Source organism: Nothobranchius furzeri, chromosome 9, assembly GCF_043380555.1.
Source record: "Nothobranchius furzeri strain GRZ-AD chromosome 9, NfurGRZ-RIMD1, whole genome shotgun sequence".
In the NCBI taxonomy this organism is placed as follows: Eukaryota; Metazoa; Chordata; class Actinopteri; order Cyprinodontiformes; family Nothobranchiidae; genus Nothobranchius; species Nothobranchius furzeri.
Window position 1 is genome coordinate 22251273 of NC_091749.1, and position 72089 is coordinate 22323361.

Consider the following 72089-nt stretch of genomic DNA (forward strand, 5'->3'; position numbering starts at 1 on the left):
AGACTGCCCACCAAACATGTGGCCGGTAAGATGGGTTCTGGGGCTTCAGAGGGATCGTCGGGTGAAAACTGGCGTGAAAGAGCGTCTGGCTTGACATTTCGGGTGCCTGGCCTGTAAGTGATAACAAAATTAAAACGGGAGAATAACAGTGACCAACGAAACTGTCGGGGATTTAGACGCTTGGCCGATTGTAGATATGACAAATTTTTGTGGTCAGTCCAAACGATTACTGGTAACTCGGTACCTTCGAGCCAATGCCTCCACTCCTCAAAGGAAAGCTTGATGGCCAGAAGCTCTCGATCCCCTATGCCATACCGGCCTTCAGTGGGGGTGAAACGCTTGGAGTAGAAGGCACAGGGGTGGAGCTTCTGATCAGCAGATGAACGTTGAGACAAGACTGCTCCCACGCCAGTGTTGGAGGCATCCACTTCCAGAATGAACTGGGCCTTGCTGTCAGGTGTAACCAGAATGGGAGCATCAACAAATTTCTGCTTAAGGGACAGAAAAGCCTGGTCTGCGTCTTTGGTCCAACGGAAAATCTGCTTAGTGGAGGTGAGAGCAGTTAATGGGGCTGCCAGAATGCTGAAATTGCGAATGAACCGCCTATAAAAATTAGCAAAACCCAAAAATCGCTGCAGTTGTTTTCTCGACTCTGGAATGGGCCAATCCTTTACTGCCTTGATCTTTTCTGGATCTGTCTTCACCTGCCCACCCCCGAGGACGTAACCAAGGAAAGTGATGGAACGTGTGTGAAACTCACATTTCTCAGCTTTCACAAAGAGGTTGTTTTCCAGGAGGCGTTGTAGGACTCGGCGGACGTGGACCTGGTGGTCTGAGAATGATTTGGAGAAGATTAGAATGTCGTCCAGATAGACAAAAACAAAGACATTCAAAAAATCCCGGAGTACATCATTTATCAGATTTTGGAATATTGCTGGGGCGTTGCAAAGGCAGAAGGGCATGACCAGGTACTCAAAATGTCCAATGTGTGTTTTAAACGCTGTTTTCCACTCATCCCCTTCCTTGATCCGGACCAAATGGTAAGCGTTCCTGAGATCAAGCTTGGTAAAAAATAGAGCTTCCTGGACAGGCTCGAAAGCAGAAGCAATTAAAGGGAGGGAGTACCTGTTCTTTATGGTGATGTTGTTCAGGGCACGATAGTCAATGCAGGGCCTCAGGGTTCCATCTTTTTTCCCCACGAAGAAAAAGCCTGCTCCCATGGGGGAAGTGGAGTGTCGGATGATGCCTGCTTTTAATGAATCGTTAATGTATTCCTCCATAGTCTCACGTTCTTGTTTTGAGAGGCTAAACAGACGACCGGAGGGAAGAGGGGCCCCTGGGAGAAGGTCTATGGAACAGTCATAGGGCCGATGAGGTGGAAGGGAGAGGGCACACTCCTTACTAAAAACCCTGTGAAGATCATGGTATTCTGTGGGGACTTTAGTGAGATCAGTGGGCTCAGAATGTTCTGGGACGGAGGAAACCTGAATGGGAACGGCAGAATGGAGGCATTCGCGAATGCAGGTAGGGCTCCAAGATTCCACACGGGCCTGGGACCAATTGATGGAGGGATTGTGCTGGGACAACCAGGGGTAACCTAAAACTACAGGTGAATCATTGACTGGGAAAACCAAAAATGTAATTTTTTCACAGTGGTTACCAGAAACCACTAGGTTAACCGTTTCAGTCTGATGGGTGATTGTAGTAAGAGAACAACCATCTAATGCAGAAACCTGCACTGGATGATCGAGCTCTAGGATGGGAATGCAATGTTGTTGAACAAAACCAGCACTAATTAAATTCTGCTCTGAACCAGAATCTATGAGGGCACTAGTTTGGACCTGAAGACAATTAATTTGGATGGTGGCGGAAAGCGTGAGGCGAAGATTACTTTTATTTAGGTTGCCCGTCAGTACCCCCACTTTTACTGACGAGCAAACTCTTTTGGGCGGAGCTGGCAGGCTGCAATGAAATGGTCAGGGGAACCGCAGTATAGGCAGCAACGAGCTTCCATACGACGCTGTCTCTCCGCCGGAGAAAGCCGAGCACGGCCGATCTGCATGGGCTCAGAGGGAGGCAAGTTTGGCGGTGCGCTGGACACAAGGGGCGGAGCCGAAACCCCGAGAGGAGACGGCGATGCAGTTAGTTCAGCCCGACGCGGAGCAGGGAATCGGGGACCCGGACCTCTAAGTTTTGCTGGCTCTCTAAGACGGTTGTCGATCCTTATAGCGAGATTGATTAATTCATCCAAGGTGTCGGGCTCGTCTCTGCTGGCCAACTCGTGTTTCAGATTCTCATTAAGCGCATGTTGAAACGCCCCTTTCAGCGCGGGACCGTTCCAACCTGATTCCGCAGCCAAAATGTGGAAATCGACTGTCATCTCAGCTACTGATCTACTACCCTGTCTTAGATTCCATAATCTCTTGGTGGCTTGTTCCTCGCTAATTTTTGGGCAGAAAGTCTGCTTAAATTGTTCGAGAAAATAGTCAAATGAGTGATCTGAAAGACTGTCGGAGCCAAGAGTAGCCTGGGCCCAAAGCAGAGCCTTGTCATTAAGGAGGGAGATGACATGTGAAATTTTACTCTCATCTGTCTGAAAAGAGTGGGGACTGCGGTCAAAAGCTAAGGAACATTGCAATAGAAAGCCCTTTGCCTTACCTAACTCGCCAGAGAACGGATTAGGAGTCGGAGAAACCGCATCACGGAAACCAGACGATGCTGAAGGATCACGGCGGACCGGGACTGGTGCCGACGGTTGTGGATCAGATGAGGGGAGCCTAGAACTCAGATCATGAAAGAGTTTAGTGAGATGATTCATTCCTTGGAGTAACGTATCCTGTTGCTGAGACATGTTCTGGAGAGCCGTTTCGTGTCGGCCCAACAGGATGCCTTGTTCGGACAGAGCAGTGCGCAGGTGTGCCGCAGAGTCTGAATGGCCAGATGATTCTGTCATGATTCTAGGAGACTCTGGAGCGAACACACCCGGACACAGGAGAAAGTTTAACAGTTTTATTGAAAAGTTCAGCGGGTTCTCAAAATGGTGGAGGAACTCTGGACGGGTTTGCAGAGGCGGTTCTGAAGGGGAAACAGAAGGTGAGTCGAGGAGCAAGGAGACTGTTCCGATAAAAGAATTGAAGGGGGTGAGCTTACTGGTCTGCGTGGCGAGGAGTGTTTGGAGAGGAGGTGAGGTCCAGTGTGGGAGTGTGGCAGGCTGAGGTTGAGATTTTGCTGGAGGCTCGAGGGTGGACAGGCAGGTGGAGAAGAGGAGGATCCAACAGGGCGTGGATGAAAAGGCTGAAGCACCGCAGCCAGGAGGAGCACTGGGTGAAGCAGACACCACGGTTCAGGGAAGACGCTGGGAGATCCTGGGAACTCAGAAGGTCGGGTCTACTGCGAGACAAAACATTACTTGTGAGCGAAACACTGGGAAGCGCAAGGAAACACAGAGCTGACCTGATTACCAAGCTGTGTGGCTTAATCATCTGGCATCTGCTTTCCTCCTCCGGCCAGCTTTAAGTGCTCCACCTTGATTGCCTCTGATCAATGGCACCTGGTGCGGCCTGCCTGTCACACCTGAGGAGAAGAGGTGAGGAACCACACACACACACACACACACACACACACACACACACACACACACACACACACACACACACACACACACACACACACACACACACACACACACACACACACACACACACACAGAACCTCACATTACTTTACTTGACTTAACTCCCATGTGCATGATCAGATCTATTTCAAACTTTGTCTGTGTGATCATTGACCATATCTTTAAACAATGACAATGTGGACAGCTGACATCACCTAAGCCCCGCCCCCTGAATACAGGAAGTTATTTTTTTATGCTGAAATGCCCATATTTGTCCCCTCTAATTTAGTCAACATGACACTAAGGTCATGCACTGTCTTCATGATGTTGTAATGACCATTCAGATCTGATAGCTTTCCAGATAGGGAGGGGCTTTAATGCCCTGGCAAATTCTGGCATGACGCCGTGACCTTATGTTTGACCTTAACTTCCACAAACAGTCTCCGATTTAACCGAGACTGAACATGGCAATCAACAATCATGCCCTTTAGCCAATGAGACACAAAGGGTTGGCGAAATTTCTATCATGTCACGACAGCACCCCCTAAACACCAATAAAACTGTAATAACTCCTACAGATGAGGTCGTAACTGCACCAAACTTGGTGGGCTCAGAGGGGATGCTGAGTCAGGGTGAGGTGCGGACGAGGTGATCGTTAGCGGTTTCTGGTGTCGGGGTGGTCAACGTTTCTGTTCCGCGCACATGCCCTGGTGCCCTGGGCTGCCGGCCAGGCCGGAGCGGCGCGGAGCTGCGAGGGCCGAACGACGCTGCTTGCAGCTTTAATTAGGCCCGAGCAGCGAAAGCGCTGCGAAGGCCTCTTGTTTTTGCTCTGTTTATTATTATTATTTATTATTCCGGTGCCCCTTTGAACGGCTTTTTGGGGACCTTAACGTACCCCAAAACTCACAATATTTTGCAAACTTGTCAGGCCTGGTGAAAAATTTGATATTTTAAAGGTCCCAAAAAAATCGTAAAGAAAATGGCTGAACAGCGCCCCCTACAAGGTGAAAAAAACCCTCTCCATAAAGCTTAGTTTATCGTACAGTTATGAAATTTGGTACACTTGTAGAACTCAACAGTCCGCACAGAAAAGTCTCTTGCAAGCATGGTCAATATCAAACAGGAAGTCGGCCATTTTGGGTTGAAATGGCGATTTTTAGCCGTTTTTGCCGTTTTTAGGGTCCGTTTCTGATTGGATTGCTCGATCATTTTTCGCACGATCGTCTCAAAACTTGTGTAAAATTGCTCAGAAGGAATGGGCGAACAAAATGAGACAAGGATTCTGAGTTTTCGTATATGTTGAAGGGGCGGGGCCAGGCCTCGAAGTTTGACTACTCGCCAAAAAATTTTAAATTGCTATAACTTAATAACTGAAAGGAATAGAATTACCAAACTTTCTGTGGTCATTCGTCATCCAGCCACAAAGTAAACTGAATGGTCGGATGATGACATCACACAAGCCCCGCCCCCTCAGGACCAAAAAGGTCAAGTTTTACTGTGAAAGGTCCCAAATTGCCCCATTTCACTTAATCACCACAAACTTGTAGCTGGTAACTCAAGACAAGTGGAGGTTGCTTGGCGTCACTTTATGGGAGTTTTCGGCAGAAGGCGGGGCTGTGGCGGCGCGGCGAAGTCAGGCGTACCGCCATGGCCTTACGTTTGCCTTCCATTTCGTCATTTCTAAAGATATCGTCACGAAACTTGTTGTGAGTGATCCTAGTCCGGCCCCTCAAAAGATCTGATGTGAACATCCCAATCACCAGGAATCTCTGGCAAATATCAGCACACAAGTTGATGTCACTTGGTCTCCAGTACTGGCAGGTTTTGAAAAAAGGTGGGGCTTTGGGAGCATGGCGAAATTCGCCATCACGCCATGGAAATACGTTTGCCTCTCATTTCTTCATTTATCGTGATATCCCCTCGAAATTCGTTGTGAGTGATCCTAGTCTGACCACCGATAGAAATAGATAGCTGACGTTTGTGGGCGTGGCCTACATTCTGAAATAGCGCCCCCTAGGACATTTTAAACTGTCAGCCCCAAGCCATGCTTTGACTGAGGATTACGAAATTTGGTACACTAATGTGGTGTCTCAGGACCTACAAAAAAGTCTCTTGGAGCCAAGTGCAAAGTCGCACAGGAAGTCGGCCATTTTGGTCCAAGTACTCGATTTAGTGGTTTTCGCACACGTTGTTTGGAGAGTGATGCTCCGTCGCCCTTTTCACCAATCACCTTAAAACTTCTGCTATGTACTCTTAAGGCAAAGGGGAAAAAATTCAACCGTCGGATTTTAAATAAGTATAAAGGTGTGGGCGTGGCTAAGCCTCAAACTTTGACCTTTCGCCAATACATTACTTGACTTAATAACTCCCATGTGCATTATCAGATCTACGTCAAACTTTGTCTGTGTGATCACTGACCGCATCTCAACACAATGATAATGTGGACAGCTGACATCACCTAAGCCCCGCCCCCTGACAACAGGAAGTCTATTGTTTTATGGTGAAATGCCCATATTCGTCCCCTCTAATTTAGTGAACATGACACTAAGGTCATACACTGTCTTCATGATGTTGTAATGACCATTCAGATCTGGTAGCTTTCCAGAAAGGGAGGGGCATTGATGTCATGGTGAATGCTGGCGTGACGCCATGACCTTACATTTGACTGTAACTTCCACAAACGGCCTCCGATTTGCCCGAAACTGAACATGGCAATGAACAATCATGCCCTTTAGCCAATGAGGCACAAACGGTTGGTGAATGTTATATAATGTCACCAAAGCCGACCTCAAAGGGACTTTTCTGTAGTTGGTCACAGCGCCCCCTACATAACGTTATCCTTCGATAACTTTAAAAAACATGGTCAGAATAGCATTAAAGTTGGTCACTGTCATCACACCACCAGTGTGGTAAAGATACAGGATTCCCTAGTGGTGAGACATAAAATATAATGGTGGGCTCAAAGGGGATGCTAAATCAGGGTGGGGTGCGGACAAGGTGGCCGTTAGCAGTTTCTGGTGTCGGGGTGGTCGACGTTTCTGTTTCGCAGACGTAGCCTGGTGCCCCGGGCTGCCGGCCAGGCCAGAACGGCGCGGAGCTGCGAGGGCCGAACGACGCTGCTTGCAGCTTTAATTAGGCCCGAGCAGCGAAAGCGCTGCGAAGGCCTCTTGTTTTTGCTCTGTTTATTCTTTCTTTCTTTTTTATTATTCTCGTGCCCCTTTGAACGGCTTTTTGGGGACCTTAACATACCCCAAAACTCACAATATTTTGCAAACTTGTCAAGCCTGGTGAAAAATTTGATATTTTAAAGGTCCCAAAAAAATCGCAAAGAAAATGGCTGAACAGCGCCCCCTACAAGGTGAAAAATACCCCTCTCTATAAAGCTTAGTTTATCGTACAATTATGAAATTTGGTACACTTGTAGTACTCAACAGACCGCACAGAAAAGTCTCTTACAACCATGGTCAATATCAAACAGGAAGTCGGCCATTTTGGGTTGAAATGGCGATTTTTAGCCATTTTTGCCGTTTTTAGGGTCTGTTTCTGATTGGATTGCTCGATCATTTTTCGCACGATCATCTCAAAAATTGTGTAAAATTGCTCAGAAGGGATGGGCGAACAAAATGAGACGAGGATTCTGAGTTTTCGTATATGTTGAAGGGGCGGTGCCAGGCCTCGAAATTTGACTACTCGCCAAAAAAATTTAAATTGCTATAACTTCATAACTGATTGGAATATAGTTACCAAACGTTCTGTGGTCATTCATCATCCACCCACAAAGTACTTTGAATGGTCAGATTGTGACATCACACAAGCCCCGCCCCCTCAGGGCCAAAAAGGTCAAGTTTTACTGTGAAAGGTCCCAAAGTGTCCCATTTAACTTAATCACCACAAAACTGTAGCTGGTAACTCAAGACAAGTGGAGGTTGCTTGGCGTCACTTTATGGGAGTTTTCGGCAGAGGGCGGGGCTGCGGCGGCGCGGCGAAGTCAGGCGTACCGCCGTGGCCTTACGTTTGCTTCTCATTTGGTCAATTCTAAAGATATCACCACGAAACTTCTTGTGAGTGATCCTAGCCCGGCCCCCCAAAAAATCTGATGAGAACATCCGGTGGGCGTGGCCTATTGTCTGAAATAGTGCCCCCTAGGACCATTAAAACTGTCAGCCCCAAGCCATGCTTTGACTGAGGATTACGAAATTTGGTACACTAATGTGGTGTCACAGGACCTACAAAAAAGTCTCTTGGAGCCAAGTGCAAAGTCGCACAGGAAGTCGGCCATTTTGGTCCAAGTGCGCGATTTAGTGGTTTTCACACACGGTGTTTGGAGAGTGATGCTCCATCGCCCTTTTCACCAATCGCCTTCAAACTTCGGCGATATACTCTTACGACATAGAGGAAAAAATTCAACCGTCGGATTTTAAATAAGTGTAAAGGTGTGGGCGTGGCTAAGCCTCAAACTTTGAACTGTCGCCACGCCACTCTTTTTTTCACAGCTCCCTATTGGACTCCTTTTACTCAATCACCAGGAATCTCTGGCAAATAGCAGCAGACTAGTTGAGGTCACTTGGTCTCCAGTACTGGCAGGTTTTGAAAGAATGCGGGGCTTTGGTAGCATGGTGAAATTCGCCATCACGCCATGGAAATACGTTTGCCTCTCATTTCTCCATTTATCGTTATATCACCTCGAAATTTGTTGTGAGTGATCTTAGTCGGACCCCCGATAGAAATAGACAGCTGACTTTTGTGGGCGTGGCCTATTTTTTTAAATAGCGCCCCCTAGGACCACTAAAACTTTCAGCCCCAAGCCATGCTTTGAATGAGGATTACGAAATTTGGTACACTAATGTGGTGTCTCAGGATCTACAAAAAAGTCTCTTGGAGCCAAGTGCAAAGTCGCACAGGAAGTCGGCCATTTTGGTCCGAGTACTCGATTTAGTGGTTTTCGCACACGTTGTTTGGAGAGTGATGCTCCGTCGCCCTTTTCACCAATCGCCTTCAAACTTCTGCTATATACTCTTAAGACATAGAGGAAAAAATTCAACCGTCGGATTTTAAATAAGTACAAAGGTGTGGGCGTGGCTAAGCCTCAAAGTTTGACCTTTCGCCATTACATTACTTGACTTAATAACTCCCATGTGCATGATCAGATCTATATCAAACTTTGTCTGTGTGATCACTGACCACATCTCAAGACAATGACAATGTGGAAAGCTGACATCACCTAAGCCCCGCCCCCTGAATACAGGAAGTCTATTGTTTTATGCTGAATTGCCCATATTTGTCACCTCCAATTTAGTCAACATGACACTAAGGTCATGCACTGTCTTCATGATGCTGTAATGACCATTCAGATCTGATAGCTTTTCAGAAAGGGAGGGGCTTTGATGCCATGGCGAATTCTAGCGTGACGCCGTGACCGTACGTTTGACTGCAACTTCCACAAACAGCCTCCGATCTGTCCGAGACTGAACATGGCAATGAACAATCATGCCCTTTAGCCAACGAAGCAAAAACGGTTGGTGAATGTTGTATGATATCACCACAGCGCCCCCTACATACCTTTAAAACAGTAATAACTCCTACAGACGAGGTCCTAACTGCACCAAACTTCCTATGTGTCATCACACAAAGGCATCCAACACAATCCTGTAGTAATTGGTTCATATCACTTTAGCTCCGCCCCTGACAGATATTAGGCCCTGAATAACACAGGCATGATGCAATTCACATGATGCAATTCACACCAAACTGCACACAAATGACTGTTATCAACCTACAAACTTCTTCATGGAATATTTCCTAAATTTTGGACAGTGCCCCCTAGATTCAAAAAACCTTTGTAACTTCTGCAAAAAAGCTCCAACCTATATCAAACTTGGTGAGAGTCATCACACAACTGCAATAAACACATTGTATGTGCTCACTTGTTCAATTCACTTTAACACCGCCCACTTACAGCTTTTTGTCTCTAGATGACCCATGCAACGTTTGATTGATGCCAAATTAACAGAAAACCATCATTGATGACCAAAGATGACCTCTATGGCATTTAGTTGTAAATGGTCACAGCCTCCCCTAGATGGGTTTAAACTTTATTAACTTCTAAAGACAAAGTCAGAATGGCATTATACTTGGCTTGTGATATCACGTGACTGCACCAAACACATTGATGTGGTTGTTGGTTCAAACCCCTGTAGCTCCGCCCCTTTCAGCTCACTGGCTTTAGATAACACACACAACGTCTGATTTATGGCAAGAAAACAGAAAACCATCTATGTCAACCAAAGCTGACCTCAATGGGACTTTTCTGTAGTTACTCACAGCGCCCCCTAGTGAACTTTAACCTTCGATAACTTTAACAAACGTGGTCAGAATAGCATAAAATTGGGTCACTGTCATCACACCACCAGTGAGGTAAAGATAGATGGTATGCCTTAGTGGTGAGACAATGGTGGGCTCAGAGGGGATGCTGAGTCAGGGTGAGGTGCGGACGTGGTGACCGTTAGCGGTTTCTGGTGTCGGGGTGGTCGACGTTTCTGTTCCACGGACGTGCCCTGGTGTCCCGGGCTGCCGGGCAGGCCGGAGCGGCGCGGAGCTGCGAGGGCCGAACGACGCTGCTTGCAGCTTTAATTAGGCCCGAGCAGCGAAAGCGCTGCGAATGCCTCTTGTTTTTGCTCTGTTTATTCTTTCTTTCTTTTTTATTATTCTCGTGCCCCTTTGAACGGCTTTTTGGGGACCTTAACATACCCCAAAACTCACAATATTTTGCACACTTGTCAGGCCTGGTGAAAAATTTGATATTTTATAGGTCCCAAAAAAATCGCAAAGAAAATGGCTGAACAGCGCCCCTACAAAATGAAAAAAAACCCTCTCCATAAAGCTTAGTTTATCGTACAGTTTTGAAATTTGGTACACTTATAGTACTGAACAGTCCGCACAGAAACGTCTCTTGCAAGCATGGTCAATATCAAACAGGAAGTCGGCCATTTTGGGTTGAAATGGCGATTTTTTGCCGTTTTGGCCGTTTTTAGGGTCCGTTTCTGATTGGATTGCTCGCTCATTTTTTGCACGAGCGTCTCAAAAATTGTGTAAAATTGCTCAGAAGAGATGGGCGAACAAAATGAGACAATAAAATTGACTTTTCGTAAATACTGAAGGGGCGGGGCCAGGCCTCGAAGTTTGACTACTCGCCAAAAAAATTTAAATTACTATAACTTCACAAATGAATGGAATAGAGTTACCAAACGTTCTGTGGTCATTTGTCATCCACCCACAAAGCAAATTGAATGGTCGGATGATGACGGCACACAAGCCCCGCCCCCTCAGGACTAAAAAGGTCAAGTTTTACTGTGAAAGGTCCCAAATTGCCCCATTTCACTTAATCACCACAAACTTGTAGCTGGTAACTCAAGACAAGTGGGGGTTGCTTGGCGTCACTTTATGGGAGTTTTCGGCAGAGGGCGGGGCTGTGGCGGCGCGGCGAAGTCAGGCGTACCGCCGTGGCCTTACGTTTGCCTCCCATTTCGTCATTTCTAAAGATATCGTCACGAAACTACTTGTGAGTGATCCTAGTCCGGCCCATCAAAAGATCTGATGTGAACATCCGGTGGGCGTGGCCTATTTTCTGAAATAGCGCCCCCTAGGACCATTAAAACTGTCAGCCCCAAGCCAAGGTTTGACTGAGGATTACGAAATTTGGTACACTAATGTGGTGTCTCAGGACCTACAAAAAAGTCTCTTGGAGCCAAGTGCAAAGTCGCACAGGAAGTCGGCCATTTTGGTCCAAGTGCGCGATTTAGGGGTTTAACACACGTTGTTTGGAGAGTGATGCTCCGTCGCCCTTTTCACCAATCGCCTTCAAACGTCTGCTATATACTCTTAAGACATAGAGGAAAAAATTCAACCGTCGGATTTTAAATAAGTTTAAAGGTGTGGGCGTGGCTAAGCCTCAAACTTTGACCTTTCGCCACGCCACTCTTTTTTTCACAGCTCCCTATTGGACTCCTTTTACCCAATCACCAGGTATCTCTGGTAAAAGGCAGCAGACAAGTTGAGGTCACTTGGTCTTCAGTACTGGAAGGTTTTGAAAAAAGGCGGGGCTTTGGGAGCATGGCGAAATTCGCCATCACGCCATGGAAATACGTTTGCCTCTCATTTCTTCATTTATCGTGATATCACCTCGAAATTTGTTGTGAGTGATCCTAGTCTGACCCCCAATAGAAATGGTCAGCTTAAGTTTGTGGGCGTGGCCTATTTTCTGAATTAGCGCCCCCTAGGTCCAAAAAAACTGTCAGCCCCAAGCCATGCTTTGACTGAGGATTACGAAATTTGGTACACTAATGTGGTGTCTTAGGTCCTACAAAAAAGTCTCTTGGAGCAAAGTGCAAAGTCGCACAGGAAGTCGGCCATTTTGGTCCAAGTACTCGATTTAGTGGTTTTCGCACACGTTGTTTGGAGAGTGATGCTCCGTTGCCCTTTTCACCAATCGCCTTCAAACTTCTGCAATATGCTCTTAAGACATAGAGGAAAAAATTCAACCGTCGGATTTTAAATAAGTATAAAGGTGTAGGCGTGGCTAAGCCTCAAACTTTGACCTGTCGCCACGCCACTCTTTTTTTCACAGCTCCTTACTGGACACCTTTTACCCAATCACCAGGAATCTCTGGCAAAGATCAGCAGACAAGTTGAGGTCACTTGGTCTCCAGTACTGGCAGGTTATGAAAAAAGGCGGGGCTTTGGGAGCATGGTGAAATTCGCCATCACGCCATGGAAATACGTTTGCCTCTCATTTCTTCATTTATCGTGATATCACCTCGAAATTTGTTGTGAGTGATCCTAGTCTGACCCCCAATAGAAATGGTCAGCTTAAGTTTGTGGGCGTGGCCTATTTTTTGAATTAGCGCCCCCTAGGACCATTAAAACTGTCAGCCCCAAGCCATGCTTTGACTGAGGATTACGAAATTTGGTACACTAATGTGGTGTCTCAGGACCTACAAAAAAGTCTCTTGGAGCCAAGTGCAAAGTCGCACAGGAAGTCGGCCATTTTGGTCCAAGTACTCGATTTAGTGGTTTTCGCACACGTTGTTTGGAGAGTGATGCTCCATCGCCCTTTTCACCAATCACCTTCAAATTTCTGCTATATACTCTTAAGACATAGAGGAAAAAATTCAACCGTCGGATTTTAAATAAGTATAAAGATGTGGGCGTGGCTAAGCCTCAAAGTTTGACCTTTCGCCATTACATTACTTGACTTAATAACTCCCATGTGCACAATCAGATCTATTTCAAACTTTGTCTGTGTGATCACTGACCACATCTCAAGGCAACATTATTGTGGACAGCTGACATAACCTAAGCCCCGCCCCCTGACAACAGGAAGTCTATTGTTTTATGGTGAAATGCCCATATTTGTCACCTGTAACTTAGTGAACATGACACTAATGTCATACACTGTCTTCATAATGTTGTAATTACCATTCAGACTTGAAAGATTTCCAGAAAGGGAGGGGCTTTGATGCAATGGCGAATGCTGCCATGACGCCATGACCTTACGTTTGACTGTAACTTCCACAAACAGCCTCCAATTTGCCCGAGACTGAACATGGCAATGAACAATCATGCCCTTTAGCCAGTGAGGCACAAACGGTTGGTGAATGTTATATAATGTCACCAAAGCTGACCTCAATGGGACTTTTCTGTAGTTGGTCACAGCGCCGCCTAGTTAACTTTAACCTTCGGGAACTTTAAAAAACATGGTCAAAATAGCATTAAAGTTGGCCACTGTCATCACACCACCAGTGTGGCAAAGATGGGGTATGCCCTAGTGGTGAGACGTGTAATATAATGGTGGGCTCAGAGGGGATGCTGAGTCAGGGTGAGGTGCAGACGAGGTGACCGTTAGCGGTTTCATGTGTCGGGGTGGTCGATGTTTCTGTTCCGGGGACGTGCCCTGGTGCCCCTGGCTGCCGGCCAGGCCGGAGCGGCGCGGAGCTGCGAGGGCCGAACGACGCTGCTTGCAGCTTTAATTAGGCCCGAGCAGCGAAAGCGCTGCGAAGGCCTCTTGTTTTTGCTCTGTTTATTATTCTTTCTTTTTTTTTATTATTCTCGTGCCCCTTTGAACGGCTTTTTGGGGACCTTAACATACCCCAAAACTCACAATATTTTGCACACTTGTCAGGCCTGGTGAAAAATTTGATATTTTATAGGTCCCAAAAAAATCGCAAAGAAAATGGCTGAACAGCGCCCCCTACAAAATGAAAAAAAAACCCTCTCCATAAAGCTTAGTTTATCGTACAGTTTTGAAATTTGGTACACTTATAGTACTGAACAGTCCGCACAGAAAAGTCTCTTGCAAGCATGGTCAATATCAAACATGAAGTCGGCCATTTTTTGTTGAAATGGCGATTTTTTGCCGTTTTGGCCGTTTTTAGGGTCCGTTTCTGATTGGATTGCTCGCTCATTTTTTGCACGAGCGTCTCAAAAATTGTGTAAAATTGCTCAGAAGAGATGGGCGAACAAAATGAGACAATAAAATTGACTTTTCGTAAATACTGAAGGGGCGGGGCCAGGCCTCGAAGTTTGACTACTCGCCAAAAAAATTTAAATTACTATAACTTCACAAATGAATGGAATAGAGTTACCAAACGTTCTGTGGTCATTTGTCATCCACCCACAAAGCAAATTGAATGGTCGGATGATGACGTCACACAAGCCCCGCCCCCTCAGGACTAAAAAGGTCAAGTTTTACTGTGAAAGGTCCCAAATTGCCCCATTTCACTTAATCACCACAAACTTGTAGCTGGTAACTCAAGACAAGTGGGGGTTGCTTGGCGTCACTTTATGGGAGTTTTCGGCAGAGGGCGGGGCTGTGGCGGCGCGGCGAAGTCAGGCGTACCGCCGTGGCCTTACGTTTGCCTCCCATTTCGTCATTTCTAAAGATATCGTCACGAAACTACTTGTGAGTGATCCTAGTCCGGCCCATCAAAAGATCTGATGTGAACATCCGGTGGGCGTGGCCTATTTTCTGAAATAGCGCCCCCTAGGACCATTAAAACTGTCAGCCCCAAGCCAAGGTTTGACTGAGGATTACGAAATTTGGTACACTAATGTGGTGTCTCAGGACCTACAAAAAAGTCTCTTGGAGCCAAGTGCAAAGTCGCACAGGAAGTCGGCCATTTTGGTCCAAGTGCGCAATTTAGTGGTTTTCACACACGTTGTTTGGAGAGTGATGCTCCGTCGCCCTTTTCACCAATCGCCTTCAAACTTCTGCTATATACTCTTAAGGCATAGAGGAAAAAATTCAACCGTCGGATTTTAAATAAGTATAAAGGTGTGGGCGTGGCTAAGCCTCAAACTTTGACCTTTCGCCACGCCACTCTTTTTTTCACAGCTCCCTATTGGACTCCTTTTAACCAATTACCAGGAATCTGTGGTAAATAGCAGCAGACAAGTTGAGGTCACTTGGTCTCCAGTACTGGAAGGTTTTGAAAAAAGGCGGGGCTTTGGGAGCATGGCGAAATTCGCCATCACGCCATGGAAATACGTTTGCCTCTCATTTCTTCATTTATCGTGATATCACCTCGAAATTTGTTGTGAGTGATCCTAGTCTGACCCCCAATAGAAATGGTCAGCTTAAGTTTGTGGGCGTGGCCTATTTTCTGAATTAGCGCCCCCTAGGACCAATAAAACTGTCAGCCCCAAGCCATGCTTTGACTGAGGATTACGAAATTTGGTACACTAATGTGGTGTCTTAGGTCCTACAAAAAAGTCTCTTGGAGCAAAGTGCAAAGTCGCACAGGAAGTCGGCCATTTTGGTCCAAGTACTCGATTTAGTGGTTTTCGCACACGTTGTTTGGAGAGTGATGCTCCGTTGCCCTTTTCACCAATCGCCTTCAAACTTCTGCTATATGCTCTTAAGACATAGAGGAAAAAATTCAACCGTCGGATTTTAAATAAGTATAAAGGTGTAGGCGTGGCTAAGCCTCAAACTTTGACCTGTCGCCACGCCACTCTTTTTTTCACAGCTCCTTACTGGACACCTTTTACCCAATCACCAGGAATCTCTGGCAAAGATCAGCAGACAAGTTGAGGTCACTTGGTCTCCAGTACTGGCAGGTTATGAAAAAAGGCGGGGCTTTGGGAGCATGGCGAAATTCGCCATCACGCCATGGAAATACGTTTGTCTCTCATTTCTTCATTTATCGTGATATCCCCTCGAAATTTGTTGTGAGTGATCCTAGTCTGATCCCAAATAGAAATCGACAGCTGAAGTTTGTGGGCGTGGCCTAATTTTTGAAATAGCGCCCCCTAGGACCATTAAAACTGTTAGCCCCAAGCCATGCTTTGATTGAGCATTACGAAATTTGGTAAACTAATGTGGTGTCTCAGGACCTACAAAAAAGTCTCTTGGAGCCAAGTGCAAAGCCGCACAGGAAGTCGGCCATTTTGGTCCAAGTACGCGATTTAGTGGTTTTCGCACACGTTGTTTGGAGAGTGATGCTCCGTCGCTCTTTTCAACAATTGCCTTCAAACTTCTGCTGTGTACTCTTAAGACAAAAGGGAAAAATTTCAACCGTCGGATTTTAAATAAGTATAAAGGTGTGGGCGTGGCTAAGCCTCAAACTTTGACCTGTCGCCACGCCACTCTTTTTTTCACAGCTCCCTATTGGACTCCTTTAACCCAATCTCCAGGAATCTCTGGCAAATAGCAACACACAAAATGAGGTCACTTGGTCTCCAGTACTGGCAGGTTTTGAAAAAAGGCGGGGCTTTTGGAGCATGGCGAATTTTGCCATCACGCCATGGAAATACGTTTGCCTCTCATTTCTTCATTTATCGTGATATCACCTCGACCATTGTTGTGAGTGATCCTAGTCTGACCCCCAATAGAAAAGGTCAGCTTAAGTTTGTGGGCGTGGCCTATTTTCTGTATTAGCGCCCCCTAGGACCATTAAAACTGTCAGCCCCAAGCCATGCTTTGACTGAGGATTACGAAATTTGGTACACTAATGTGGTGTCTCAGGACCTACAAAAAAGTCTCTTGGAGCCAAGTGCAAAGTCGCACAGGAAGTCGGCCATTTTGGTCCAAGTGCGCGATTTAGTGGTTTTCACACACGTTGTTTGGAGAGTGATGCTCCGTCGCCCTTTTCACCAATCGCCTTCGAGCTTCTGCTATATACTCTTAAGACATAGAGGAAAAAATTCAACCGTCGGATTTTAAATAAGTATAAAGGTGTGGGCGTGGCTAAGCCTCAAACTTTGACCTTTCGCCACGCCACTCTTTTTTTCACAGCTCCCTATTGGACTCCTTTTACCCAATCACCTGGAATCTCTGGTAAATAGCAGCTGACAAGTTGAGGTCACTTGGTCTACAGTACTGGCAGGTTTTGAAAAAAGGCGGGGCTTTGGGAGCATGGCGAAATTCGCCATCACGCCATGGCAATACGTTTGCCTCTCATTTCTTCAATTATCGTGACATCGCCACAAAATGTCTGGTGAGTGAACCTAGTCCGACCCCCAATAGAAATGGGCATCTGAGATTTGTGGGCGTGGCCTATATTCTGAAATAGCGCCCCCTAGGACCATTAAAACTGTCAGCCCCAAGACAAGGTTTGACTGAGGATTACGAAAATTGGTACACTCATGTAGGGTCTCTGGCCCTACAAAAAAGTCTCTTGGAGCCAAGCGCAATTTCGCACAGGAGGTCGGCCATTTTGGTCCAAGTACTCGATTTAGTGGTTTTCGCACACGTTGTTTGGACATTGATGGGCTGTTGCCCTTTACACCGATCACCTTCAAACTTATGCTATGTACTTTTAAGTCAAAGGGGAAAAAATTCAACCGTCGGATTTTAAATAAGTATAAAGGTGTGGGCGTGGCTAAGCCTCAAACTTTGACCTTTCGCCATGACATTACTTGACTTAATAACTCCCATGTGCATGATCAGATCTAATTCAAACTTTGTCTGTGTGATCACTGACCACATCTCAAGACAACGACAATGTGGACAGCTGACATCACCTAAGCTCCGCCCCCTGACAACAGGAAGTCTATTGTTTTATGGTGAAATGCCCATATTTGTCCCCTCTAATTTAATGAAAATGACACTCAGGTCATACAGTGTCTTCATGATGTTTTAAAGACCATTCAGATCTGATAGCTTTCCAGAAAGGGAGGGGCTTTGATGCCATGGTGAATGCTGGCGTGACGCCATGACCTTACATTTGACTGTAACTTCCACAAACGGCCTCAGATTTGCCCGAAACTGAATATGGCAATGAACAATCATGCCCTTTAGCCAATGAGGCACAAACGGTTGGTGAATGTTATATAATGTCACCAAAGCTGACCTCAATGGGACTTTTCTGTAGTTGGTCACAGCGCCACCTAGATAACGTTATCCTTCGATAACTTTAAAAAACATGGTCAGAATAGCATTAAAGTTGGTCACTGTCATCACACCACCAGTGTGGTAAAGATAGAGGATTCCCTAGTGGTGAGACATAAAATATAATGGTGGGCTCAAAGGGGATGCTGAGTCAGGGTGAGTTGCGGACAAGGTGGCCGTTAGCAGTTTCTGGTGTTGGGGTGGTCGACGTTTGTGTTCTGCGGACGTGCCCTGGTGCCCCGGGCTGCCGGCCAGGCCGGAGCGGCGCGGAGCTGCGAGGGCCGAACGACGCTGCTTGCAGCTTTAATTATTATTTATTATTCCGGTGCCCCTTTGAACGGCTTTTTGGGGACCTTATCATACCCCAAAACTCACAATATTTTGCATACTTGTCAGGCCTGGTGAAAAATTTCATATTTTAAAGGTCCCAAAAAAATCGCAAAGAAAATGGCTGAACAGCGCCCCCTAGAAAGTGAAAAAAAACCCTCTCCATAAAGCTTAGTTTATCGTACAGTTATGAAATTTGGTACACTTGTAGTACTCAACAGTCCGCACAGAAAAGTCTCTTGCAAGCATGGTCAATATCAAACAGGAAGTCGGCCATTTTGGGTTGAAATGGCGATTTTTAGCCGTTTTTGCCGTTTTTAGGGTCCGTTTCTGAGTGGATTGCTCGATCATTTTTCGCACTATCGTCTCAAAAATTGTGTAAAATTGCTCAGAAGGGATGGACGAAAAAAATGAGACGAGGATTTTGAGTTTTCGTAAATGTTGAAGGGGAGGGGCCAGGCCTCAAAGTTTGACTACTCGCCAAAAATATTTAAATTGCTATAACTTCATAACTGAATGGAATAGAGTTACCAAACTTTCTGTGCTGATTTGACAACCACCCACAAAGTAAAATGAATGGTCGGATGATGACATCACACAAGCCCCGCCCCCTCAGAACCAAAAAGATCAAGTTTTACTGTGAAAGGTCCCAAATTGCCCCATTTCAGTTAATCACCACAAATTTGTAGCTGGTAACTCAAGAAAAGTGGGGGTTGCTTGGCGTCACTTTATGGGAGTTTTCGGCAGAGGGCGGGGCTGTGGCGGCGCGGCGAAGTCAGGCGTACCGCCGTGGCCTTACGTTTGCCTCCCATTTCGTCATTTCTAAATATATCGTCACGAAACTTCTTGTGAGTGATCCTAGTCCGGCCCCCCAAAAGATCTGATGTGAACATGCGGTAGGCGTGGCCTATTTTCTGAAATAGCGCCCCCTAGGACCATTAAAACTGCCAGCCCCAAGCCATGCTTTGACTGAGGATTACGAAATTTGGTACACTAATGTGGTGTCTAAGGACCTACAAAAAAGTCTCTTGGAGCCAAGTTCAAAGTCGCACAGGAAGTCGGCCATTTTGGTCTAAGTACGCTATTTAGTGGTTTTCACACACGTTGTTTGGAGAGTGATGCTCCGTCGCCCTTTTCACCAATCGCCTTCAAACTTCTGCTATATACTCTTAAGACATAGAGGAAAAACTTCAACCGTCGGATTTCAAATAAGTATAAAGGTGTGGGCGTGGCTAAGCCTCAAACTTTAACCTTTCGCCACGCCACTCTTATTTTCACAGCTCCCTAATGGACCTATTTTACCCAATCACCAGGAATCTCTGGTAAATAGCAGCAGACAAGTTGAGGTCACTTGGTGTCCAGTACTGGAAGGTTTTGAGAAAAGGCGGGGCTTTGGGAGCATGGCGAAATTCGCCATCACGTCATGGAAATACGTTTGCCTCTCATTTCTTCATTTATCGTGATATCACCTCGAAATTTGTTGTAAGTGATCCTAGTCTGACCCCCAATAGAAATGGATGGCTGAAGTTTGTGGGCGTGGCCTATTTTCTGAAATAGCGCCCCCTAGGTCCATTAAAACTGTCAGCCCCAAGCCATGCTTTGACTGAGGATTACGAAATTTGGTACACTAATGTGGTGTCTCAGGACCTACAAAAAAGTCTCTTGGAGCCAAGTGCAAAGGTGCACAGGAAGTCGGCCATTTTGGTCCAAGTGCGCGATTTAGTGGTTTTCACACACGTTGTTTGGAGAGTGATGCTCCGTCGCCCTTTTCACCAATCGCCTTCAATCTTCTGCTATATACTCTTAAGACAAAGAGGAAAAGATTCAACCGTCGGATTTTAAATAAGTTTAAAGGTGTGGGCGTGGCTAAGCCTCAAACTTTGACCTTTCGCCACGCCACTCTTTTTTTCACAGCTCCCTATTGGACTCCTTTTACCCAATCACCAGGAATCTCTGGTAAATAGCAGCAGACAAGTTGAGGTCACTTGGTCTCCAGTACTGGAAGGTTTTGAAAAAAGGCGGGGCTTTGGGAGCATGGCGAAATTCGACATCACGCCATGGAAATACGTTTGCCTCTCATTTCTTTATTTATCGTGATATCACCTCAAAATTTGTTGTGAGTGATCCTAGTCTGACCCCCAATAGAAATGGTCAGTTTAAGTTTGTGGGCGTGGCCTATTTTCTGAATTAGCGCCCCCTAGGACCATTAAAACTGTCAGCCCCAAGCCATGCTTTGACTGAGGATTACGAAATTTGGTCCACTAATGTGGTGTCTCAGGACCTACAAAAAAGTCTCACGGAGCCAAGTGCAAAGTCGCACAGGAAGTCGGCCATTTTGGTCCAAGTACTCGATTTAGTGGTTTTCGCACACGTTGTTTGGAGAGTGATGCTCCATCGCCCTTTTCACCAATCACCTTCAAACTTCTGCTATATCCTCTTAAGACATAGAGGAAAAAATTCAACCGTCGGATTTTAAATAAGTGTAAAGGTGTGGGCGTGGCTAAGCCTCAAACTTTGACCTTTCGCCACGCCACTCTTTTTTTCACAGCTCCCTATTGGACTCCTTTTACCCAATCACCTGGAATCTCTGGTAAATATTAGCTGACAAGTTGAGGTCACTTGGTCTACAGTACTGGCAGGTTTTGAAAAAAGGCGGGGCTTTGGGAGCATGGCGAAATTCGCCATCACGCCATGGCAATACGTTTGCCTCTCATTTCTTCAATTATCGTGACATCGCCACAAAATGTCTGGTGAGTGATCCTAGTCTGACCCCCAATAGAAATGGTCAGTTTAAGTTTGTGGGCGTGGCCTATTTTCTGAAATAGCGCCCCCTAGGACCATTAAAACTGTCAGCCCCAAGACAAGGTTTGACTGAGGATTACGAAAATTGGTACACTCATGTAGGGTCTCTGGACCTACTAAAAAGTCTCTTGGAGCCAAGCGCAATTTCGCACAGGAGGTCGGCCATTTTGGTCCAAGTACTCGATTTAGTGGTTTTCGCACACGTTGTTTGGACATTGATGGCCCGTTGCCCTTTACACCGATCACCTTCAAACTTATGCTATGTACTTTTAAGTCAAAGGGGAAAAAATTCAACCGTCGGATTTTAAATAAGTATAAAGGTGTGGGCTTGGCTAAGCCTCAAACTTTGACCTTTCGCCATGACATTACTTGACTTAATAACTCCCATGTGCATGATCAGATCTAATTCAAACTTTGTCTGTGTGATCACTGACCACATCTCAAGACAACGACAATGTGGACAGCTGACATCACCTAAGCCCCGCCCCCTGACAACAGGAAGTCTATTGTTTTATGGTGAAATGCCCATATTTGTCCCCTCTAATTTAGTGAAAATGACACTCAGGTCATACAGTGTCTTCATGATGTTTTAAAGACCATTCAGATCTGATAGCTTTCCAGAAAGGGAGGGGCTTTGATGCCATGGTGAATGCTGGCGTGACGCCATGACCTTACATTTGACTGTAACTTCCACAAACGGCCTCTGATTTGCCCGAAACTGAATATGGCAATGAACAATCATGCCCTTTAGCCAATGAGGCACAAACGGTTGGTGAATGTTATATAATGTCACCAAAGCTGACCTCAATGGGACTTTTCTGTAGTTGGTCACAGCGCCACCTAGATAACGTTATCCTTCGATAACTTTAAAAAACATGGTCAGAATAGCATTAAAGTTGGTCACTGTCATCACACCACCAGTGTGGTAAAGATAGAGGATTCCCTAGTGGTGAGACATAAAATATAATGGTGGGCTCAAAGGGGATGCTGAGTCAGGGTGAGTTGCGGACAAGGTGGCCGTTAGCAGTTTCTGGTGTTGGGGTGGTCGACGTTTGTGTTCTGCGGACGTGCCCTGGTGCCCCGGGCTGCCGGCCAGGCCGGAGCGGCGCGGAGCTGCGAGGGCCAAACGACGCTGCTTGCAGCTTTAATTAGGCCCGAGCAGCGAAGCGCTGCAAAGGCCTATTGTATCTGCTCCGTTTATTTTTCTTTTTTTTTTTTTCTTTTTTTTTCTTCCGCGTCTTTGGGTGGCCTTTAGGGGGTCTTAGCATATCCAAAAAGTCACCAAATTCTGGCCCAATATAGAAAGTGCGTGAAATTTACGTATTTCACTGTCAACATGAAAGTTGGTATAAAAATGTTTAAACAGCGCCCCCTGGAAAATTAAAAATACCCCTCCGCATTGACCTTTTTTCATAGTAGAGTGATGAAATTTGGTACACCTGTAGAACTCAACAATACGCACAGAAAAGCCTCTTGCACCCATGGTCAATATCAAACAGGAAGTCGGCCATTTTGGACTAAAGTGGCCATTTTTACCCCGTTTTGGCCATTTCTAGGCTCTATATTTGGTTGAACAGTTTGGTCATTTTTCGCACGATTGTCTCAAAAATAGTGTGCGATCGAACAGAAGCGATGGACGATTAAAATGAGAAAATAAAACTGACTTTTCGTAAATACTGAAGGGGCGGGACCAGGCCTCAAAGTTCGAGCACTCGCCAAAAAAATTCAAATATCTTTAATTTCATAAATAAAAGAATTACATTTAAAGTAATTTTCTATGGACAATCGTCATCGCCCCCCGAAGACAAATGAATGGTTGATTGATGATGTCACATAAGCCCCGCCCCCTCAGGCCTTAAAAGGTCAAGTTTTACTGGGAAATGGTCCAAAATTCGCCCTTTCAACTAATCACCCCATATTTGTAGCAGGTAACTGTAGACAAGTTGGGATTGCTTGGCGTCACTTTATGGGAGTTTTCTCCAGAAGGCGGGGCTGTGGCGGCGCGGCGAAGTCAGGCGTACCGACGTGGCCTTACGTTTGCCTCCCATTTCGTCATTTCTAAAGATATCGCCACAAAACCTCTTGTGAGTGATCCTAGTCCAGCCCCCCAAAAAATTTGATGTGAACATCCGGTGGGCGTGGCCTATTTTATGAAATAACGCCCCCTAGGACCATTAAAACTGTCAGCCCCAAGCCATGCTTTGACTGAGGATTTCGAAATTTGGTACACTAATGTGGTGTCTCAGGACCTACAAAAAAGTCTCTTGGAGCCAAGTGCAAAGTTGCAGAGGAAGTCAGCCATTTTGGTCCAAGTACGTGATTTACTGGTTTTCGCACACGTTGTTTGGAGAGTGATGCTCCATCGCCCTTTTCACCAATCGCCTTCAAACATCTGCTATATACTCTTAAGACATAAAGTAAAAAATTCAACCGTCGGATTTTAAATAAGTATAAAGGTGTGGGCGTGGCTAAGCCTCAAACTTTGACCTGTCGCCACGCCACTCTTTTTTTCACAGCTCCCTATTGGACTCCTTTTACGCAATCACCAGCAATCTCTGGCAAATAAAAGCTGACAAGTTGAGGTCACTTGGTCTACAGTACTGGCAGGTTTTGAAAAAAGGCGGGGCTTTGGGAGCATGGCGAAATTCGCCATCACGCCATGGCAATACGTTTGCCTCTCATTTCTTCAATTATCGTGACATCGCCACAAAATGTCTGGTGAGTGATCCTAGTCTGACCCCCAATAGAAATGGGCATCTGAGATTTGTGGGCGTGGCCTATATTCTGAAATAGCGCCCCCTAGGACCATTAAAACTGTCAGCCCCAAGACAAGGTTTGACTGAGGATTACGAAAATTGGTACACTCATGTAGGGTCTCTGGCCCTACAAAAAAGTCTCTTGGAGCCAAGCGCAATTTCGCACAGGAGGTCGGCCATTTTGGTCCAAGTACTCGATTTAGTGGTTTTCGCACACGTTGTTTGGACATTGATGGCCCGTTGCCCTTTACACCGATCACCTTCAAACTTATGCTATGTACTTTTAAGTCAAAGGGGAAAAAATTCAACCGTCGGATTTTAAATAAGTATAAAGGTGTGGGCGTGGCTAAGCCTCAAACTTTGACCTTTCGCCATGACATTACTTGACTTAATAACTCCCATGTGCATGATCAGATCTAATTCAAACTTTGTCTGTGTGATCACTGACCACATCTCAAGACAAAGACAATGTGGACAGCTGACATCACCTAAGCCCCGCCCCCTGACAACAGGAAGTCTATTGTTTTATGGTGAAATGCCCATATTTGTCCCCTCTAATTTAATGAAAATGACACTCAGGTCATACAGTGTCTTCATGATGTTTTAAAGACCATTCAGATCTGATAGCTTTCCAGAAAGGGAGGGGCTTTGATGTCATGGTGAATGCTGGCGTGACGCCATGACCTTACATTTGACTGTAACTTCCACAAACGGCCTCCGATTTGCCCGAAACTGAATATGGCAATGAACAATCATGCCCTTTAGCCAATGAGGCACAAACGGTTGGTGAATGTTATATAATGTCACCAAAGCTGACCTCAATGGGACTTTTCTGTAGTTGGTCACAGCGCCACCTAGATAACGTTATCCTTCGATAACTTTAAAAAACATGGTCAGAATAGCATTAAAGTTGGTCACTGTCATCACACCACCAGTGTGGTAAAGATAGAGGATTCCCTAGTGGTGAGACATAAAATATAATGGTGGGCTCAAAGGGGATGCTGAGTCAGGGTGAGTTGCGGACAAGGTGGCCGTTAGCAGTTTCTGGTGTTGGGGTGGTCGACGTTTGTGTTCTGCGGACGTGCCCTGGTGCCCCGGGCTGCCGGCCAGGCCGGAGCGGCGCGGAGCTGCGAGGGCCGAACGACGCTGCTTGCAGCTTTAATTATTATTTATTATTCCGGTGCCCCTTTGAACGGCTTTTTGGGGACCTTAACATACCCCAAAACTCACAATATTTTGCACACTTGTCAGGCCTGGTGAAAAATTTGATATTTTAAAGGTCCCAAAAAAATCGCAAAGAAAATGGCTGAACAGCGCCCCCTACAAAGTGAAAAAAAAAACCCTCTCCATAAAACTTAGTTTATCGTACAGTTATGAAATTTGGTACACTTGTTGTACTCAACAGTCCGCACAGAAAAGTCTCTTGCAAGCATGGTCAATATCAAACAGGAAGTCGGCCATTTTGGGTTGAAATGACGATTTTTAGCCGTTTTTGCCGTTTTTAGGGTCCGTTTCTGATTGGATTGCTCGATCATTTTTTGCACGATCGTCTCAAAAATGGTGTAAAATTGCTCAGAAGGGATGGGCAAACAAAATGAGACAAAAATTCTGAGTTTTCGTATATGTTGAAGGGGTGGGGCCAGGCCTCGAAGTTTGACTACTCGCCAAAAAAATTTAAACTGCTTTAACTTCATAACTGAATGGAATAGAGTTGCCAAACTTTCTGTGGTGATTCGTCATCGACCCACAAAGTAAATTAAATGGTCGGATGATGACATCACACAAGCCCCGCCCCCTCAGGACCAAAAAGGACAAGTTTTACTGTGAAAGGTCCCAAATGGCCCCATTTCACTCAATCACCACAAATTTGTAGCTGGTAACTCAAGACAAGTGGGGGTTGGTTTGCGTCACTTTATGGGAGTTTTCGGCAGAGGGCGGGGCTGTGGCGGCGCGGCGAAGTCAGGCGTACCGCCGTGGCCTTACGTTTGCCTCCCATTTCGTCATTTCTAAAGATATCGCCACGAAACTTCTTGTGAGTGATCCTAGTCCGCCCCCCCAAAAGATCTGATGTGAACATCCGGTGGGCGTGGCCTATTTTCGGAAATAGCGCCACCTAGGACCATTAAAACTGTCAGCCCCAAGCCATGCTTTGACTGAGGATTACGAAATTTGGTACACTAATGTGGTGTCTCAGGACCTACAAAAAAGTCTCTTGGAGCCAAGTGCAAAGTCGCACAGGAAGTCGGCCATTTTGGTCCAAGTACGTGATTTAGTGGTTTTCGCACACGTTGTTTAGAGAGTGATGCTCCGTCGCCCTTTTCACGAATCTCCTTCAAACTTGTGCTATATACTCTTAAGACATAGGGGAAAAAATTCAACTGTCGGATTTTAAATAAGTATAAAGGTGTGGGCGTGGCTAAGCCTCAAACTTTGACCTTTCGCCACGCCACTCTTTTTTTCACAGCTCCCTATTTGACTCGTTTTACCCAATCACCAGGAATCTCTGGTAAATAGCAGCAGACAAGTTGAGGTCACTTGGTCTCCAGTACTGTAAGGTTTTGAAAAAAGGCGGGGCTTTGGGAGCATGGCGAAATTCGCCATCACACCATGGAAATACGTTTGCCTCTCATTTCTTCATTTATCATGATATCACCTCGAAATTTGTTGTGAGTGATCCTAGTCTCACCCCCAATAGGAATGGTCAGCTTAAGTTTGTGGGCGTGGCCTACTTTCTGAAATAGCGCCCCCTAGGACCATTAAAACTGTCAGCCCCAAGCCATGCTTTTACTGAGGATTACGAAATTTGGTACACTAATGTGGTGTCTCAAGACCTACAAAAAAGTCTCTTGGAACCACGTGCAAAGTTGCACAGGAAGTCAGCCATTTTGGTCCAAGTACGCGATTTAGTGGTTTTCGCACACGTTGTTTGGAGAGTGATGCTCCGTCGCCCTTTTCACCAATCTCCTTCAAACTTGTGCTATATACTCTTAAGACATAGGGTAAAAAATTCAACCGTCGGATTTTAAATAAGTTTAAAGGTGTGGGCGTGGCTAAGCCTCAAACTTTGACCTTTCGCCACGCCACTCTTTTTTTCACAGCTCCCTATTGGACTCCTTTTACCCAATCACCAGGAATCTCTGGTAAATAGCAGCAGACAAGTTGAGGTCACTTGGTCTCCAGTACTGTAAGGTTTTGAAAAAAGGCGGGGCTTTGGGAGCATGGCGAAATTCGCCATCACGCCATGGAAATACGTTTGCCTCTCATTTCTTCATTTATCGTGATATCACCTCGAAATTTGTTGTGAGTGATCCTAGTCTCAACCCCAATAGAAATGGTCAGCTTAAGTTTGTGGGCGTGGCCTACTTTCTGAAATAGCGCCCCCTAGGACCATTAAAACTGTCAACCCCAAGCCATGCTTTTACTGAGGATTACGAAATTTGGTACACTAATGTGGTGTCTCAGGACCTACAAAAAAGTCTCTTGGAGCCACGTGCAAAGTCGCACAGGAAGTCGGCCATTTTGGTCCAAGTACTCGATTTAGTGGTTTTCGCACACGTTGTTTGGAGAGTGATGCTCCATCTCCCTTTTCACCAATCACCTTCAAGCTTCTGCTATACACTCTTAAGACATAGAGGAAAAATTCAACCGTCAGATTTTAAATAAGTAGAAAGGTGTGGGCGTGGCTAAGCCTCAAACTTTAACCTGTCGCCATAACATTACTTGACCTGATAACTCCCATGTACACGATCAGATCTATATCAAACTTTGTCTGTGTGATCACTGACCACATCTGAAGACAATGACAATGTGGACAGCTGACATCCCCTTAGTCCCGCCCCCTACTACAGGAAGTCTATTGTTTTATGGTGAAATGCCCATGTTTGTCATGATCTGAAAGCTTTCCAGAGCCCCTAGATAAGTTTAACCTACAATAACTTCAAAAAACGTGGTCAGAAAAGCATTACAGTTGGTCTGTGTCATCACACCACCAGAGTCGTAAAGGTAGAGTATGCCCTAGTTGTGGGACGTGTAATATAATGGCGGGATAAGAGGTGATGCTGAGTCAGGGTGAGGTGCGGATGAGGTGATCCTTTGCGGTTTCTGGTGTCGGGGTGGCTGACGTTTCTGTTCCGCAGATGTGCCCTGGTGCCCCGGGCTGCCGGCTAGGCCGGAGCGGCGCGGAGCTGCGAGGGCCGAACGACGCTGCTTGCAGCTTTAATTAGGCCCGAGCAGCGAAAGCGCTGCGAAGGCCTCTTGTTTTTGCTCTGTTTATTCTTTTTTATTTATTATTCTTAGCCCGTTTGAATGGCCTTTTGGGGACCTTATCATTCCCCAAAACTCACAATATTTTGCAAACATGTCAGGCCTGGTGAAAAATTTGATATTTTAAAGGTCCCAAAAAAATCGCACAGGAAATGACTGAACAGCGCCCCCTAGAAAGTGAAAAAAAAACCTCCCCTTAAAGCTTAGTTTATCGTACAGTTATGAAATTTGGTACACTTGTAGTACTCAACAGTCCGCACAGAAAAGTCTCTTGCAAGCATGGTCAATATCAAACAGGAAGTCGGCCATTTTGGGTTGAAATGGCGATTTTTTGCAGTTTTGGCCGTTTTTAGGGTCCGTTTCTGACTGGATTGCTCGATCACTTTTCGCACAATCGTCTCAAAAGTGGTGTAAAATTGCTCAGAAGAGATGGGCGAAAAAAATGAGACAAGGATTCTGAGTTTTCGTATATGTTGAAGGGGCGGGGCCAGGCCTCAAAGTTTGACTACTCGCCAATTTTTTTTAAATTGCTATAACTTCATAACTGAATGGAATAGAGTTACCAAACTTTCTGTGGTCATTCGTCATCCACCCACAAAGTAAAATAAATGGTCGGATGATGACATCACACAAGCCCCGCCCCCTCAGGACCAAAAAGGTCAAGTTTTACTTTGAAAGGTCCCAAATTGCCCCATTTCACTTAATCACCAAATATTTGTAGCTGGTAACTCAAGACAAGTGGAGGTTGCTTGGCGTCACTTTATGGGAGTTTTCGGCAGAGGGCGGGGCTGTGGCGGCGCGGCGAAGTCAGGCGTACCGCTGTGGCCTTACGTTTGCCTCCCATTTCGTCATTTCTAAAGATATCGTCATGAAACTTCTTGTGAGTGATCCTAGTCCAGCCCCCCAAAAGATCTGATGTGAACATCCGGTGGGCGTGGCCTATTTTCTGAAATAGCGCCCCCTAGGACCATTAAAACTGTCAGCCCCAAGCCATGCTTTGACTGAGGATTACGAAATTTGGTACACTAATGTGGTGTCTCAGGCCCTACAAAAAAGTCTCTTGGAGCCAAGTGCAAAGTCGCACAGGATGTCGGCCATTTTGGTCCAAGTACGCGATTTAGTGGTTTTCGCACACGTTGTTTGGAGAGTGATGCTCCGTCGCCCTTTTCACCAATCGCCTTCAAACTTCTGCCATATACTCTTAAGTCATAGGGGAAAAAATTCAACCGTCGGATTTTTCAAAAGTTGAAAGGTGTGGGCGTGGCTAAGCCTCAAACTTTGACCTGTCGCCACGCCACTCTTTTTTTCACAGCTCCCTACTGGACTCCTTTTACCCAATCAGCAGGAATCTCTGGCAAATAGCAGTAGACAACTTGAGGTCACTTGGTATCCAGCACTGGCAGGTTTCAGAAAAAGGCGGGGCTTTGGGAGCATGGCGAAAATCGCCATCACGCCATGGAAATACGTTTGCCTCTCATTTCTTCAGTTATCGTGATATTGCTACGAAACTTATGGGGAGTGATCCTAGTCTGACTCTCAAGAGACATAGACATCTGAATTTTGTGGGCGTGGCCTGTGTTTTGAAATAGCGCCCCCTAGGACCATTTAAACTATTAGCCCCAAGCCATGCTTTGACTGAGGATTACGAAATTTGGTACACTAATGTGGTGTCTCAGGACCTACAAAAAAGTCTCCTGGAGTCAAGTTCAAAGTCGCACAGGAAGTCGGCCATTTTGGATCAAGTACGCGATTTAGTGGTTTTCGCACACGTTGTTTGGAGAGTGATGCTCCGTCGCCCTTTTCACCAATCTCCTTCAAACTTCTGCTATATACCCTTAAGACATAGGGGAAAAAATTCAACCGTCGGATTTTTCAAAAGTTGAAAGGTGTGGGCGTGGCTAAGCCTCAAACTTTGACCTGTCGCCACGCTACTCTTTTTTTCACAGCTCCCTACTGGACTCCTTTTACCCAATCACCAGGATTCTGTGGCAAACAGCAGTAGACAAGTTGAGGTTACTTGGTCTCCAGTACTGGCAGGTTTTGAAAAAAGGCGGGGCTTTGGGACCATGGCGAAAATCGCCATCACGCCATGGAAATACGTTTGTCTCTCATTTCTTCAGTTATCGGGATATTGCTACGAAACTTCTGGTGAGTGATCCTAGTCTGAGCTCCAAGAGAAATAGACAGCTGAATTTTGTGGGCGTGGCCTATGTTTTGAAATAGCGCCCCCTAGGACCATTTAAACTATTAGCCCCAAGCCATGCTTTGACTGAGGATTACGAAATTTGGTACACTAATGTGGTGTCTCAGGACCTACAAAAAAGTCTCTTGGAGTCAAGTTCAAAGTCGCACAGGAAGTCGGCCATTTTGGATCAAGTACGCGATTTAGTGGTTTTCGCACACGTTGTTTGGAGAGTGATGCTCCGTCGCCCTTTTCACCAATCTCCTTCAAACTTCTGCTATATACCCTTAAGACATTGGGGAAAAAATTTAACCGTCTGATTTTTCAAAAGTTGAAAGGTGTGGGCGTGGCTAAGCCTCAAACTTTGACCTGTCGCCACGCTACTCTTTTTTTCACAGCTCCCTACTGGACTCCTTTTACCCAATCACCAGGATTCTGTGGCAAACAGCAGTAGACAAGTTGAGGTTACTTGGTCTCCAGTACTGGCAGATTTTGAAAAAAGGCGGGGCTTTGGGACCATGGCGAAAATCGCCATCACGCCATGGAAATACGTTTGTCTCATTTCTTCAGTTATCGTGATATTGCTACGAAACTTCTGGTAAGTGATCCTAGTCTGAGCTCCAAGAGAAATAGACAGCTGAAGTTTGTGGGCGTGGCCTATATTCTTAAATAGCGCCCCCTAGAGCCATTAAAACTGTCAGCCCCAAGCCATGCTTTGACTGAGGATTACGAAATTTGGTACACTAATGTGGGGTCTCAGGACCTACAAAAAAGTCTCTTGGAGCCAAGCGTAAAGTCGCACAGGAAGTCGGCCATTTTGGTGCAAGTACGTGATTTAGTGGTTTTCGCACACATTGTTTGGAGAGTGATGCTCCGTCGCCCTTTTCACCAATCACCTTCAAACTTCTGCAATACACTCTTAAGACGTAGGGGAAAAAATTCAACCGTCGGATTTTTCAAAAGTTGAAAGGTGTGGGCGTGGCTAAGCCTCAAACGTTGACCTTTCGCCATTACTTTACTTGACTTAATAACTCCCATGTGCATGATCAGATCTTTTTCGAACTTTGTCTGTGTGATCATTGACCATATCTGTAAACAATGACAATGTGGACAGCTGACATCACCTAAGCCCCGCCCACTGACTACAGGAATTTATTTTTTATGCTGAAATGCCCATATTTGTCCCCTCTAATTTAGTCAACATGACCCTAAGGTCATGCACTGTCTTCATGATGCTGTAATGACCATTCAGATCTGATAGCTTTCCAGAAAGGGAGGGGCTTTGATGCCATGGCGAGTTCTGGCGTAACGCCGAAACCTTACAATTCAATTTAATGGTGAGCTCAGAGGGGATGCTAAGTCAGGGTGAGGTGCGGACTAGGAGGCCATTTGCGGTTTCTGGTGTCGGGGTGGTTGACGTTTCTGTTCTGCAAGACATGCCCTGGTGCCCCGGGCTGCCAGCCAGGCCGGAGCGGCGCGGAGCTGCGAGGGCCGAACGACGCTGCTTGCAGCTTTAATTAGGCCCGAGCAGCGAAAGCGCTGCGAAGGCCTCTTGTTTTTGCTCTGTTTATTATTTTTTATTATTCGGTGTCCGCTTTGAACGGCTTTTTGGGGACCTTAACATACCCCAAAACTCACAATATTTTGCACACTTGTCAGGCCTGGTGAAAAATTTGATATTTTAAAGGTCCCAAAAAAATCGCAAAGAAAATGGCTGAACAGCGCCCCCTAGAAAGTGAAAAAAAAACCCTCTCCATAAAGCTTAGTTTATTGTACAGTTATGAAATTTGGTACACTTGTAGTACTCAACAGTCCGCACAGAAAAGTCTCTTGCAAGCATGGTCAATATCAAACAGGAAGTCGGCCATTTTGGGTTGAAATGGCGATTTTTTGGCGTTTTGGCCGTTTTTAGGGTCCGTTTCTGATTGGATTGCTTGATCATTTTTCGCACGATCATCTCAAAAATGGTGTACAATTGCTCAGAAGGGATGGGCGAACAAAATGAGACAATAAAATTGACTTTTTGTAAATACTGAAGGGGCGGGGCCAGGCCTCGAAGTTTGACTACTCGCCAAAAATATTTAAATTGCTATAACTTCATAACTGAATGGAATAGATTTACCAAACTTTCTGTGGTCATTCGTCATCCACCCACAAAGTAAATTGAATGGTCAGATGATGACATCACACAAGCCCCGCCCCCTCAGGACCAAAAAGATCAAGTTTTACTGTGAAAAGTCCCAAATTGCCCCATTTCACTTAATCACCACGAATTTGTAGCTGGTAACTCAAGACAAGTGGGGGTTGCTTGGCGTCACTTAATAGGAGTTTTCGGCAGAGGGCGGGGCTGTGGCGGCGCGGCGAAGTCAGGCATACCACCGTGGCCTTACGTTTGCCTCCCATTTCGTCATTTCTAAAGATATCGTCACGAAACTTCTTGTGAGTGATCCTAGTCCGGCCCCCCAAAAGATCTGATGTGAACATCCGGTGGGCGTGGCCTATTTTCTGAAATAGCGCCCTCTAGGACCATTAAAACTGTCAGCCCCAAGCCATGCTTTGACTGAGGATTACGAAATTTGGTACACTAATGTGGTGTCTCAGGACCTACAAAAAAGTCTCTTGGAGCCAAGCACCAAGTCGCACAGGAAGTCGGCCATTTTGGTCCAAGTGCGCGATTTAGTGGTTTTCACACACGTTGTTTGGAGAGTGATGCTCCGTCGCCCTTTTCACCAAACGCCTTCAAACTTCTGCTATATACTCTTAAGACAAAGAGGAAAAGATTCAACCGTCGGATTTTAAATAAGTATAAAGGTGTGGGCGTGGCTAAGCCTCAAACTTTGACCTTTCGCCATGCCACTCTTTTTTTCACAGCTCCCTATTGGACTCCTTTTACCCAATCACCAGGAATCTCTGGTAAATAGCAGCAGACAAGTTGAGGTCACTTGGTCTCCAGTACTGGAAGGTTTTGAAAAAAGGCGGGGCTTTGGGAGCATGGCGAAATTCGCCATCACGCCATGGAAATACGTTTGCCTCTCATTTCTTCATTTATCGTGATATCACCTCAAAATTTGTTGTGAGTGATCCTAGTCTGACCCCCAATAGAAATGGTCAGTTTAAGTTTGTGGGCGTGGCCTATTTTCTGAATTAGCGCCCCCTAGGACCATTAAAACTGTCAGCCCCAAGCCATGCTTTGACTGAGGATTACGAAATTTGGTCCACTAATGTGGTGTCTCAGGACCTACAAAAAAGTCTCTTGGAGCCAAGTGCAAAGTCGCACAGGAAGTCGGCCATTTTGGTCCAAGTACTCGATTTAGTGGTTTTCGCACACGTTGTTTGGAGAGTGATGCTCCATCGCCCTTTTCACCAATCGCCTTCAAACTTCTGCTATATCCTCTTAAGACATAGAGGAAAAAATTCAACCGTCGGATTTTAAATAAGTATAAAGGTGTGGGCGTGGCTAAGCCTCAAACTTTGACCTTTCGCCATTACATTACTTGACTTAATAACTCCCATGTGCACGATCAGATCTATATCAAACTTTGTCTGTGTGATCACTGACCACATCTCAAGGCAACGTCATTGTGGACAGCTGACAACACCTAAGCCCCGCCCCCTGACAACAGGAAGTCTATTGTTTAATGGTGAAATGCCCATATTTGTCCCCTCTAATCTAGTCAACATGACACTAAGGTCATGCACTGTCTTCATGATGTTGTAATGACCATTCTGATCTGATAACTTTACAGAAAGGGAGGGGCTTTGATGCCATAGCGAATTCTGGCATGACGCCGTGACCTTACGTTTGATCGTAATTTCCACAAACAGCCTCCCATCTGCACGAGACTGAACATGACAATCAACAATGATGCCCTTTATCGAATGAGACACAAACAGTTGGTCAGATTTGTATGTTGTCACCACAGCGCCCCCTACACACCATTAAAACTGTAATAACTCCTACAGACCAGGTCGTTACTGCACCAAACTTGCTATGTGTCATCACACAAAGGCACCCAACACAATCCTGTGGTAATTGGTTGATATCCCTTTAGCTCCGCCCCCTGATAGATATTAGGCCCTGAATAACACATGCATGATGCAATTCACACCAAACTGCACACAAATGACTGTTATCAACCTATGAACTTCTTCATTGATTAATTCCTAAATTTGAGACAGCGCCCCCTAGATACATAAAACCTTTGTAACTTCTGCAAAAGCGCTCCAAACTATATCAAACTTTGTGGGAGTCATCACACAACTGCAATAAACACATGTATGTGCTCACTTGTTGAATTCACTTTAACTCCACGCACTTACAGCTTTTTGTCTCTAGATGACCCATGCAACGTTTGATTGATGCCAAATTAACAGAAAACCATCTTTGATGACCAAAGATGACCTCTATGGCATTTTGTTGTAAATGGTCACAGCGCCTCCTAGATGGGTTCAAACTTTATTAACTTCTAAAGACAAGGTCAGAATGGCATTATACTTGGCTTGTGACATCACGTGACTGCACCAAACACATTGATTGAGTTGTTGGTTCAAATCCCTGTAGCTCCGCCCCTTTCACTCACTGGCTTTAGATAACGCACACAACGTCCGATTGATGCCAAAATAACAGAAAACCATCTTTGTCAACCAACGCTGACCTCAATGGGACTTTTCTGTAGTTGGTCACAGCGCCCCCTAGATATCTTTAACCTTCGATGACTTAAAAAAACATGGTCAGAATAGCATTAAAGTTGGTCACTGTCATCACACCATCAGTGTGGTAAAGATAGAGTATGCCCTAGTGGTGAGACGTGTAATTCAATGGTAAGCTCAGAGGGGATGCTGAGTCATGGTGAGGTGCGGACAAGGTGACCGTTAGCGGTTTCTGGTGTCGGGGTGGTGGACTTTCTGTTCCGGGGATGTGCCCTGGTGCCCCGGGCTGCCGGCCAGGCCGGAGCGGCGCGGAGCTGCGAGGGCCGAACGACGCTGCTTGCAGCTTTAATTAGGCCCGAGCAGCGAAAGCGCTGCGAAGGCCTCTTGTTTTTGCTCTGATTAGGCCCGAGCAGTGAAGCTGCGAAGGCCTATTGTATCTGCTCCGTTTATTATTTAGGCCCGAGCAGCGAAGCGCTGCGAAGGCCTATTGTATCTGCTCCGTTTCTTTTTTTTCTTTCTTTCTTCTTTTTTTTTCTTTTTTTTTCTTCCGCGTCTTTGGACGGCCTTTAGGGGGTCTTAGCATATCCAAAAACTCACCAAATTCTGGCCCAATATAGAAAGTGCGTGAAATTTACGTATTTCACTGGCAATGTGAAAGTTGGTATAAAAGTGTTTCAACAGCGCCCCCTGGAAAATTACAAATACCCCTCCGCATTGACCTTTTTTCATAGTAGAGTGATAAAATTTGGTACACCTGTAGAATTCAACAATACGCACAGAAAAGCCTCTTGCACCCATGGTCAATATCAAACAGGAAGTCGGCCATTTTGGACTAAAGTGGCCATTTTTACCCCATTTTGGCCATTTCTAGGCTCTATATTTGGTTAAACAGTTTGGTCATTTTTCGCACGATTGTCTCAAAAATAATGTGCGATCGAACAGAAGCGATGGACGAATCAAATGAGAAAATAAAACTGACTTTTCGTAAATACTGAAGAGGCGGGGCCAGGCCTCAAAGTTCGAGCACTCGCCAAAAAAATTCAAATTGCTATAATTTCATAAATGAAAGAATTACAGTTAAAGTAATTTTCTATGGACAATCGTCATCGCCCCCCGAAGACAAATGAATGGTTGATTGATGATGTCACATAAGCCCCGCCCCCTCACGCCTTAAAAGGTCAAGTTTTACTGGGAAATTGTCCAAAATTCGCCCTTTCAACTAATCACCCCATATTTCTAGCAGGAAACTGAAGACAAGTTGGGGTTGCTTGGCGTCACTTTATGGGAGTTTTCTACAGAAGGCGGGGCTGTGGCGGCGCGGCGAAGTCAGGCGTACCGACGTGGCCTTACGTTTGCCTACCATTTCGTCATTTCTAGAGATATCGCCACAAAACCTCTTGTGAGTGATCCTAGTCCAGCCTCCAAAAAAATTTGATGTGAACATGCGGTGGGCGTGGCCTATTTTCTGAAATAGCGCCCCCTAGGACCATTAAAACTGTCAGCCCCAAGCCATGCTTTGACTGAGGATTTCGAAATTTGGTACACTAATGTGGTGTCTCAGGACCTACAAAAAAGTCTCTTGGAGCCAAGTGCAAAGTTGCACAGGAAGTCAGCCATTTTGGTCCAAGTACTCGATTTACTGGTTTTCGCACACGTTGTTTGGAGAGTGATGCTCCATCGCCCTTTTCACCAATCGCCTTCAAGCTTCTGCTATATACTCTTAAGACATAAAGGAAAATTTTCAACCGCCGGATTTTAAATAAGTATAAAGGTGTGGGCGTGGCTAAGCCTCAAACTTTGACCTGTCGCCAAGCCACTCTTTTTTTCACAGCTCCCTATTGGATTCCTTTTACCCAATCAACAGCAATCTCTGGCAAATAGCAGCTGACAAGTTGAGGTCACTTGGTCTGCAGTACTGGCAGGTTTCGAAAAAAGGCAGGGCTTTGGGAGCATGGCGAAATTTGCCAACAACGCCATGGCAATACGTTTGCCTCTCATTTCTTCAATTATCGTAACATCGCCACAAAATGTCTGGTGAGTGATCTGAGTCTGACCCCCAATAGAACTGGACAGCTGAAGTTTGTGGGCGTGGCCTATTTTCTGAAATAGCGCCCCCTAGGACCATTAAAACTGTCAGCCCCAAGCCAAGCTTTGACTGAGGATCACGAAATTTGGTACACTAATGTAGTGTCTCAGGACCTACAAAAAAGTCTCTTGGAGCCAAGTGCAAAGTCGCACAGGAGGTCGGCCATTTTGGTCCAAGTACTTGATTTAGTGGTTTTCGCACATGTTGTTTGGACCTTGATGCCCCGTCGCCCTTTTCACCGATCACCTTCAAACATCTGCTATGTGCTCTTAAGACAAAGGGGAAAAAATTCAACCGTCGGATTTTAAATAAGTATCAAGGTGTGGGCGTGGCTAAGCCTCAAACTTTGACCTTTCGCCATTACATTACTTGACTTAACTCCCATGTGCATGATCAGATCGTATATCAAACGTTGTCTGTGTGATCACTGACCACATCTGAAGACAATGATAATGTGGACAGCTGACATCACCTATGCCCCGCCCCCTGACTATTGGAAGTCTAGTTTTATGGTGAAATGCCCATATTTGTCCCCTCTAATTTAGTCAACATGACACTAAGGTCATGCACTGTCTTCATGATGTTGTAATGACCATTCAGATCTGCTAGCTTTTCAGAAAGGGAGGGGCTTTGATGCCATGGCGAATTCTGGCATGACGCCGTGACCTTACAATTCAATTTAATGGTGAGCTCAGAGGGGATGCTGAGTCAGGGTGAGGTGCGGACTAGGAGGCCATTTGCGGTTTCTGGTGTCGGGGTGGTTGACGTTTCTGTTCTGCCAGACGTGCCCTGGTGCCCCGGGCTGCCGGCCAGGCCGGAGCGGCGCGGAGCTGCGAGGGCCGAACGACGCTGCTTGCAGCTTTAATTAGGCCCGAGCAGCGAAGCGCTGCGAAGGCCTATTGTATCTGCTCCGTTTATTTTTCTTTTTTTTTCTTTTTTTTTCTTCCGCGTCTTTGGGTGGCCTTTAGGGGGTCTTAGCATATCCAAAAAGTCACCAAATTCTGGCCCAATATAGAAAGTGCGTGAAATTTACGTATTTCACTGTCAACATGAAAGTTGGTATAAAAATTTTTCAACAGCGCCCCCTGGAAAATTAAAAATACCCCTCCGCATTGACCTTTTTTCATAGTAGAGTGATGAAATTTGGTACACCTGTAGAACTCAACAATACGCACAGAAAAGCCTCTTGCACCCATGGTCAATATCAAACAGGAAGTCGGCCATTTTGGACTAAAGTGGCCATTTTTACCCCGTTTTGGCCATTTCTAGGCTCTATATTTGGTTGAACAGTTTGGTCATTTTTCGCACGATTGTCTCAAAAATAGTGTGCGATCGAACAGAAGCGATGGACGATTAAAATGAGAAAATAAAACTGACTTTTCGTAAATACTGAAGGGGCGGGACCAGGCCTCAAAGTTCGAGCACTCGCCAAAAAAATTCAAATATCTTTAATTTCATAAATAAAAGAATTACATTTAAAGTAATTTTCTATGGACAATCGTCATCGCCCCCCGAAGACAAATGAATGGTTGATTGATGATGTCACATAAGCCCCGCCCCCTCAGGCCTTAAAAGGTCAAGTTTTACTGGGAAATTGTCCAAAATTCGCCCTTTCAACTAATCACCCCATATTAGTAGCAGTTAACTGTAGACAAGTTGGGATTGCTTGGCGTCACTTTATGGGAGTTTTCTCCAGAAGGCGGGGCTGTGGCGGCGCGGCGAAGTCAGGCGTACCGACGTGGCCTTACGTTTGCCTCCCATTTCGTCATTTCTAAAGATATCGCCACAAAACCTCTTGTGAGTGATCCTAGTCCAGCCCCCCAAAAAAATTGATGTGAACATCCGGTGGGCGTGGCCTATTTTATGAAATAGCGCCCCCTAGGACCATTAAAACTGTCAGCCCCAAGCCATGCTTTGACTGAGGATTTCGAAATTTGGTACACTAATGTGGTGTCTCAGGACCTACAAAAAAGTCTCTTGGAGCCAAGTGCAAAGTTGCACAGGAAGTCAGCCATTTTGGTCCAAGTACGTGATTTACTGGTTTTCGCACACGTTGTTTGGAGAGTGATGCTCCATCGCCCTTTTCACCAATCGCCTTCAAACATCTGCTATAAACTCTTAAGACATAAAGTAAAAAATTCAACCGTCGGATTTTAAATAAGTATAAATGTGTGGGCGTGGCTAAGCCTCAAACTTTGACCTGTCGCCACGCCACTCTTTTTTTCACAGCTCCCTATTGGACTCCTTTTACGCAATCACCAGCAATCTCTGGCAAATAAAAGCTGACAAGTTGAGGTCACTTGGTCTACAGTACTGGCAGGTTTTGAAAAAAGGCGGGGCTTTGGGAGCATGGCGAAATTCGCCATCACGCCATGGCAATACGTTTGCCTCTCATTTCTTCAATTATCGTGACATCGCCACAAAATGTCTGGTGAGTGATCCTAGTCTGACCCCCAATAGAATTGGGCAGCTGAGATTTGTGGGCGTGGCCTATATTCTGAAATATCGCCCCCTAGGACCTTTAAAACTGTCAGCCCCAAGACAAGGTTTGACTGAGGATTACGAAAATTGGTACACTCATGTAGGGTCTCTGGACCTACAAAAAAGTCTCTTGGAGCCAAGCGAAATTTCGCACAGGAGGTCGGCCATTTTGGTCCAAGTACTCGATTTAGTGGTTTTCGCACACGTTGTTTGGACATTGATGGCCCGTCGCCCTTTACACAGATCACCTTCAAACTTATGCTATGTACTTTTAAGTCAAAGGGGAAAAAATTCAACCGTCGGATTTTAAATAAGTATAAAGGTGTGGGCGTGGCTAAGCCTCAAACTTTGACCTTTCGCCATGACATTACTTGACTTAATAACTCCCATGTGCATGATCAGATCTAATTCAAACTTTGTCTGTGTGATCACTGACCACATCTCAAGACAACGACAATGTGGACAGCTGACATCACCTAAGCCCCGCCCCCTGACAACAGGAAGTCTATTGTTTTATGGTGAAATGGCCATATTTGTCCCCTCTAATTTAGTGAAAATGACACTCAGGTCATACATTGTCTTCATGATGTTTTAATGACCATTCAGATCTGATAGCTTTCCAGAAAGGGAGGGGCTTTGATGCCATGGTGAATGCTGGCGTGACGCCATGACCTTACATTTGACTGTAACTTCCACAAACGGCCTCCGATTTGCCCGAAACTGAATATGGCAATGAACAATCATGCCCTTTAGCCAATGAGGCACAAACGGTTGGTGAATGTTATATAATGTCACCAAAGCTGACCTCAATGGGACTTTTCTGTAGTTGGTCACAGCGCCACCTAGATAACGTTATCCTTCGATAACTTTAAAAAACATGGTCAGAATAGCATTAAAGTTGGTCACTGTCATCACACCACCAGTGTGGTAAAGATAGAGGATTCCCTAGTGGTGAGACATAAAATGTAATGGTGAGCTCAAAGGGGATGCTGAGTCAGGGTGAGGTGCGGACAAGGTGGCCGTTAGCCGTTTCTGGTGTTGGGGTGGTCGACGTTTGTGTTCTGCGGACGTGCCCTGGTGCCCAGGGCTGCCGGCCAGGCCGGAGCGGCGCGGAGCTGCGAGGGCCGAACGACGCTGCTTGCAGCTTTAATTATTATTTTTTTTTTCTTCCGCGTCTTTGGGTGGCCTTTAGGGGGTCTTAGCATATCCAAAAACTCACCAAATTGTGGCCCAATATAGAAAGTGCGTGAAATTTACGTATTTCACTGGCAATGTGAAAGTTCATAAAAAAGTGGCTGAACAGCGCCCTCTAGAAAGTGAAAAATACCCCTCTCCATTAAGCTTAGTTTATCGTACAGTTATGAACTTTGGTTTACTTGTAGTACTCAACAGTCCGCACAGAAAAGTCTCTTGCAACCATGGTCAATATCAAACAGGAAGTCGGCCATTTTGGGTTGAAATGGCGATTTTTAGCCGTTTTGGCCATTTCTAGGGTCTATATTTGGTTGAACAGTTTGGTCATTTTTCGCACGATCGTCTCAAAAATAGTGTGCGATCGAACAGAAGCGATGGACGATTAAAATGAGACAATAAAATTGACTTTTCGTAAATACTGAAGGGGCGGGGCCAGGCCTCAAAGTTCGAGCACTCGCCAAAAAAATTCAAATTGCTATAATTTCATAAATGAAAGAATTACAGTTAAAGTAACTTTCTATGGACAATCGGAATCTCCCCCCGAAGACAAATGAATGGTCGATTGATGATGTCACATAAGCCCCGCCCCCTCAGGACTTAAAAGGTCAAGTTTTACTGGGAAATTTTCAAAAATTGGCCCTTTCAAATAATCATCCCAAATTTGTAGCAGGTAACTGAAGACAAGTTGGGGTTGCTTGGCGTCACTTTATGGGAGTTTTCTGCAGAAGGCGGGGCTGTGGCGGCGCGGCGAAGTCAGGCGTACCGACGTGGCCTTACGTTTGCCTTCCATTTCGTCATTTCTAGAGGTATCGCCACGACACTTCTTGGGAGTGATCCTAGTCCGGCCCCCAAAAGAATCTGATGTGAACATCTGGTGGGCGTGGCCTATTTTCTGAAATAGCGCCCCCTAGGACCATTAAAACTGTCAGCCCCAAGCCATGCTTTGACTGAGGAGTACGAGAATTGGTACACTAATGTGGTGTCTCAGGACCTACAAAAAAGTCTCTTGGAGCCAAGTGCAAAGTCGCACAGGAAGTCGGCCATTTTGGTCCAAGTACTCGATTTAGTGGTTTTCGCACACGTTGTTTGGAGAGTGATGCTCCATCACCCTTTTCACCAATCACCTTCAAACATCTGCTATACATTCTTAAGACATAGAAGAAAAAATTCAACCGTCGGATTTTAAATAAGTATAAAGGTGTGGGCGTGGCTATGCCTCAAACTTTGACTTGTCGCCACGCCACTCTTTTTTTCACAGCTCCATATTGGACTCCTTTTACTCAATCACCAGCAATCACTGGCAAATAGCAGCAGACAAGTTGAGGTCACTTGGTCTATAGTACTGGCAGGTTTCGAATAAAGGCGGGGCTTTGGGAGCATGGCGAAATTTGCCATCATGCTATGGAAATACGTTTGTCTCTCATTTCTTCAATCATTGTGACATCGCCACACAATTTCTGATGAGTGATCCTACTCTGACCCATAATAGAAATGGACAGCTGAAGTTTGTGGGCGTGGCCTATTTTCTGAAATAACGCCCCCTAGGACCATTAAAACTGTCAGCCCCAAGCCATGCTTTCACTGAGGAACACGAAATTTGGCACACTAATGTGGTGTCTCAGGACCTACAAAAAAGTCTCTTGGAGCTAAGTGCAAAGTCGCACAGGAAGTTGGCCATTTTGGTCCAAGTACTCGATTTAGTGGTTTTCGCACACGTTGTTTGGAGAGTGTTGCACCATCGCCCTTTTCACCAATCGCCTTCAAACTTCTGCTACATACTCTTAAGACAAAGGGGGAAAAATTCAACCATCGGATTTCAAATAAGTATAAAGGTGTGGGCGTGGCTAAGCCTCAAACTTTGACCTTTCGCCATTACATTCCTTGACTTAACAACTCCCATGTGCATGATCAGATCTATATCAAACTGTGTCTGTGTGATCATTGACCACATCTCAAGACAATGACAATGTGGACAGCTGACATCACCTAAGCCCCGCCCCCTGACTACAGGAAGTCGATTTTTTCATGGTGAAATGCCCATATTTGTCCCCTCTAATTTAGTGAACATGACACTAAGGTCATGCACTGTCTTCATGATGTTGTAATGACCATTCAGATCTGCTAGCTTTTCAGAAAGGGAGGGGATTTGATGCCATGGCGAATTCTGGCGTGACGCTGTGACCTTACATTTGACTGTAACTTCCACAAACAGCCTCCGATTTGCCCGAGACTGAACATCACATCACCAGTGTGGTAAAGATAGAGTATCTCCTAGTGGTGAGACGTGTAATGGTGGGCTCAGAGGGGATGCTGCGTCAGGGTGAGGTGTGGACGAGGAGGCCGTTCACGGTTTCTGGTGTCGGGGTGGTTGACTTTCTGCTCTGCCAGACGTGCCCTGGTGCCCCCGGCTGCCGGACAGGATGGAGAAGCGCGGAGCTGGGTTTGGAGAGGGTCGGGGATGGAGCGGAGGGGGTGCGGAAGGAGGGCGTTCAGCTTCGCTGCGAGGGCCGAACGACGCTGCTTGCAGCTTTAATTAGGCCCGAGCAGCGAAAGCGCTGCGAAGGCCTCTTGTTTTTGCTCTGTTTATTATTCTTTCTTTCTTTATTATTCTTAGCCCGCTTTGAACGGCTTTATGGGGACCTTAACATACCCCAAAACTCACAATATTTTGCACACTTGTCAGGCATGGTGAAAAATTTGATATTTTAAAGGTCCCAAAAAAATCGCAAAGAAAATGGCTGAACAGCGCCCCGTACAAAATGAAAAAAAAACCTCTCCTTAAAGCTTAGTTTATCGTACAGTTTTGAAATTTGGTACACTTATAGTACTCAACAGTCCGCACAGAAAAGTCTCTGGCAAGCATGGTCAATATCAAACAGGAAGTCGGCCATTTTGGGTTGAAATGGCGATTTTTTGCCGTTTTTGCCGTTTTTAGGGTCCGTTTCTGATTGGATTGCTCGATCATTTTTCGCACGATCGTCTCAAAAATTGTGTAAAATTGCTCAGAAGAGATGGAGGAAGAAAATGAGACAATAAAATTGACTTTTCGCAAATACTGAAGGGGCGGGGCCAGGCCTCGAAGTTTGACTACTCGCCCAAAAAATTTAAATTGCTATAACTTAATAAATGAATGGAATAGAGTTACCAAACGTTCTGTGGTCATTCGTCATCCACCCACAAAGTAAATTGAATGGTCGGATGATGACGTCACACAAGCCCCGCCCCCTCAGGACCAAAAAGGTCCAGTTTTACTGTGAAAGGTCCCAAATTGCCCCATGTCACTTAATCACCACAAATTTGTAGCTAGTAACTCAAGACAAGTGGGGTTTGCTTTGCGTCACTTTATGGGAGTTTTCGACAGAGGGCGGGGCTGTGGCGGCGCGGCGAAGTCAGGCGTACCGCCGTGGCCTTACGTTTGCCTCCCATTTCGTCATTTCTAAAGATATCGTCACGAAACTTCTTGTGAGTGATCCTAGTCCGGCCCATCAAAAGATCTGATGTGAACATCCGGTGGGCGTGGCCTATTTTCTGAAATAGCGCCCCCTAGGACCATTAAAACTGTCAGCCCCAAGCCATGCTTTGACTGAGGATTACGAAATTTAGTACACTAATGTGCTGTCTCAGGACCTACAAAAAAGTCTCTTGGAGCCAAGTGCAAAGTCGCACAGGAAGTCGGCCATTTTGGTCCAAGTGCGCAATTTAGTGGTTTTCGCACACGTTGTTTGGACAGTGATGCTCCGTCGCCCTTTTCACCAATCTCCTTCACACTTCTGCTATATACTCTTAAGACATAGGGTAAAAAATTCAACCGTCGGATTTTTCAAAAGTTGAAAGGTGTGGGCGTGGCTAAGCCTCAAACTTTGACCTGTCGCCACGCCACTCTTATTTTCACAGCTCCCTACTGGACTCCTTTTACCCAATCACCAGGATTCTGTGGCAAACAGCAGTAGACAACTTGAGGTTACTTGGTCTCCAGTACTGGCAGGTTTCGAAAAAAGGCGGGGCTTTGGGAGCATGGCGAAAATCGCCATCACACCATGGAAATACGTTTGCCTCTCATTTCTTCAGTTATCGTGATATCGCCTTGAAATTTCTGGTGAGTGATCCTAGTCTGACCCCCAAGAGAAATAGACAGATGAAGTTTGTGGGCGTGGCCTATTCTCTTAAATAGCGCCCCCTAGGACCATTTAAACTAATAGCCCCAAGCCATGCTTTGACTGAGGATTACGAAATTTGGTACACTAATGTGGTGTCTCAGGACCTACAAAAAAGTCTCTTGGAGCCAAGTGCAAAGTCGCACAGGAAGTCGGCCATTTTGGTCCAAGTACGCGATTTAGTGGTTTTCGCACACAATGTTTGGAGAGTGATGCTCGATCGCCCTTTTCACCAATCTCCTTCAAACTTGTGCTATATACTCTTAAGACATAGGGGAAAAAATTCAACCGTCGGATTTTTCAAAAGTTGAAAGGTGTGGGCGTGGCTAAGCCTCAAACATTGACCTTTAACCATTACATTACTTGACTTAATAACTCCCACGTCCATGATCAGATCTATATCAAACTTTGTCTGTGTGATCACTGACCACATCTCAAGACAACGTCATTGTGGACAGCTGACATCACCTAAGCCCCGCCCCCTGACACCAGGAAGTCTATTGTTTTATGGTGAAATTCCCATATTTGCCCCCTCTAATTTAGTCAACATGACACTAAGGTCATGCACTCTCTTCATGATGGTGTAATGACGATTCAGATCTGATAGCTTTCCATATAGGGAGGCGCTTACATGCCATGGCGAATTCTGGCCTGACGCCGTGACCTTACGTTTGATCGTAACTTCCACAAAAAGCCTCCCATCTGCACCAGACTGAACATGGCAATCAACAATCATGACCTTTAGCCAATGAGACACAAACGGTTGGTGAAATTTGTATAATGTTACCACAGCGCCCTCTACACACCATTAAAACTGTAATAACTCCCACAGACGAGGTCGTAACTGCACCAAACTTGCTTTGTGCCATCACACAAAGGCACCCAACACAATCCTGTGGTAATTGGTTGATATCGCTTTAGCTCCACGCCTTGACAGATATTAGGCCCTGAATAACACATGCATGATGCAATTCACACAAAACTGCACACAAATGACTGTTATCAACCTACAAACATCTTCATAGAATATTTCCTACATTTGGGACAGCGTCCCCTAGATACAAAAAACCTTTGTAACTTCTGCAAAAAAGCTCCAAACTATATCAAACTTTGTGGGAGTCATCACACAACTGCAATCAACACATGTATTTGCTCACTTGTTCAATTCACTTTAACCCCGCCCACGTACAGCTTCTTGTCTCTAGATGACCCATGCAACATTTGATTGATGCCAAATTAACAGAAAACCATATTTGATGACCAAAGATGACCTCTATGGCATTTAGTTGTAAATGGTCACAGCGCCCCCTAGATGGGTTCAAACTTTATTAACTTCTAAAGACAAGGTCAGAACGGCATCAAACTTGGCTTGTGACATCCCGTGACTGAACCAAACACATTGATGGAGTTGTTGGTTCAAATCCCTGTAGCTCCGCCCCTTTCAGCTCACTGGCTTTAGAAAGCACAAACAACGTCCGATTGATGCCAAAATAACAGAAAACCATCTTTGTAAACCAAGGCTGACCTCAATGGGATTTTTCTGTAGTTGGTCACAGCGCCCCCTAGTTAACTGTAACCTTCAATAACTTTAAAAAACATGGTCAGAATAGCATTAAAGTTGATCACTGTCATCACACCACCAGTGTGGTAAAGATACAGTATGCCCTAGTGGTGAGACGTGTAATTGAATGGTGGGCTCAGAGGGGATGCAGAGTCAGGGTGAGGTGCGGACGAGGTGACCATTAGCAGTTTCTGGTGTCGGGGTGGTGGACGTTTCTGTTCCGGGGACGTGCCCTGGTTCCCCGGACTGCCGGCCAGGCCAGAGCGGCGCGGAGCTGCGAGGGCCGAACGACGCTGCTTGCAGCTTTAATTAGGCCCGAGCAGTGAAGCTGCGAAGGCCTATTGTATCTGCTCCGTTTATTATTACGCTTTCTTTCTTTCTTTTTTCTTCCGCGTCTTTGACTGGCCTTTAGGGGGTCTTAGCATATCCAAAAAGTCACCAAATTCTGGCCCAATATTGAAAGTGCGTGAAATTTACGTATTTCACTGGCAATGTGAAAGTTCATAAAAGAATGGCTGAACAGCGCCCCCTAGAAAGTGAAAAATACCCCTCTCCATAAAGCTTAGTTTATCGTACAGTTATGAAATTTGGTACACTTGTAGAACTCAACAATACGCACAGAAAAGCCTCTTGCATCCATGGTCAATATCAAACAGGAAGTCGGCCATTTTGGACTAAAGTGGCCATTTTGACCCTGTTTCGGCCATTTCTTGGGTCTATATTTGGTTGAACAGTTTGGTCATTTTTCGCACGATCGTCTCAAAAATAGTGTGCGATCGAACAGAAGCGACGGACGATTAAAATGAGACAATAAAATTGACTTTTCGTAAATACTGAAGGGGCGGGACCAGGCCTCAAAGTTCGAGCACTCGCCAAAAAAATTCAAATTGCTATAATTTCATAAATGAAAGAATTACAGTTAAAGTAACTTTCTATGGACAATCATCATCGCCCCCCGAAGACAAATGAATGGTCAATTGATGATGTCACATAAGCCCCGCCCCTTCAGGACTTAAAAGGTCAAGTTTTACTGGGAAATTTTCCAAAATTTGCCCTTTCAAATAATCATCCCAAATTTGTATCAGGTAACTGAAGACAAGTTGGGGTTGCTTGGCGTCACTTTATGGGAGTTTTCTGCAGAAGGCGGGGCTGTGGCGGCGCGGCGAACTCAGGCGTACCACTTAGGCCTTACGTTTGCCTCCCATTTCGTCATTTCTAGAGATATCGCCACGAAACTTCTTGTGAGTGATGCTAGTCCGGCCCCCCAAAAAATCTGATGTGACATTCCGGTGGGCGTGGTCTATTTGTTGAAATAGCGCCCCCTAGGACCATTAAAACTGACAGCCCCAAGCCATGCTTTGACTGAGGATTACGAAATGTGGTACACTAATGTGGTGTCTCAGGACCTACAAAAAAGTCTCTTGGAGCCAAGTGCAAAGTCGCACAGGAAGTCGGCCATTTTGGTCCAAGTGCGTGATTTAGTGGTTTTCGCACACGTTGTTTGGAGAGTGATGCTCCGTCGCCCTTTTCACCAATCGCCTTCACACTTCTGCTATATACTCTTAAGACATAGATGAAAAAATTCAACCGTCGGATTTTAAATAAGTATAAAGGTGTGGGCGTGGCTAAGCCTCAAACTCTGACTTGTCGCCACGCCACTCTTTTTTTCACAGTTCCCTATTGGACTCCTTTTATCCAATCACCACCAAACAGTGGCAAATAGCAGCAGACAAGTTGAGGTCACTAGGTCTATAGTACTGGCAGGTTTCGAATAAAGGCGGGGCTTTGGGAGCATGGCGAAATTCGCCATCACGCCATGGAAATACGTTTGTCTCTCATTTCTTCAATCATTGTGACATTGCCACACAATTTCTGATGAGTGATCCTACTCTGACCCCTAATATAATTGGACAGCTGAAGTTTGTGGGCGTGGCCTATTTTCCAAAACAGTGCCCCCTAGGACCATTAAAACAGTCAGCCCCAAGCCATGCTTTGACTGAGGATCACAAAATTTGGCACACTAATGTAGTGTCTCAGGACCTACAAAAAAGTCTCTTGGAGCCAAGCGCAATGTCGCACAGGAGGTCGGCCATTTTGGTGCAATTACTCAATTAAGTGGTTTTCGCACACGTTATAAGGAGAATGATATCTCCTCGCCCTTTCCACCGATCACCTTCAAACTCCTGCTATATACTCTTAAGACATAGAGGAAAAAATTCAACCGTCGGATTTTAAATAAGTATAAAGGTATGGGCGTGGCTAAGCCTCAAACTTTGACCAGTCGCCATTACTTTATTTGACTTAATAACTCCCATGTGCATGATCAGATCAATTTCATACTTTGTCTGTGTGATCACTGACCACATCTGAAGACAGTGACAATGTGGACAGCTGACATCACCTAAGCCCCGCCCCCTGACTAAAGGAAGTCTATTGTTTTATGGTGAACTGCCCATATTTGTCCCCTCTAATTTAGTCAAGATGACACTAAGGTCATGCACTGTCTTCATGATGTTGTAATGACCATTCAGATCTGATAGCTTTTCAGAAAGTGAGGGGCTTTGATGCCATGGCGATTTCTGGCGTGACGCTGTGACCTTACGTTTGACTGTAACTTCCACAAACAGCCTCCGATTTGCCCGAGACTGAACATCACATCACCAGTGTGGTAAAGATAGAGTATCTCCTAGGGGTGAGACATGTAATGGTGGGCTCAGAAGGGATGCTGAGTCAGGGTGAGGTGTGGACGAGGAGGCCTTTCACGGTTTCCGGTGTTGGGGTGGCTGACTTTCTGTTCCGACAGGCATGCCCTGATGCCCTCGGCTGCCGGCCAGGATGGAGAAGCGCGGAGCCGGGTTTGGAGAGCGTCGGGGATGGAGCGGAGGGGGTGCTGAAGGAGGGCGAGCAGCTTCGCTGCGAGGGCCGAACGACGCTGCTTGCAGCTTTAATTAGGCCCGAGCAGTGAAGCTGCGAAGGCCTATTGTATCTGCTCCGTTTATTATTACGCTTTCTTTCTTTCTTTTTTCTTCCGCGTCTTTGACTGGCCTTTAGGGGGTCTTAGCATATCCAAAAAGTCACCAAATTCTGGCCCAATATTGAAAGTGCGTGAAATTTACGTATTTCACTGGCAATGTGAAAGTTCATAAAAGAATGGCTGAACAGCGCCCCCTAGAAAGTGAAAAATACCCCTCTCCATAAAGCTTAGTTTATCGTACAGTTATGAAATTTGGTACACTTGTAGAACTCAACAATACGCACAGAAAAGCCTCTTGCATCCATGGTCAATATCAAACAGGAAGTCGGCCATTTTGGACTAAAGTGGCCATTTTGACCCTGTTTCGGCCATTTCTTGGGTCTATATTTGGTTGAACAGTTTGGTCATTTTTCGCACGATCGTCTCAAAAATAGTGTGCGATCGAACAGAAGCGACGGACGATTAAAATGAGACAATAAAATTGACTTTTCGTAAATACTGAAGGGGCGGGACCAGGCCTCAAAGTTCGAGCACTCGCCAAAAAAATTCAAATTGCTATAATTTCATAAATGAAAGAATTACAGTTAAAGTAACTTTCTATGGACAATCATCATCGCCCCCCGAAGACAAATGAATGGTCAATTGATGATGTCACATAAGCCCCGCCCCTTCAGGACTTAAAAGGTCAAGTTTTACTGGGAAATTTTCCAAAATTTGCCCTTTCAAATAATCATCCCAAATTTGTATCAGGTAACTGAAGACAAGTTGGGGTTGCTTGGCGTCACTTTATGGGAGTTTTCTGCAGAAGGCGGGGCTGTGGCGGCGCGGCGAACTCAGGCGTACCACTTAGGCCTTACGTTTGCCTCCCATTTCGTCATTTCTAGAGATATCGCCACGAAACTTCTTGTGAGTGATGCTAGTCCGGCCCCCCAAAAAATCTGATGTGACATTCCGGTGGGCGTGGTCTATTTGTTGAAATAGCGCCCCCTAGGACCATTAAAACTGACAGCCCCAAGCCATGCTTTGACTGAGGATTACGAAATGTGGTACACTAATGTGGTGTCTCAGGACCTACAAAAAAGTCTCTTGGAGCCAAGTGCAAAGTCGCACAGGAAGTCGGCCATTTTGGTCCAAGTGCGTGATTTAGTGGTTTTCGCACACGTTGTTTGGAGAGTGATGCTCCGTCGCCCTTTTCACCAATCGCCTTCACACTTCTGCTATATACTCTTAAGACATAGATGAAAAAATTCAACCGTCGGATTTTAAATAAGTATAAAGGTGTGGGCGTGGCTAAGCCTCAAACTCTGACTTGTCGCCACGCCACTCTTTTTTTCACAGTTCCCTATTGGACTCCTTTTATCCAATCACCACCAAACAGTGGCAAATAGCAGCAGACAAGTTGAGGTCACTAGGTCTATAGTACTGGCAGGTTTCGAATAAAGGCGGGGCTTTGGGAGCATGGCGAAATTCGCCATCACGCCATGGAAATACGTTTGTCTCTCATTTCTTCAATCATTGTGACATTGCCACACAATTTCTGATGAGTGATCCTACTCTGACCCCTAATATAATTGGACAGCTGAAGTTTGTGGGTGTGGCCTATTTTCCAAAACAGTGCCCCCTAGGACCATTAAAACAGTCAGCCCCAAGCCATGCTTTGACTGAGGATCACAAAATTTGGCACACTAATGTAGTGTCTCAGGACCTACAAAAAAGTCTCTTGGAGCCAAGCGCAATGTCGCACAGGAGGTCGGCCATTTTGGTGCAATTACTCAATTAAGTGGTTTTCGCACACGTTATAAGGAGAATGATATCTCCTCGCCCTTTCCACCGATCACCTTCAAACTCCTGCTATATACTCTTAAGACATAGAGGAAAAAATTCAACCGTCGGATTTTAAATAAGTATAAAGGTATGGGCGTGGCTAAGCCTCAAACTTTGACCAGTCGCCATTACTTTATTTGACTTAATAACTCCCATGTGCATGATCAGATCAATTTCATACTTTGTCTGTGTGATCACTGACCACATCTGAAGACAGTGACAATGTGGACAGCTGACATCACCTAAGCCCCGCCCCCTGACTAAAGGAAGTCTATTGTTTTATGGTGAACTGCCCATATTTGTCCCCTCTAATTTAGTCAAGATGACACTAAGGTCATGCACTGTCTTCATGATGTTGTAATGACCATTCAGATCTGATAGCTTTTCAGAAAGTGAGGGGCTTTGATGCCATGGCGATTTCTGGCGTGACGCTGTGACCTTACGTTTGACTGTAACTTCCACAAACAGCCTCCGATTTGCCCGAGACTGAACATCACATCACCAGTGTGGTAAAGATAGAGTATCTCCTAGGGGTGAGACATGTAATGGTGGGCTCAGAAGGGATGCTGAGTCAGGGTGAGGTGTGGACGAGGAGGCCTTTCACGGTTTCCGGTGTTGGGGTGGCTGACTTTCTGTTCCGACAGGCATGCCCTGATGCCCTCGGCTGCCGGCCAGGATGGAGAAGCGCGGAGCCGGGTTTGGAGAGCGTCGGGGATGGAGCGGAGGGGGTGCTGAAGGAGGGCGAGCAGCTTCGCTGCGAGGGCCGAACGACGCTGCTTGCAGCTTTAATTATTCTTTCTTTTTTGTTATTCTTAGCCCGCTTTGAACGGCTTTTTGGGGACCTTAACATACCCCAAAACTCACAATATTTTGCACACTTGTCAGGCCTGGTGAAAAATTTGATATTTTAAAGGTCGCAAAAAAATCGCAAAGAAAATGGCTGAACAGCGCCCCCTACAAAATGAAAAAAAAACCTCTCCATAAAGCTTAGTTTATCGTACAGTTTTGAAATTTGGTACACTTATAGTACTCAACAGTCCGCACAGAAAAGTCTCTTGCAAGCATGGTCAATATCAAACAGGAAGTCGGCCATTTTGGGTTGAAATGGCGATTTTTTGCCGTTTTTGCCGTTTTTAGGGTCCGTTTCTGATTGGATTGCTCGATCATTTTTCGCACGATCGTCTCAAAAATTGTGTAAAATTGCTCAGAAGAGATGGAGGAACAAAATGAGACAATAAAATTGACTTTTCGCAAATACTGAAGGGGCGGGGCCAGGCCTCGAAGTTTGACTACTCGCCAAAAAAATTTAAATTGCTATAACTTCATAAATGAATGGAATAGAGTTACCAAACGTTCTGTGGTAATTCGTCATCCACCCACAAAGTAAATTGAATGGTCGGATGATGACGTCACACAAGCCCCGCCCCCTCAGGACCAAAAAGGTCAAGTTTTACTGTGAAAGGTCCCAAATTGCCCCATGTCACTTAATCACCACAAATTTGTAGCTGGTTACTCAAGACAAGTGGGGTTTGCTTTGCGTCACTTTATGGGAGTTTTCGACAGAGGGCGGGGCTGTGGCGGCGCGGCGAAGTCAGGCGTACCGCCGTGGCCTTACGTTTGCCTCCCATTTCGTCATTTCTAAAGATATCGTCACGAAACTTCTTGTGAGTGATCCTAGTCCGGCCCATCAAAAGATCTGATGTGAACATCCGGTGGGCGTGGCCTATTTTCTGAAATAGCGCCCCCTAGGACCATTAAAACTGTCAGCCCCAAGCCATGCTTTGACTGAGGATTACGAAATTTGGTACACTAATGTGCTGTCTCAGGACCTACAAAAAAGTCTCTTGGAGCCAAGTGCAAAGTCGCACAGGAAGTCGGCCATTTTGGTCCAAGTGCGCAATTTAGTGGTTTTCGCACACGTTGTTTGGACAGTGATGCTCCGTCGCCCTTTTCACCAATCTCCTTCACACTTCTGTTATATACTCTTAAGACATAGGGGAAAAAATTCAACCGTCGGATTTTTCAAAAGTTGAAAGGTGTGGGCGTGGCTAAGCCTCAAACTTTGACCTGTCGCCACGCCACTCTTTTTTTCACAGCTCCCTACTGGACTCATTTTACCCAATCACCAGGATTCTGTGGCAAACAGCAGTAGACAACTTGAGGTTACTTGGTCTCCAGTACTGGCAGGTTTCGAAAAAAGGCGGGGCTTTGGGAGCATGGCGAAAATCGCCATCACACCATGGAAATACGTTTGCCTCTCATTTCTTCAGTTATCGTGATATCGCTATGAAATTTCTGGTGAGTTATCCTAGTCTGACCCCCAAGAGAAATAGACAGATGAAGTTTGTGGGCGTGGCCTATTCTCTTAAATAGCGCCCCCTAGGACCATTTAAACTAATAGCCCCAAGCCATGCTTTGACTGAGGATTACGAAATTTGGTACACTAATGTGGTGTCTCAGGACCTACAAAAAAGTCTCTTGGAGCCAAGTGCAAAGTCGCACAGGAAGTCGGCCATTTTGGTCCAAGTACGCGATTTAGTGGTTTTCGCACACAATGTTTGGAGAGTGATGCTCCATCGCCCTTTTCACCAATCTCCTTCAAACTTGTGCTATATACTCTTAAGACATAGGGGAAAAAATTCAACCGTCGGATTTTTCAAAAGTTGAAAGGTGTGGGCGTGGCTAAGCCTAAAACATTGACCTTTAACCATTACATTACTTGACTTAATAACTCCCACGTCCATGATCAGATCTATATCAAACTTTGTCTGTGTGATCACTGACCACATCTCAAGACAACGTCATTGTGGACAGCTGACATCACCTAAGCCCCGCCCCCTGACACCAGGAAGTCTATTGTTTTATGGTGAAATTCCCATATTTGCCCCCTCTAATTTAGTCAACATGACACTAAGGTCATGCACTCTCTTCATGATGGTGTAATGACGATTCAGATCTGATAGCTTTCCATATAGGGAGGCGCTTACATGCCATGGCGAATTCTGGCCTGACGCCGTGACCTTACGTTTGATCGTAACTTCCACAAAAAGCCTCCCATCTGCACCAGACTGAACATGGCAATCAACAATCATGACCTTTAGCCAATGAGACACAAACGGTTGGTGAAATTTGTATAATGTTACCACAGCGCCCTCTACACACCATTAAAACTGTAATAACTCCCACAGACGAGGTCGTAACTGCACCAAACTTGCTTTGTGCCATCACACAAAGGCACCCAACACAATCCTGTGGTAATTGGTTGATATCGCTTTAGCTCCACGCCTTGACAGATATTAGGCCCTGAATAACACATGCATGATGCAATTCACACCAAACTGCACACAAATGACTGTTATCAACCTACAAACTTCTTCATAGAATATTTCCTACATTTGGGACAGCGCCCCCTAGATACAAAAAACCTTTGTAACTTCTGCAAAAAAGCTCCAAACTATATCAAACTTTGTGGGAGTCATCACACAACTGCAATCAACACATGTATTTGCTCACTTGTTCAATTCACTTTAACCCCGCCCAATTACAACTTCTTGTCTCTAGATGACCCATGCAACATTTGATTGATGCCAAATTAACAGAAAACCATATTTGATGACCAAAGATGACCTCTATGGCATTTAGTTGTAAATGGTCATAGCGCCCCCTAGATGGGTTCAAACTTTATTAACTTCTAAAGACAAGGTCAGAACGGCATCAAACTTGGCTTGTGACATCCCGTGACTGAACCAAACACATTGATGGAGTTGTTGGTTCAAATCCCTGTAGCTCCGCCCCTTTCAGCTCACTGGCTTTAGATAACACACACAACGTCCGATTGATGCCAAAATAACAGAAAACCATCTTTGTAAACCAAGGCTGACCTCAATGGGATTTTTCTGTAGTTGGTCACAGCGCCCCCTAGTTAACTGTAACCTTCAATAACTTTAAAAAACATGGTCAGAATAGCATTAAAGTTGATCACTGTCATCACACCACCAGTGTGGTAAAGATACAGTATGCCCTAGTGGTGAGACGTGTAATTGAATGGTGGGCTCAGAGGGGATGCAGAGTCAGGGTGAGGTGCGGACGAGGTGACCATTAGCAGTTTCTGGTGTCGGGGTGGTGGACGTTTCTGTTCCGGGGACGTGCCCTGGTTCCCCGGACTGCCGGCCAGGCCAGAGCGGCGCGGAGCTGCGAGGGCCGAACGACGCTGCTTGCAGCTTTAATTAGGCCCGAGCAGCGAAAGCGCTGCGAAGGCCTCTTGTTTTTGCTCTGTTTATTATTCTTTCTTTTTTATTATTCTCGTGCCCCTTTGAACGGCTTTTTGGGGACCTTAACATACCCCAAAACTCACAATATTTTGCAAACCTGTCAGGCCTGGTGAAAAATTTGATATTTTAAAGGTCCCAAAAAAATCGCACAGAAAATGACTGAACAGCGCCCCCTAGAATGTGAAAAAAAACCCTCTCCATAAAGCTTAGTTTATCGTACAGTTATGAAATTTGGTACACTTGTAGTACTCAACAGTCTGCACAGAAAAGTCTCTTGCAAGCATGGTCAATATCAAACAGGAAGTCGGCCATTTTGGGTTGAAATGGCGATTTTTGCCGTTTTTGCCGTTTTTAGGGTCCGTTTCTGATTGGATTGCTCGATCATTTTACGCACGATCGTCTCAAAAATTGTGTAAAATTGCTCAGAAGGGATGGGCGAACAAAATGAGATGAGGATTCTGAGTTTTCGTATATGTTGAAGGGGCGGGGCCAGGCCTCAAAGTTTGACTACTCGCCAAAAATATTTAAATTGCTATAACTTCAAAACTGAAAGGAATAGAGTTACCAAACTTTCTGTGGTCATTCGTCATCCACCCACAAAGTAAATTGAATGGTCGGATTATGACATCACACAAGCCCCGCCCCCTCAGGACCAAAAAGATCAAGTTTTACTGTGAAAGGTCCCAAATTGCCCCATTTCACTTAATCATCACGAATTTGTAGCTGGTAACTCAAGACAAGTGGGAGTTGCTTGGCGTCACTTTATGGGAGTTTTCGGCAGAGGGCGGGGCTTTGGCGGCGCAGCGAATTCAGGCGTACCGCCGTGGCCTTACGTTTGCCTCCCATTTCGTCATTTCTAGAGATATCGTCACGAAACTTCTTGTGAGTGATCCTAGTCCGGCCCCCCAAAAGATCTGATATCAACATCCGGTGGGCGTGGCCTATTTTCTGAAATAGCGCCCCCTAGGACCATTAAAACTGTCAGCCCCAAGCCATGCTTTGACTGAGGATTACGAAATTTGGTACACTAATGTGGTGTCTCAGGACCTACAAAAAAGTCTCTTGGAGCCAAGTGCAAAGTCGCACAGGAAGTCGGCCATTTTGGTCCAAGTGCGCAATTTAGTGGTTTTCGCACACGTTGTTAGGAGAGTGATGCTCCGTCGCCCTTTTCACCAATCGCCTTCAAACTTCTGCTATATACTCTTAAGACATAGAGGAAAAAATTCAACCGTCGGATTTTAAATAAGTATAAAGGTGTGGGCGTGGCTAAGCCTCAAACTTTGACCTTTCTCCAGGCCACTCTTTTTTTCACAGCTCCCTATTGGACTCCTTTTACCCAATCACCAGGAATCTCTGGTAAATAGCAGCAGACACGTTGAGGTCACTTGGTCTCCAGTACTGGAAGGTTTTGAAAAAATGCGGGGCTTTGGGAGCATGGCGAAATTCGCCATCACGCCATGGAAATACGTTTGCCTCTCATTTCTTCATTTATCGTGATATCACCTCGACATTTGTTGCGAGTGATCCTAGTCTGACCCCCAATAGACATGGTCAGCTTAAGTTTGTGGGCGTGGCCTATTTTCTGAATTAGCGCCCCCTAGGACCATTAAAACTGTCAGCCCCAAGCCATGCTTTGACTGAGGATTACGAAATTTGGTACACCAATGTGGTGTCTCAGGACCTACAAAAAAGTCTCTTGGAGCCAAGTGCAAAGTCGCACAGGAAGTCGGCCATTTTGGTCAAAGTACTCGATTTAGTGGTTTTCGCACACGTTGTTTGGAGAGTGATGCTCCGTCGACCTTTTCACCAATCGCCTTGTAACTTCTGCTAGATACTCTTAAGATATAGTGGAAAAATTTCAACCGTCGGATTTTAAATAAGTATAAAGGTGTGGGCGTGGCTAAGCCTCAAACTTTGACCTTTCGCCATTACATTACTTGACTTAATAACTCCCATGTGCACGATCAGATCTATATCAAACTTTGTCTGTGTGATCACTGACCACATCTTAAGGCAACGTCATTATGGACAGCTGACATCACCTAAGCCCCGCCCCCTGACAACAGGAAGTCTATTGTTTTATGGTGAAATGCCGATATTTGTCCCCTCTAATTTAGTCAACATGACACTGAGGTCATGCACTGTCTTCATGATGTTGTAATGACCATTCAGATCTGATAGCTTTCCAGATAGGGAGGGGCTTTGATGCCATGGTGAATTCTGGCATGACGTTGTGACCTTACAATTCAATTTAATGGTGAGCTCAGAGGGGATGCTGAGTCAGGGTGAGGTGCGGACTAGGAGGCCATTTGCGGTTTCTGGTGTCGGGGTGGGTGACGTTTCTGTTCTGCCAGACGTGCCCTGGTGCCCCAGGCTGCCGGCCAGGCCGGAGCGGCGCGGAGCTGCGAGGGCCGAACGACGCTGCTTGCAGCTTTAATTAGGCCCGAGCAGCGAAAGCGCTGCGAAGGCCTCTTGTTTTTGCTCTGTTTATTATTAGGCCCGAGCAGTGAAGCTGCGAAGGCCTATTGTATCTGCTCCGTTTATTATTATTATTATTTATTATTATTAGGCCCGAGCAGCGAAGCGCTGCGAAGGCCTATTGTATCTGCTCCGTTTCTTTTTTTTCTTTCTTTCTTTTTTTTCTTTTTTTTTCTTCCGCGTCTTTGGACGGCCTTTAGGGGGTCTTAGCATTTCCAAAAACTCACCAAATTCTGGCCCAATATAGAAAGTGCGTGAAATTTACGTATTTCACTGGCAATGTGAAAGTTGGTATAAAAGTGTTTCAACAGCGCCCCCTGGAAAATTAAAAATACCCCTCCGCATTGACCTTTTTTCATAGTAGAGTGATAAAATTTGGTACACCTGTAGAATTCAACAATACGCACAGAAAAGCCTCTTGCACCCATGGTCAATATCAAACAGGAAGTCGGCCATTTTGGACTAAAGTGGCCATTTTTACCCCATTTTGGCCATTTCTAGGCTCTATATTTGGTTAAACAGTTTGGTCATTTTTCGCACGATTGTCTCAAAAATAAAGTGCGATCGAACAGAAGCGATGGATGAATCAAATGAGAAAATAAAATTGACTTTTCGTAAATGCTGAAGGGGCGTGGCCAGGCCTCAAAGTTCGAGCACTCGCCAAAAAAATTCAAATTGCTATAATTTCATAAATGAAAGAATTACAGTTAAAGTCGTTTTCTATGGACAATCGTCATCGCCCCCCGAAGACAAATGAATGGTTGATTGATGATATCACATAAGCCCCGCCCCCTCAGGCCTTAAAAGGTCAAGTTTTTACTGGGAAATTGTCCAAAATTCGCCCTTTCAACTAATCACCCCATATTTGTAGCAGGTAACTGAAGACAAGGTGGGATTGCTTGGCGTCACTTTATGGGAGTTTTCTCCAGAAGGCGGGGCTGTGGCGGTGCGGCGAAGTCAGGCGTACCGATGTGGCCTTACGTTTGCCTCCCATTTCATCATTTCTTGAGATATCGCCACAAAACCTCTTGGGAGTGATCCTAGTCCGGCCCCCCAAAAAATTTGATGTGAACATCCGGTGGGCGTGGCCTATTTTATGAAATAGCGCCACCTAGGATCATTAAAACTGTCAGCCCCAAGCCATGCTTTGACTGAGGATTACGAAATTTGGTACAGTAATGTGGTGTCGCAGGACCTACAAAAAAGTCTCTTGGAGCCTAGTGCAAAGTTGCACAGGAAGTCGGCGATTTTGGTCCAAGTACGCGATTTACTGGTTTTCGCACACGTTGTTTTGACAGTGATGCTCCATCGCCCTTTTCACCAATCGCCTTCAAACTTCTTCTATATACTCTTAAGACATAAAGTAAAAAATTCAACCGTCGGATTTTAAATAAGTATAAAGGTGTGGGCGTGGCTAAGCCTCAAACTTTGACCTGTCGCCACGCCACTCTTTTTTTCACAGCTCCCTATTGGACTCCTTTTACCCAATCACCAGCAATCTCTGGCAAATAGCAGCTGACAAGTTGAGGTCACTTGGTCTACAGTACTGGCAGGTTTTGAAAAAAGGCGGGGCTTTGGGAGCATGGTGAAATTCGCCATCACGCCATGGCAATACGTTTGCCTCTCATTTCTTCAATTATCGTGACATCGCCACAAAATGTCTGGTGAGTGATCCTAGTCTGACCCCCAATAGAATTGGGCAGCTGAGATTTGTGGGCGTGGCCTATATTCTGAAATAGCGCCCCCTAGGACCATTAAAACTGTCAGCCCCAAGACAAGGTTTGACTGAGGATTACGAAAATTGGTACACTCATGTAGGGTCTCTGGACCTACAAAAAAGTCTCTTGGAGCCAAGCGAAATTTCGCACAGGAGGTCGGCCATTTTGGTCCAAGTACTCGATTTAGTGGTTTTCGCACACATTGTTTGGAGAGTGTTGCACCATCGCCCTTTTCACCAATCGCCTTCAAACTTCTGCTACATACTCTTAAGACAAAGGGGGAAAAATTCAACCATCGGATTTCAAATAAGTATAAAGGTGTGGGCGTGGCTAAGCCTCAAACTTTGACCTTTCGCCATTACATTCCTTGACTTAACAACTCCCATGTGCATGATCAGATCTATATCAAACTGTGTCTGTGTGATCATTGACCACAACTCAAGACAATGACAATGTGGACAGCTGACATCACCTAAGCCCCGCCCCCTGACTACAGGAAGTCGATTTTTTCATGGTGAAATGCCCATATTTGTCCCCTCTAATTTAGTGAACATGACACTAAGGTCATGCACTGTCTTCATGATGTTGTAATGACCATTCAGATCTGCTAGCTTTTCAGAAAGGGAGGGGATTTGATGCCATGGCGAATTCTGGCGTGACGCTGTGACCTTACGTTTGACTGTAACTTCCACAAACAGCCTCCGATTTGCCCGAGACTGAACATCACATCACCAGTGTGGTAAAGATAGAGTATCTCCTAGTGGTGAGACGTGTAATGGTGGGCTCAGAGGGGATGCTGAGTCAGGGTGAGGTGTGGACGAGGAGGCCGTTCACGGTTTCTGGTGTCGGGTTGGTTGACTTTCTGTTCTGCCAGACGTGCCCTGGTGCCCCCGGCTGCCGGACAGGATGGAGAAGCGCGGAGCTGGGTTTGGAGAGGGTCGGGTATGGAGGGTAGGGGGTGCGGAAGGAGGGCGAGCAGCTTCGCTGCGAGGGCCGAACGACGCTGCTTGCAGCTTTAATTCTTTTTTTATTATTCTTAGCCCGCTTTGAATGGCTTTTTGGGGACCTTAACATACCCCAAAACTCACAATATTTTGAAAACTTGTCAGGCCTGGTGAAAAATTTGATATTTTAAAGGTCCCAAAAAAATCGCAAAGAAAATGGCTGAACAGCGCCCCCTACAAGGTGAAAAATACCCCTCTCCATAAAGCTTAGTTTATCGTACAGTTATGAAATTTGGTACACTTGTAGTACTCAACAGTCCGCACAGAAAAGTCTCTTGCAAGCATGGTCAATATCAAACAGGAAGTCGGCCATTTTGGGTTGAAATGGCAATTTTTAGCCGTTTTTGCCGTTTTTAGGGTCCGTTTCTGATTGGATTGCTCGATCATTTTTCGGACAATCGTCTCAAAAATTGTGTAAAATTGCTCAGAAGGGATGGGCGAACAAAATGAGACGAGGATTCTGAGTTTTCGTATATGTTGAAGGGGCGGGGCCAGGCCTCAAAGTTTGACTACTCGCCAAAAATATTTAAATTGCTATAACTTCAAAACTGAAAGGAATAGAGTTACCAAACTTTCTGTGGTCATTCGTCATCCACCCACAAAGTAAATTGAATGGTCGGATGATGACAACACACAAGCCCCGCCCCCTCAGGACCAAAAAGATCAAGTTTTACTGTGAAAGGTCCCAAATTGCCCCATTTCACTTAATCACCACGAATTTGTAGCTGGTAACTCAAGACAAGTGGGAGTTGCTTGGCGTCACTTTATGGGAGTTTTCGGCAGAGGGCGGGGCTTTGGCGGCGCAGCGAATTCAAGCGTACCGCCGTGGCCTTACGTTTGCCTCCCATTTCGTCATTTCTAAAGATATCGTCACGAAACTTCTTGTGAGTGATCCTAGTCTGGCCCCCCAAAAGATGTGATGTGAACATCCGGTGGGCGTGGCCTATTTTCTGAAATAGCGCCCCCTAGGACCATTAAAACTGTCAGCCCCAAGCCATGCTTTGACTGAGGATTACGAAATCTGGTACACTAATGTGGTGTCTAAGGACCTACAAAAAAGTCTCTTGGAGCCAAGTGCAAAGTCGCACAGGAAGTCGGCCATTTTGGTCCAAGTGCGCAATTTAGTGGTTTTCACACACGTTGTTTGGAGAGTGATGCTCCGTCGCCCTTTTCACCAATCGCCTTCAAACTTCTGCTATATACTCTTAAGACATAGAGGAAAAAATTCAACCGTCGGATTTTAAATAAGTATAAAGGTGTGGGCGTGGCTAAGCCTCAAACTTTGACCTTTCGCCACGCCACCCTTTTTTTCACAGCTCCCTATTGGACTCCTTTTACCCAATCACCAGGAATCTCTGGGAAATAGCAGCAGGCAAGTTGAGGTCACTTGGTCTCCAGTACTGGAAGGTTTTGAAAAAAGGCGGGGCTTTGGGAGCATGGCGAAATTCGCCATCACGCCATGGAAATACGTTTGCCTCTCATTTCTTCATTTATCGTGATATCACCTCGAAATTTGTTGTGAGTGATCTTAGTCTGACCCCCAATAGAAATGGTCAGCTTAAGTTTGTGGGCTTGGCCTATCTTCTGAATTAGCGCCCCCTAGGACCATTAAAACTGTCAGCCCCAAGCCATGCTTTGACTGAGGATTACGAAATCTGGTACACTAATGTGGTTTCTCAGGACCTACAAAAAAGTCTCTTGGAGCCAAGTGCAAAGTCGTACAGGAAGTCGGCCATTTTGGTCCAAGTACTCGATTTAGTGGTTTTCGCACACCTTGTTTGGAGAGTGATGCTCCATCGCCCTTTTCACCAATCACCTTCAAACTCCTGCTAAATACTCTTAAGTCATACAGGAAAAAATTCAACCGTCGGATTTTAAATAAGTATAAAGGTGTGGGCGTGGCTAAGCCTCAAACTTTGACCTTTCGCCACGCCTCCCTTTTTTTCACAGCTCCCTATTGGACGCCTTTTACCCAATCACCAGGAATCTCTGGTAAATAGCAGCAGGCAAGTTGAGGTCACTTGGTCTCCAGTACTGGAAGGTTTTGAAAAAAGGCGGGGCTTTGGGAGCATGGCGAAATTCGCCATCACACCATGAAAATACGTTTGCCTCTCATTTCTTCATTTATCGTGATATCACCTCGAAATTTGTTGTGAGTGATCCTAGTCTGACCCCCAATAGAAATGGTCAGCTTAAGTTTGTGGGCGTGGCCTATTGTCTGAATTAGCACCCCCTAGGACCATTAAAACTGTCAGCCCCAAGCCATGCTTTGACTGAGGACTACGAAATTTGGTACACTAATGTGGTGTCTTAGGACCTACAAAAAAGTCTCTTGGAGCCAAGTGCAAGGTCACACAGGAAGTCGGCCATTTTGGTCCAAGTGCGCGATTTAGTTGTTTTCACACACGTTGTTTGGAGAGTGATGCTCCGTCGCCCTTTTCACCAATCGCCTTCAGACATCTGCTATATACTCTTAAGACATAGAGGAAAAAATTCAACCATCGGATTTTAAATAAGTATAAAGGTGTGGGCGTGGCTAAGCCTCAAATTTTGACCTTTCGCCACGCCACTCTTTTTTTCACAGCTCCCTATTGGACCCATTTTACCCAATCACCAGGAATCTCTGGTAAATAGCAGCAGACAAGTTGAGGTCACTTGGTCTCCAGTACTGGAAGGTTTTGAGAAAAGGCGGGGCTTTGGGAGCATGGCGAAATTCGCCATCACGCCATGGCTATACGTTTGCCTCTCATTTCTTCAATTATCGTGACATCGCCACAAAATGTCTGGTGAGTGATCCGAGTCTGACCCCCAATAGAAATGGACAGTTGAAGTTTGTGGGCGTGGCCTATTTTCTGAAATAGCGCCCCCTGGGACCATTAAAACTGTCAGCCCCAAGCCAAGCTTTAACTGAGGATCACGAAATTTGGTACACTAATGTAGTGTCTCAGGACCTACAAAAAAGTCTCTTGGAGCCAAGTGCAAAGTCGTTCAGGAGGTCGGCCATTTTGGTCCAAGTACTTGATTTAGTTGGTTTTCGCACATGTTGTTTGGACCTTGATGCCCCGTCGCCCTTTTCACCGATCACCTTCAAACATCTGCTATGTACTCTTAAGACAAAGGGGAAAAAATTCAACCGTCGGATTTTAAATAAGTATCAAGGTGTGGGCGTGGCTAAGCCTCAAACTTTGACCTTTCGCCATTACATTACCTGACTTAACTCCCATGTGCATGATCAGATCGTATATCAAACGTTGTCTGTGTGATCACTGACCACATCTGAAGACAATGATAATGTGGACAGCTGACATCACCTAAGCCCCGCCCCCTGACTATTGGAAGTCTATTGTTTTATGGTGAAATGCCCATATTTGTCCCCTTTAATTTAGTCAACATGACACTAAGGTCATGCACTGTCTTCATGATGTTGTAATGACCATTCAGATCTGATAGCTTTCTAGATAGGGAGGGACTTTGATGCCATGGCGAATTCTGGCGTGACGCCATGACCTTACGTTTGACTGTAACTTCCACAAACAGCCTCCGATCTGCCCGAGACTGAACATGGCAATGAACAATCATGCCCTTTAGCCAACGAGGCACAAACAGTTGGAGAATGTTGTGTAATATCACCACAGCGCCCCCTACATACCTTTAAAACTGTAACAACTCCTACAGAAGAGGTCGTAATTGCATCAAACTTGCCATATGTCATCACACAAAGGAACCCAACACAATCATGTGGTAATTGGTGGATATAGCTTTAGCTCCGCCCCTTGACAGATATTAGGCCCTTAATAACACATGCATGATGCAATTCACACCAAACGGCACACAAATGACTGTTATCAACCTACAAACTTCTTCATGGAATATTTCCTAAATTTGGAACAGCACCCCCTAGATACGATAAAACCTTTGTTACTTCTGTAAAAAAGCTCCAAACTATATTAAACTTGATGGGAGTCATCACACAACTGCAATCAACACATGTATGTGCTCACTTGTTCAAATCACTTTAACTCTGCCCACTTACAGCCTTTTGTCTCTAGATGACACATGCAACAATTGATTGATGCCAAACCATCTTTGATGAGCAAAGATACCTCTATGGGATTTAGTTGTAAATGGTCACAGCACCCCAAGATAGGTTCAAACTTTATTAACTTCTAAAGACAAAGTCAGAATGGCAATATACTTGGCTTGTGATATCACGTGACTGCACCAAACACATTGATGTGGTTGTTGGTTTTAATCCCTGTAGCTCTGCCCCTTTCAGCTCACTGGTTCTAGAAAGAACACACAGTGTCTGATTGATGTCAAAATAACAGAAAACCATCTTTGTCAACCAAAGCTGACCTCAACGGGATTTTTCTGTGGTTGGTCACAACACCCTCTAGATAAATTTATCCTACAATAACTTAAAAAACCTGGTCAGAAAAGCATTAAAGTTTGTCTCTGTCATCACACCACCAGTGTGGTAAAGATAGAGTATGCCCTAGTGGTGAGACGTGTAATATAATGGTGGGCTCAAAGGGGATGCTGTGTCAGGGTGAGGTGCGGATGAGGTGACCGTTAGCAGTTTCTGGTGTCGGGGTGGTTGACGTTTCTGTTTCGCAGACGTAGCCTGGTGCCCCGGGCTGCCGGCCAGGCCGGAGCGGCGCGGAGCTGCGAGGGCCGAACGACGCTGCTTGCAGCTTTAATTAGGCCCGAGCAGCGAAGCGCTGCGAAGGCCTATTGTATCTGCTCCGTTTCTTTTTTTAGGCCCGAGCAGTGAAGCTGCGAAGGCCTATTGTATCTGCTTCGTTTCTTATTAGGCCCGAGCAGTGAAGCTGCGAAGGCCTATTGTATCTGCTCCGTTTATTATTATTATTTATTATTATTAGGCCCGAGCAGCGAAGCGCTGCGAAGGCCTATTGTATCTGCTCCGTTTATTATTATTATTATTACGCTTTCTTTTTTCTTCCGCGTCTTTGGGTGGCCTTTAGGGGGTCTTAGCATATCCAAAAAGTCACCAAATTCTGGCCCAATATAGAAAGTGCGTGAAATTTACGTATTTCACTGGCGATGTGAAAGTTGATAAAAAAGTGGCTCGACAGCGCCCCCTAAAGAGTGAAAAATACCCCTCTCCATAAAGCTTAGTTTATCGTACAGTTATGAAATTTGGTATACTGGTACTACTCAACAGTCCGCACAAAAAAGCCTCTTGCAACCATGGTCAATATAAAACAGGAAGTCGGCCATTTTGGGTTGAAATGGCGATTTTTAGCCGTTTTGGCCATTTCTAGGGTCTATATTTGGTTGAACAGTTTCGTCATTTTTCGTACCATAGTCTCAAAAATAGTGTGCCATCGAACAGAAGCGATGGACGCTTCAAATGAGAAAATAAAATTGACTTTTCGTAAATACTGAAGGGGCGGGGCCAGGCCTCAAAGTTCGAGCACTCGCCAAAAAAATTCAAATTGCTATAATTTCACAAATGAAAGAATTACAGTTAAAGTAACTTTCTATGGATAATCGTCATCGCCCCCCGAAGACAAATGAATGGTCGCTGGATGATGTCACACAAGCCCCGCCCCCTCAGGACTTAAAACGTCAAGTTTTACTGGGAAATTTTCCAAAATTCGCCCTGTCGAATAATCAGCCCGAATTTGTAGCAGGTAACTGAAGAGAAATTGGCGTTGCTTGACGTCACTTTATGGGTGTTTTCTGCAGAAGGCGGGGCTGTGGCGACGCGGCGAAGTCAGGCGTACCGCCGTGACCATACATGTGCCTCCCATGTCGTCATTTCTATAGATACAGTCACGAAACGTCTTGTGAGTGATCCTAGTCCGGCCCCCCAAAAGATCTCATGTGAACATCAAATGGGCGTGGCCTATTTTCTGAAATAGCGCCCCCTAGGTCCATTAAAACTGTCAGCCCCAAGCCATGCTTTGACTGAGGAGTACGAAATTTGGTACACTAATGTGGGGTCTCAGGACCTACAAAAAAGTCTCTTTGAGCCAAGTGCAAAGTCGCACAGGAAGTCGGCCATTTTGGTCCAATTACTCGATTTAGTGGTTTTCACACACGTTATTAGGAGAATGATGTCTCGTCGTCCTTTCCACCTATCACCTTCAAACTCCTGCTATATAATCTTAAGACATAGAGGAAAAAATTCAACCGTCGGATTTTATACAAGTATAAAGGTGTGGGCGTGGCTAAGCCTCAAACTTTGACCTTTCGCCATTACATTACTTGACTTAACAACTCCCATGTGCATGATCAGATCTATATCAAACTCCGTCTGTGTGATCATTGACCACATCTCAAGACAATGACAATGTGGACAGCTGACATCACCTATGCCCCGCCCCCTGACTACAGGAAGTCTATTTTTTAATGGTGAAATGCCCATATTTGTCCCCTCTACTTTAGTCAACATGACACTAAGGTCATGCACTGTCTTCATGATGTTGTAATGACCATTCAGATCTGATAGCTTTTCAGAAAGGGAAGGGCTTTGATGCCACGGCGAATTCTGGCGTGACGCCGTGACCTTACGTTTGACTGTAACTTCCACTAACAACCTCCGATCTGCCCGAGACTGAACATGGCAATCAACAATCATGCCCTTTATTCAACGAGGCACACACCGTTGGTGAAAGTTGTGTAATGTCACCACAGCGCCCCCTACACACCATTAAAACTGTAATAACTCCTACAGACGAGGTCGTAACTGCACCAAACTTGCTATGTGTACTCACACAATGGCACCCACCACAGTCCTGTGGCAAGTTGTTGATATTGCTTTAGCTCCGCCCCCTGACAGATATTAGGCCCTGAATAACACATGCATGATGCAATTCACACCAAACTGCACACAAATGACTGTCATCAACCTACAAACTTCTTCATGGAATAATTCTTAAATTTGGGACAGCGCCCCCTAGATACAAAAAACCTTTGTAACTTCTGCAAAAAAGTTCCAAACTACATCAAACATTGTGGGAGTCATCACACATCTGCAATCAACACATGTATGTGATCACTTGTTCAATTCACTTTAACTCCACCCACTTACAGCTTTTTGTCTCTAGATGACCCATGCAACGTTTGATTGATTCCAAATTAACAGAAAACCATCTTTGATGACCAAAGATGACCTCTATGGCATTTACTTGTAAATGGTCACAACGCCCCCTAGATGGGTTCAAACTTTATTAACTTCTAAAGTCAAAGTCAGAATGGCATTATACTTGGCTTGTGACATCACGTGACTGCACCAAACACATTGATGTGGTTGTTGGTTCAAATCCCTGTAGCTCCGCCCCTTTCAGCTCACTGGCTTTAGATAACACACACAACGTCCGTTTGATGCCAAAATAACAGAAAACTGTCTTTGTCAACCAAAGCTGACCTCAATGGGATTTTTCTGTAATTGATCACAGCGCCCCCTAGATAACTTTAACTTTCGAAAACTTTAATAAATATGGGCAGAAAAGCACTAAAGTTGGTCTGTGTCATCACACCAACAGTGTGCTAAAGATAAAGTATGCCCTAGTGGTGAGACATGTAATATAATGGTAGGCTCGGAGGGGATGCTGATTCAGGGTGAGGTGTGGACGAGGTGACTGTTAGCTTTTCTTGGTGTCAGGGTGGTGGACGTTTCAGTCCGTGGACGTGCCCTGGTGCCCCGTGCTGCCGGCCAGGACGGAGCGGCGGGGAGTTGGGTTTGGAGAGCATCGGGGATGGAGCGGAGGGGGTGCGGAAGGAGGGTGAGCATCTTCGCTGCGAGGGCCGAACGACGCTGCTTGCAGCTTTAATTATTATTATTTTTTTTCTTCCGCGTCTTTGGGTGGCCTTTAGGGGGTCTTAGCATATCCAAAAACTCACCAAATTCTGGCCCAATATAGAAAGTGCGTGAAATTTACGTATTTCAGTGGCAATGTGAAAGTTCATAAAAAAGTGGCTGAACAGCGCCCTCTAGAAAGTGAAAAATACCCCTCTCCATTAAGCTTAATTTATCGTACAGTTATGAAATTTGGTTTACTTGTAGTACTCAACAGTCCGCACAGAAAAGTCTCTTGCAACCATGGTCAATATCAAACAGGAAGTCAGCCATTTTGGGTTGAAATGGCGATTTTTAGACGTTTTGGCCATTTCTAGGGTCTATATTTGGTTGAACAGTTTGGTCATTTTTCGCACGATCGTCTCAAAAATAGTGTGCTATCGAACAGAAGCGATGGACGATTAAAATGAGACAATAAAATTGACTTTTCGTAAATACTGAAGGGGCGGGGCCAGGCCTCAAAGTTCGAGCACTCGCCAAAAAAATTCAAATTGCTATAATTTCATAAATGAAAGAATTACAGTTAAAGTAACTTTCTATAGACAATCGGCATTGCCCCCCGAAGACAAATGAATGTTCGATTGATGATGTCACATAAGCCCCGCCCCCTCAGGACTTAAAAGGTCAAGTTTTACTGGGAAATTTTCAAAAAATCGCCCTTTCAAATAATCATCCCAAATTTGTAGCAGGTAACTGAAGACAAGTTGGGGTTTCTTGGCGTCACTTTATGGGAGTTTTCTGCAGAAGGCGGGGCTGTGGCGGCGCGGCGAAGTCAGGCGTACCGACGTGGCCTTACGTTTGCCTCCCATTTCGTCATTTCTAGAGATATCGCCACGACACTTCTTGGGAGTGATCCTAGTCCGGCCCCCAAAAGAATCTGATGTGAACATCTGGTGGGCGTGGCCTATTTTCTGAAATAGCGCCCCCTAGGACCATTAAAACTGTCAGCCCCAAGCCATGCTTTGACTGAGGAGTACGAGATTTGGTACACTAATGTGGTGTCTCAGGACCTACAAAAAAGTCTCTTGGAGCCAAGTGCAAAGTCGCACAGGAAGTCGGCCATTTTGGTCCAAGTACTCGATTTAGTGGTTTTCGCACACGTAGTTTGGAGAGTGATGCTCCATCACCCTTTTCACCAATCACCTTCAAACATCTGCTATACACTCTTAAGACATAGAAGAAAAAATTCAACCATCGGATTTTAAATAAGTATAAAGGTGTGGGCGTGGCTAAGCCTCAAACTTTGACTTGTCGCCACGCCACTCTTTTTTTCACAGCTCCCTATTGGACTCCTTTTACTCAATCACCAGCAATCACTGGCAAATAGCAGCAGACAAGTTGAGGTCACTTGGTCTATAGTACTGGCAGGTTTCGAATAAAGGCGGGGCTTTGGGAGTATGGCGAAGTTTGCCATCATGCCATGGAAATACGTTTGTCTCTCATTTCTTCAATCATTGTGACATCGCCACACAATTTCTGATGAGTGATCCTACTCTGACCCCTAATAGAAATGGACAGCTGAAGTTTGTGGGTGTGGCCTATTTTCTGAAATAACGCCCCCTAGGACCATTAAAACTGTCAGCCCCAAGCCATGCTTTCACTGAGGAACACGAAATTTGGCACACTAATGTGGTGTCTCAGGACCTACAAAAAAGTCTCTTGGAGCAAAGTGCAAAGTCGCACAGGAAGTCGGCCATTTTGGTCCAAGTACTCGATTTAGTGGTTTTCGCACTCGTTGTTTGGAGAGTGTTGCACCATCGCCCTTTTCACCAATCGCCTTCAAACTTCTGCTACATACTCTTAAGACAAAGGGGAAAAAATTCAACCATCGGATTTCAAATAAGTATAAAGGTGTGGGCGTGGCTAAGCCTCAAACTTTGACCTTTCGCCATTACATTCCTTGACTTAACAACTCCCATGTGCATGATCAGATCTATATCAAACTGTGTCTGTGTGATCATTGACCACATCTCAAGACAATGACAATGTGGACAGCTGACATCACCTAAGCCCCGCCCCCTGACTACAGGAAGTCGATTTTTTCATGGTGAAATGCCCATATTTGTCCCCTCTAATTTAGTGAACATGACACTAAGGTCATGCACTGTCTTCATGATGTTGTAATGACAATTCAGATCTGCTAGCTTTTCAGGAAGGGAGGGGATTTGATACAATGGCGAATTCTGGCGTGACGCTGTGACCTTACGTTTGACTGTAACTTCCACAAACAGCCTCCGATTTGCCCGAGACTGAACATCACATCACCAGTGTGGTAAAGATAGAGTATCTCCTAGTGGTGAGACGTGTAATGGTGGGCTCAGAGGGGATGCTGAGTCAGGGTGAGGTGTGGACGAGGAGGCCGTTCACGGTTTCTGGTGTCGGGGTGGTTGACTTTCTGTTCTGCCAGACGTGCCCTGGTGCCCCCGGCTGCCGGACAGGATGGAGAAGCGCGGAGCTGGGTTTGGAGAGGGTCGGGGATGGAGCGGAGGGGGTGCGGAAGGAGGGCGAGCAGCTTCGCTGCGAGGGCCGAACGACGCTGCTTGCAGCTTTAATTATTTCTTTCTTTCTTTTTCTTCCGCGTCTTTGGATGGCCTTTAGGGGGTCTTAGCATATCCAAAAACTCACCAAACTTTGGCCCAATATAGAAAGTGCGTGAAATTTACATATTTCACTGGCAACGTGAAAGTTGGTAAAAAAATGTTTCAACAGCGCCCCCTGGAAAATTAAAAATACCCCTCCGCTTTGACCTTTTTTCATAGTAGAGTGATGAAATTTGGTACACTTGTAGAAGTCAACAATATGCACAGAAAAGCCTCTTGCACCCATGGTCAATATCAAACAGGAAGTCGGCCATTTTGGACTAAAGTGGCGATTTTGACCCCGTTTTGGCCATTTCTAGGGTCTATATTTGGTTAAACAGTTTGGTCATTTTTCGCACGATCGTCTCAAAAACAGTGTGCAATCGAACAGAAGCGATGGACGATTCAAATGAGAAAATAAAATTGACTTTTCGTAAATACTGAAGGGGCGGGGCCAGGCCTCAAAGTTCGAGCACTCGCCAAAAAAATTCAAATCGCGATAATGTCATAAATGAAAGAATCACAGTTAAAGAAATGTTCTAAGGACAATCGTCATCGCCCTCCGAAGACAAATGAATGGTCGATTGATGATGTCACATAAGCCCCGCCCCCTCAGGACTTAAAAGGTCAAGTTTTACTGGGAAATTTTCCAAAATTCGCCCTTTCCAATAATCACCCCAAATTTGTAGCGGGTAACTGAAGACAAGTTGGGGTTGCTTGGCGTCACTTTATGGGTGTTTTCTGTAGAAGGCGGGGCTGTGGCGGCGTGGCGAAGTCAGGTGTACCGCTTAGGCCTTACGTTTGCCTCCCATTTCGTCATTTCTAAAGATATCGCCACGAAACTTCTTGTGAGTGATCCTAGTCTGGCCCCCCAAAAAGTCTGATGTGGAATTCCGGTGGGCGTGGTCTATTTTCTGAAATAGCGCCCCCTAGGACCATTAAAACTGACAGCCCCAAG